At 41.8% G+C, this 72089-nt stretch overlaps 1 protein-coding gene across 1 annotated transcript; it reads left to right on the top strand.

Annotated features, from left to right (window-relative positions):
- Nucleotides 1-32014: 32014 nt before the first annotated feature.
- On the top strand, nucleotides 32015-70135 carry LOC124711332 (arginine kinase). The gene is made up of 6 exons (XM_047241395.1): nucleotides 32015-32162; nucleotides 61114-61292; nucleotides 67392-67810; nucleotides 68135-68269; nucleotides 68345-68542; nucleotides 69126-70135. The coding sequence occupies exons 2-6, from the start codon at nucleotides 61124-61126 to the stop codon at nucleotides 69273-69275; spliced, it is 1071 nt and encodes a 356-aa protein (XP_047097351.1). The 5' UTR covers nucleotides 32015-32162; nucleotides 61114-61123; the 3' UTR covers nucleotides 69276-70135.
- Nucleotides 70136-72089: the final 1954 nt, after the last annotated feature.

The raw sequence follows: 72089 nt of genomic DNA, 5'->3' as shown, positions 1-72089 counted from the left end.
AAACTCCTCTTCTCCCCAATTCTATTCAATACCTCCTCATTAGTTATGTGATCTACCCATCTAATCTTTAGCACTCTTCTGTAGCACCACATTTCGAAAGTTTGTATTCTCTTCTTGTCCAAACTATTTATCGTCCATGTTTCACTTCCATACATGGCTACACTCCATATAAATACTTGCAGAAACGACTTCCTGACACTTAAATTTATACTCGATGTTAACAAATCTCTCTTCTTCAGAAACGCTTTCCTTGCCATTGCCAGTCTACATTTTATATCCTCTCTACTTCGACCATCATCAGTTATTTTGCTCCACAAATAGCAAAACTTCTTTACTACTTTAAGTGTCTCATTTCCTAATCTAATTCCCTCAGCATCCCCCGACTTAATTCGACTGCATTCCTGCATTCCATTATCCTCGTTTTGCTTTTGTTGATGTTCATCTTATATCCTCCTTTCAAGACACTATCCATTCCGTTCAACTGCTCTTCCAAGTCCTTTGCTGTCTCTGACAGAATTACAATGTCATCTGCGAACCTCAAAGTTTTTATTTCTTCTCCATGGATTTTAATACCTACTCCGAATTTTTCTTTTGTTTCCTTTACTGCTTGCTCAGTATACAGATTGAATAACATCGGGGAGAGGCTACAACCTTGTCCCACTCCCTTCCCAACCACTGATTCCCTTTCATGCCCCTCCATTCTTATAACTGCCATCTGGTTTCTGTACAAATTGTAAATAGCCTTTCGCTCTCTGTATTTTACCCCTGCCACCTTTAGAATTTGGAAGAGAGTATTCCAGTCAACATGAACAGAACGTTGTTTGACGGTTCATCAAAAGTTCCTCTTTTTTGTTTCTTTTTTCCATTATTCTTGTTCCATCCTCTCGCTGCATCTGGGGAGGGGCAGTGGAGGGGTAAAGCAGGAAGATGAACTGCCAGCTGCACGGATATCCCATCTTCAGCCAAACGGTTTAAAATATACTATACAAAGTGTCTCTCTTCTAAGAGTCGTCAGGCACATTTTATCTGTTTTTTCGGCAGATACCTGCAATTTCGTTTTTACACTGTGCAACTGGAGTCAGTCCAAACAAATAGTGCTCATCAAATCTTTGATGCGTCGGCCAATGTCGACGGAAGGCGTCTGTTTGTTTCCCATTATTATATTTTTCCTTTATTGTTATTTAATGCCTCAGCTAAGGCGGGCCGGCAGCGGCCTACATACGCCGCTCTTCGGCCAAGAGAGACAAACATATAGACATGGAACACAGAAAAAACATAAAAAGCATGGTAAACACATGATGAACACTGCACAATAAATTAGAAGTCGTTCGACGGAAGGCATTGTACATGAAGGGTGGCACCCGTTGAAGAGACGAAGACATCCTGGTGGAGACACGAACGTACTAGAACACTGATGAAAACACTGTACACAAACGTAGAGACACTGACGCACGGAAACACTGGCAACGATCATCGGCGGAGCACTCACACTGACGAAGGGGGTCTGCCTCCAGGTCAAAGGGAGAGGTATGAGGGCGGGAGGGAGGGGGAGGGGGGTGGAGCCTTTCCCACTACAAAATAAATGGTTTTTAAAGCAGAATTTTACGTGCCCACTCGATAAAGCGGTCCAAGATTTATGTAGTTCGATATTTGGTTTATCGATATGTATCAACAGGAACAGTAAGGCACGAAGAATAAAGAGCAATCCAGCAGCGACTCAGTAGCGCTGCATGCTCGGCGGTAGCAGTCAGCGGGGTGCTGTCACTGCTGCAGCACTGAATATCTTCGTGTTTTATTGTCGCTGTTTATACATACCGATAAAACGATTATCCCACTAGATTAAGCTGGGACCGCTCTACCAAATGGGCACATAAAATTAAGCTTTAAAAATCATTTAGTTTGTAACGGGAAGTAAACCGATGCTCTCCGTCGATATTGGGCGTCGCATCAAAGACGCGATGAGCGCTTTTTTTTTGGGCTGACTCTAGTTGCACAATGCAAAAACGAAATTGCAGATATCTGCCGAAACACAAGAGAAAATGCGCCTGAGGACATATAGGAGAGACATATTGTATATTTAAATGGTGAATCATTTACACACGATTCTAAATCTATAAAAAGATGGATCTTATGAATGGTATTTACATAAAATTAAAATGTTGATTTTCTTCGTTTTCAGTTTAAAACAAATAACTCTAAGCAAAAATATAAATAAGTAAAAGATATTTAACAGAGGGCGCAGACAGGTGAAGATCGTGATATGAAGTACTTCACCCTCACTAAAAGTTGAAGTATTTATGCAAAGGGGAAAAATATTCACAGAGGGAAAAGTTCTGTACTGTTGTAGGGTGTGGGTATAAGCATAGCGGTTGGAGATATGGAAATGCCGTGAGACTAGGGCCTCCCGTCAGTTAGACCGTTCGCCTGGTGCAAGTCTTTCGAGTTGACGCCACTTCGGCGACTTGTGTGTCGATGGGGATGAAACGAAGGTGATAAGGACAACACAACACCCAGTCCCTGTGCGGAGAAAATCTCCGACCCAGCCGGGAATCGAACCCGGGCCGTTAGGTATGATATGCCGTCGCGCTGGCCACTCAGCTACCAGGGCCGGACAATTGGAAAGATGGCAAGGTAGTAAAAGATTTGGATGTGGGCAGGACCGTAATATATAGAGGAAAGACATAGGGAAAGATGGAGTGAGAAGTAGGATCCATGAGCCCCGATGTGGGGTGAGATAGATGTGGAAGAATTGTAGTTGATAGCAGGCATCGACCTTTCGGTGGGAGGAGAAATGGAGTGTTTGTAGGTGTTGGGTTGGCGGGATGTGCCGAATAAGGGACAGCAGCGGCGTTTAACTGCGCGGTCATCAGCGCCCGTACAAAGTCCCAACTTTTTACACAGTTCAAGTTTTACACAGTGCAGTCTAGCCACTGTCACGAATGATGGTGAAATGATGAGGACAACACAAACATCCAGAGCCCGGGCAGAGAGAATCCCCAACCCGGCAGGGAATCGAAGCCGGCACCCCGTGATCGAGAGGCAGCAACGCTAGGCACTTTTTTTTGTCGTTGCGGACGTCACATGACATCCGTTAATGTTCGTTTGTTGATCCTTCCATTCAGTTTTTTATGACAGAGGGCAACCAGCTCTCTGACCGAACACGCCGAGCTACCGACGATCTTGAAATGAATAATGATGATAAGGACAACACAACACCCAGTCCCTGAGCGGAGAAAATCTCCGACCCAGCCGGGAATCGAACCCGGGCCGTTAGGTATGATATGCCGTCGCGCTGACCACTCAGCTACCAGGGCCGGACAATTGGAAAGATGGCAAGGTAGTAAAAGATTTGGATGTGGGCAGGACCGTAATATAAAGAGGAAAGACATAGGGAAAGATGGAGTGGGAAGTAGGATCCATGAGCCCCGATGTGAGGTGAGATAGATGTGGAAGAATTATAGTTGATAGCAGGGATCGACGTTTCGGTGGGAAAGGAAACGGAGTGTTTGTAGGTGTAGGGATGGTGGGATGTGCCGAATAAGGGACAGCAGCGTATCAAGATTGGAAATTAAAGACGAAACAATATAATTTTGGAGTCGAACGATGCTGATGTTTGGTTTGTGTGGCGTTTAACTGCGCGGTCATCAGCGCCCGTACAAAGCCCCAATTTTTTACACATTCCAAGTGTTACACAGTGCAGTCTAGTCACTATCACGAATGATGATGAAAAGATGAGGACAACACAGGCACCCAGTTCCCGGGCAGAGAAAATCCTCAACCCGCCCGAGAATCGAAGCCGGCACCCCGTGATCCAGAGGCAGCAACGCTAGACACTAGAACACGAGCTGCGGACAAGTCGAGTGATTGGATTAAAATATGACTTACGTAGATATACAATGTGATTAAAGAGACGTGGTAATATGATGAGATAGTAAAGGATCCTTGTGGGGCAAGTTAAATGGGTGCGGAGAGCAAGGAAGAGTGCGTAGCGTTCAAGTTTCTGGAGGGAGTGTTAGAACATGGGTGAAGCGGATATCAATGACACATTTACAAAGGAGAGGAGAGGTTGGATCAAGATTTTGTTTTGGGAAGGATCACGTCCGTCCCTAGACATCTAACATTTAGGTTCGACATTTGATGTAGGTTTTTTCGGTTAAAGAACTCGTACTGTTGTTGGAGAGCGCCGTTTGTTTGTTTACGAAAAAACTGGGTGGAGAAACCTGTTTCGCACCGTGTGTCTCCTCAGTAGTAGCTGCATCGTGTAGGCTGCTCTGTCAGGGACTGTCGCACAGCTCGGCCGCGTGGCGCTGATGTCACCGTGGCGGCGGCGGCCGTGATCTTGCGACAGCAAACAGGGTCGTGTTTGCTCTCTGGTTGCCGGGCCCTGGCTGTGCTGTGTTGACGCTGCTCGCTGCTGGACACTCGGGACTCTGCTACAGGCTGCGCCGGAACTCTGGCCATGGCTGCTGTCCAAGCTTTCTGGGCCTTCCTCAGGCGGGAAATGCTTTCTTCTAGCAATGAGTACGTTTTGTAAGCCGTTGTTCGTACTGGTAGCAGGCAGTGAGTCTCACTGTGTAGTTTCCTCAAATTCCACTTACTCCTTTTTATTCATATTTCCCCCTCTTACTGTATACGTATTTGTATAGATTTGATACTTTTACTCCCTGTGCGACCTATTTTAGTACGCTCAAACTTATTGCTGTTATATTCCCAGCAGTTTTCAAATTTCAAAGAGCGTGTATTCATGCCACTTAAAGAGTTGATAAAGACAAGGAATATGTTTACAAATATTTGTACAAATGACATTCTTACTACCATCTCTCTAGATATTTATATACGTGGTTCCAAGAGTATTTTTTGTCATGTAAGCGGGAAAGTAGTTATTGTTCCACTCTACAAAATACTTAATAGATGCAGCCACCTCGTCGTCCGATAAATACTTCATTATATTGAGTCAAATTAAGTAATGCGAAGAAATTATTTGAATAAAACAGGAGCTGTAAGTTGTTTGACTCCCACTTGAATATTTTAGCCATTCTGAATACGGCTGCATCGCATATGCAATTTTGTTTTGCCCTGATTATTTACGTTTTACACTCGACTGTGAATAACTTAAGTTCGGGCTTACTAGACAGAATTTGTTCTTGATACGCCGTTCCATAAATTCAGATAAATTGTATCTAACGCAGACATAAAAATGAAATGTTTAAAGACAGGGAAATATTAGAGGCTGTAAGAAATAAGACGATTTCGGTTACACGATAAATCGAACAAGTTTCAAGGGTGTCAACGCAAATACGTCATGGTAAAGCAAAATATATAAAACCTAAGACGTTCATGTAAATGTTATTAATTTATGTAGCAAAAAAGATGACCTTTAACTTTAGGAAACGCATTTCATACTCAAAGAAGACTGACTACACATGGTAGGGGCGCACATCATCTAATGAATACAACACATACATAAGAAATGAAGCATTTAGCAACTGTTGGAACTGAAAAAATCCCATATTTAGCTCTTCCCAGCAGAGGGCTGGGATATAGATTGGACTTCAACGTTTATAATAATGATGCAGATATATTTTATGAATTAACGTCCCTTGAACGTCTTTTGTTTTTTAGATTTCCGTTAAATATCGGAAATAAAACCGGAAAACAGAAATGCATACGGTCGACTGACTTCTGTTCTCTGTGCCGCACGAAACCATTATGGATTAATTTTAAAAAAATGTCAGGTGCTTCATTTCTTGCATATATATTGCTATGCTCTTCGCACGACGTGTTCCGGAAACATCTGCAGTACTTAAATTTATCCAGAAACCCTTTCCTTAAAGTTTTGTTCACTTCGCCCTGTTATGTATAGAACAGCATTTAATTCCGCGCACAGTAACAAAAAAACTTTTGTCGTGCTGATGGCACGACAGCGCTAAACACCGCACAATTTGTTGGATGAAGTCTTGGAACGGGGGAGGGACGGCTGTCGTGTTGTCCTACTCGCTCGACATCCCAACAAGGATAGTTCGTCGCTCTGTCAAAACATCTAGACGCGAAAAGTTTGTCGTCCGGTCTGTTTGTGCATGTGTAGGGCCCTTCATAAGATACAACAGGTCTAATAGTGCCTACCCTAAGCTTGTGCGTCCTCTCTTGGGCTACTGTTGAGCAGTGTGGGATCCTTACCAGACAGGATTGACGGACATCGAAAAAGTTCGAAGGAGGGCAGTGCGTTTTTTATCATACTGAAACGACGGAGCGTCACAGGTGATATGAGAGGAGTTAGGATGACAGTCCCTAAAACAAAGGTGTTTTTGTTGCGGTGAGATCTTTTTAACGAAATATCAATTACCTTTTTCTTCTGAATGCGAAAATATTTTGTTGATGCCCCCTTCCGCCCCCTACATAAAGAGAAATGATCAAAGTAATAAAATAACTCACACGGGAAGATAAGTCCTATTTTTTCCCGCGCGCTGGTGGTGTGAAACGGTACAGAAATTATCTGAAAGTAGTTCGATGAACCTTCGGATAGGCATAAAGCGTGAAGTGCAAAATAGTCATCTAAATGAAGAGTTAGGACTTCTGTTACGGAAAGTGTAGAACACAGCTCTTGTGTATTAACTGAATACACATACAGTAAACTGCTGGCCGTCACTTAGGATATTTTCATTTCTATTAACTACATTTAGAGCCTTTCCAAGCTTATGTTGATGAGGCATGCAGAAACTATTCATGTTAGAAGCATGATGCTGGATACTGGACGTTGCTTCTCGCTGCAGTATAGATTGGTGTTAGTACCCACCTCGCAGCTCGACTTTCATTACCCAATGGAAAAAAAACACACACACACACACACACACACACACACACACACACACACACACACACACACACACACACGCACGCGTCAGCATCCAGCATGCGCTGTACGATCATAAGTAGCTCCTACACACAACAAAAGGCATGTTTCAGGGATTTAATACCTGAGTCATCAACAAACCTTTTGATTAAATTTCAGCCCTCCTCCCACGTACAAAATATTTATATGGTGCCCTCGAGTAATGTGTAGTGTTTCAACTTTGAAACGAGCTCTTTGGTTTACTCGGCACTGGGCTCTTTTACTGGTCTTACGATAGGATTCAGATGCGTGACGGAAGTGTCTAAGTTAGGAAGCAACGTTATTATGGGTGTGTGTACACTGAGGCAACTAAATCATCGCTGCATGCACTTTCATCAGTTCGCCTGCCGCTAATTGTTCTGTTTCCTGACTTTCTGTTCTGTGGTCTGTCATGACAAATCTTGAGGCGTGATGCCGCTGTTTAGCGTGGCGGTGATTGTTCCCCTTGAAAGCCACGCCGCAGGTGGATGCACTTTCGTTTTTAGTCTTCAGTCTGAGTATTGTTTGCTGTTATTCTCCATGCTAGTACTTCCTATTTTAGGCTCATCATCTCTGCAGGATAACTGCTGCAACCTAAATCTATTTGAAACTGCTTACAGTAGTCATGTACTGGTCTCTTGCAAGTTTTACTCCCAACAAATCCATTACCAAACTGACTATTCCTTTGTGTCCTATTAACTGATCTCATAAGAGGAGACTACGGCAAGTGCCATACAAAGTTCCCTGAAACTTCCCTCAGTGGAAGAGGGGTCAAAATAAGCGAACACGTCTGTCTGCTTGGCGGTACACACAGGAAACTACGGTCAAAGTTTTGAGTTACTTTGTGTGTCTTCCAGCGAGTAATTAGCTCAACCGAAGCGGTGACACGGTGGATAGCGTTTTTACTTACTGTATATGTGGTTAATGAAGTAAAAAAGAACAAATCAGTGAGAGAATTTGAAATTGTTTCCGGTGAAGTTCCTGTTTCCACTTTTCGGGAAAGTGATCAGTTTGGTGTGGTTTGCCGTGGAGTTGCCAACGCGTGAGAACTTTAGCAGTGTTAACGACGTTTCTTTCCCGAGTGTGATTCGTGCGAACAAATGTCACTGTGACAAACCTGCCTCAGCACGATGCTTGTGGTGTTCGGTATTTCTGTTTCGAATGTTTCTACGTTCAGTGACATCCAAGAATAATAAGCATAAGAATAACGTATAATAGAGAATAGATATAAGAATGAACTATAATACGAGAATTTAAAAAGATTGTAACGTCTGAAAATACCATACATCTCATAAATGACACTATGAAACAGTTGTAATTTTATAATTAATATGACGCCACTGTATCCCCTAACTTGCTAATAAAATATTCGTGTAGTAACCTATCACGACACGGCTATAGAAATAGGGGAAAAAATAAAAATATTACGTAAAAGCAGTAATCGGGTTTCGAACGCGGGGCGCAAAAGTCGGCGGCCGCGACGCTATCCACTGTGGCACCATTTCGGCTGAGATGATCGTGCACTAAAAGGCATGTACAGTACGTTGAAAGGTGTGACGGTAGTTTTCTCAGAAACGGTCGAGTATCTACTGATAAGCTGACACGTGTTCACTTATTTTGACTCATCTTCCAGTGAGCGAAGTTTCTGGGAAATCAGGTTATGGCACTTGCCAAGTTCTCTTCTTTGGTCAAGTTGTGCCTTAGTTTCACCAAAATGCGATTACAAGCCTCTTCCTTAGATATCCAGTCTACCCGTCCAATCTTCAGCATTCTTCTGTTGCACCACATTGCAATAGCTTCTTGTGTGGACTGTTTACTTTCCACGTTTCACTTCCGTACAAGGATACGATCAGGACAACTTCAGAAGAGTTTTATGTTAACAAATTCCACTTTTTCCGTCACACTTTTTGTTAGTGTCAGTCTGTTTTCATATCGTTTCTACTTCTGCTATCTTCAGTTATATTGCTCCCTAAATAGAAAATCTCATCTACTTTGTGTCCCATTTCCTAATCAGCGTCGCCTGACAGACTACATTCCATTACTCTCGTCTTACCTTTGTTGATAATCTTATAACCTCTCTTCAAGACTTCATCTATTTCAGTCAACTCTTTTTGCCAGCGCTTTGCAGTCTGAATTGCGACATCGTCAGCAAACGTCAGTTTTTATTTCCTCTCCAAATGGCTCAAATGGCTCTGAGCCCTATGGGACTTAACATCTAAGATCATCAGTCCCCTAGAACTTAGAACGACTTACACCTTATTAACCTAAGGACATCACACACATCCATGCCCGAGGCAGGATTCGAACCTGCGACCGTAGCGGTCGCGCTGTTCGACTGAAGTGCATAGAACCGCTCGGCCACACCGGCCGGCATTTCTTCTCCCTGAGTTTAATTTCCGTTTACAAATTTCTTCTTGGCTTTCTTTACTGCTTGTTCAATGTGCAGATTGGAAAACTTCGGGCAAAGGGTGTTCGTCTTTGAAAACATTGTGCGCATTTTAATTCGTCTTCCACTTTTTGTTCTCTGCATGCCGAGGTTTTGCAGTCTGATGGCGAATGTCGTGGCAGAAGTCGAGGCGGGATGCACCTGACTGTTTAACGTGGCGGCACGGTGTTTAATTGTTCCCTTTTCTGCGACGGCCTTGACGAGCGCAGTTAGGCGGCGCTTAACCAAGTTTTACGGCCTCAAAACGGCGGCTCGGCACAGCACAACCGCCGCCTCCGTCTCCTCTGGTTGATGTAGCCGCCTTTACTGTCCTCACTGTTTGCAAGAACAGCACAGCGTATACCGAACTACGCAGAGATATTATTTCTTAGACATATCACGAATAGTCAGAGTATCTAGAGTTCATTTGGGCTTGTAAAATGACTGGATGATAATGCCCTGGTCCACTATGAGCATGAACGAGTGTGCGCTACAGGTAGACTTGAAACTTACTGGCAGGTTGAAAGTTCCATAATTTCAGAGGAACGGTTGGCTTCTTCAAAAATCGAACTTCTTCCACAAACTTGTCAAGACTAACGAGATCTTCGAATCCATATAATGGAAAACAAAGAGAAAACTACCTTCCCTTTCGAAAATTCAATGGTGTAGTACACTAAAATACGGTGCTCAAATTAGGGAACATTTGTATCAACACCGGTATGTTAAGTCTGTTGTGATACAGATGGTACCTTTGATCTCACTGCATAGCTTAAGACCGTCGCTTTCAATGTATGCGACAACTGATGTCATTCGTCATACTGCCTGTGTTGTACATTACAGTATCAGATGACACATGAGAAGGAAGTGAGTACCGGTGTCAGTGTTGTCTAGTGAGGTACACAGACGGCAATTTTCATTTGTGGACATTGTATTCATCCAATCATACGCAGTGCAAGTTGCAAGGGCAGGTTCTTTGATCCGAGGAGAAGGGACAAGAGTTCCTGCAGATGCCAGTGTCTGTCCGTCTGCCATCCATTGGCTGTGGACACGATACAGGGGACAGTTCAGTAGACAAGGCGAGTTGGATAAGGTCGCTGATGCATTACAACCGCAGGTAAACACGGACAGCTGGCCATATCTGTGTTGCGGCATCGTACGGTTACCGCCAGACCACGACAGGACGATATCGGAGGGACCACTGGAGCCACTGTATCCGATCAGACGGTAAGGAACAGGTTTCGAGAAAGGATCTTACGGCCCAGAGTATCCCGCATGACACACCTCGCAGCCCGCCTTCAGTTCTGCCGTTCCCATGTCAATTGTAAACTTCGTCTCTCGGGTAACGGGTTAATCGCAGACGAGTCTAGATTTGTTCTAACGCAGGGTGATGGTTGTGTCCGTGTGTGGAGACGCCGTGGTTCGCGGTACGTGCCAGATGTTGTCTAGGAAATCGACAGATTCGGCCAAGGTTCTGTGGTGTGGGAAAGCAACGATGTTAACAGCTGTACAGATCTTGCCATTGTCTATGCTCGTCTTACCGCCAGGTAGTACATCAGACAGATGCTGTTGGACCATGTGGTGGACGCCCTGAACTCCTTCTCATGGACGGTAATGCCAGGGCCCATGTGGTGAAGTAACGGCATGGCCAGCGATGAGTCCCGACCTAAACCCCATCAAGCATGTGCCAGACATGATTGACAGACGTGTCCATGGTCGTTCTATACAACCAGTTTCTTCAAGAAATTTCAATGACTCTCATTGAAGAATGGAAACGGATACCAAAGGGTGATCTCCGTAGATACATAGGTGTTACGTGGTGGTAAACGCTCACGGAAGGCTGCACGTTACTGAAGCTCTTAGTCCAGCGAAAAGTTTCCACGATGACGGGATGAACGATTGTCTACATTTTGTTTTCGACACATTTCGAATATTTCAGTTGTGATGTAAATGAAATGTTTCGTTGTGTACTTAATTTGTGATAAATGAAGGTATAAATTGGCAACATTCCCATTCCTCAGTTATTGCTCATTGGAGTATGGCAGACACCCGAATTTGTTCCCCTTGTTCTTTTAAACAGTGTGTTTGTTGTACTAACTTTCATTAAATTGATCTAGTGTTGTCTGAAACAATCCGTGCCATCATCCTTTAGAAAGTAACGTGGTTTTGTTGCTGAATTATTGTCAGGCTATCGAAACAGTACGTCCATTGCGCACTACATTAGATTTCTTGAAAAATAATAGCACCACGTGGCATGAAGTAAACGAAAGGCTAGTCGTTGGTGTTTGATTTCAGTATAAATATACTAATGTATTAACATGCGTGTCAGATGGTCTACAGTGAAAATCGCAAATGTATGAAGGGGACGGCGTTATAAATTGTTTGTTGAAATTTGTTCCGCGACTAGTTTGCAACGCCTAAATGGATTTGCAGTTAGTGGAAGATTGTGTTTTCCTCTCTGGGAGTTGTAACTATTCAGAGTAAACACAGCCGACACCAGGGCCAACAACGACGTAGGTTTGTTAAACACTGGCACACCTGTAGCGCTGCAGGTAGTGTAGATTTAGGTAGATAGTTGCATGTACATTATACAAACAACTTAGAGAACCACTGACAATTAACTAGCAACCAAGATACACGTACAACAGAGTAATAGTTGAATATAAATGCCTGTAGTGGTGAAATAATAGTAAGAGTAGAATTAACATACTTGTACTGTTAACAAGTAAGCTGCAGTGATTGTAATATTAGGACCCACTAATGTAGCTTGGTAGTGGGTTAAGCATCTTTGTAGTCAATTTTGAAACAGTCGACTAAATTGTGCTTGTGTATTGGGACAACTGCGGGTTGGCCGGTTCACTCTTCTTCAGTAATTAGTAATTTGGAGACAGAACACGGACGATGGAAAACAATTTATGATCGGAAGATGATAAATTTCAAATCTTTCCTTAAGAAAGTAAGCTGGTTTACATTCTCATTTTTTTCTACAGACAAAGATACCTAATTTTCAAGGTCCGTTAGTTAAACTTTACACTACTTTCTTGCCTCGTTCGCAACGGTCCATTAATAGGGCAATATTTAAAAATCTCTCAAGGTTACACCCTCGACTCTTGGTATTCACGAGAGTATTTACAGCTCGAAGTACTAAAGTGTCAACTCAGTAAGTGTTCATTGGGCAGGCTTTCAGGTTCCCTGTACGGAGCAGGATATGGGAAATGGTTAGTTCATTTCTCACCTTCATCGACGTCGTAGTAGGGTAGTGCTAGCTTGAACAACGAAAGAGAAGAAAATCGGCTGTTCGCAGTTCAAAGAAACATCCGACACTGACCTGATTTAGGAAAACCAGAAGAAACGTAAATCTGGCTGGCTGGACGAGGAATATTAATCCAGTTTTTTAAGCACGGTGCTGTCTCATGAAATCAGATTGAACATTACCGTCTGATGTAAATTCTATTTTCGTAGCTATGTCTTGTGCTGCGGTAGCCTCTCCCTACTGAAGCAGCAGATGTTCTGCAGCCCTCAGTGGGGACACTCAATTCTCAAAAGCACTTTCCTCATTTCAGTACGTTTCAGTTGGAATACTATAAAGGGATTTTCTGCAGTATCACCAATATTTTCAGTACTATTGCAGTGATATTTAATTCCCGTTGTTCATCCTTTCTTTGTCCTTTAAGCCCTTACAGCAAGCGAGGTCGACGGTATTTCCGTCCCTGGCTCACGTAAATCAATTTGTACCGCCCCTAGCAGCGTGTACTATCTCTAATGAAAGTTAACTTTCCCAAAACCAAATATGGATTACAAATTAGATCTATTCTAAAATTACCACGGCAGTTTCTCAGTTAATAAAGTTGCATGGAAAAATATGGTAAATCGCGATTCAGACGTAGAATATTAAACCACGTAGAATATTAAAGCATTCTTTATAATGTTTCATGATGGTATAGATACAGTATCTTTAAGCCCTCCAGTCTACATCCCTGCAGATGGGGTACCCTTGAGATCAGCCTTCCCATTGCTGCACATCTGGATTCTACTGTGTCTTCTACAGAAGCCTGAGACTTAAAGGATATAACACCTACTTTATTGCTCAGAACATGCAGGAACTAGTAGTATTGCCACTGCGCAAATCACTCTCTGCGTCAATGGTTGCTCACTCTTGAACAAGTGGCCGTAGCGTAGATTCTGTAATTATTGCAGTCTCGGGTGGCTCTATATCTGATCCATGGCTCCATCTGGAATCTAGCACAGTTTAAGATGTCTTATTAGCAGCAGGCTAATTTTCAATTAAAGGCCATCTTAAATTTTCCATGTTATAGTTACAGCTATTTAAAGGTTATATAGGGTGTTTAATAATTCTTGTTACACACTTCTAGAGGTTGTACAATATATAGTGTAATTCCGTAATGATATATGATGGAAAAGTATAAATGTATCAATTCGAGGTAAGGGCCCGTGTACCGGAAACGAACGAGTCGAAAATTGAAAGCGAAAACCGTTCTGACACTTTTGACAACGGACTGTCGTTGCTGAGATTGTAGCGTAGGAAACTTTCAGTGGAGGTAGTTGGACCAGAATCTTCGCTACTGTGAAACACATCTCTCTTTAGCAACTGCTTATTGCTCTTAAGGTATGCATTTTAGAGCCCACATTTACCAGACATTTTTTCTTGTTTTTGTTCATACTACCACCATCAGAACAGTTTTCGCTTATAGTTTTCGACGCGTTCGTTTCCCGTACACGGACCCTTACCTCGAATCGATAAATTTATCCTCCATCATCCTAGAAAGTTTGTAACATAACGAAATACACATGTTTACACGCGCTGACGCTTATACCTTTCACGCTCTGTAGCATCGCTGGATGACGTTTTCGGACATGGGTTCTATATAAAACGCGATCTATTACGTCTTCTCTGCAACCTCTAGAAGTGTATAACATGAACTGTGAAACACCATTATAAAAGAGTGTTATTCGTAAAATTTTAATTGTAGCCTCAGGTACACGTCTGCATTCCTGGTACACAATGAAATCCCCGTCCCAGAGCACTGTAGCACGCGGTTATACTAGCCGGAACAAAATGGCACAGCACGTAAAGTGGACATTGGCTTCGCCATTTTGTTCTGGCTACTGTAGCGGCGTGTTCAGATACAGTGCACGGGTATTTCAATGCATACCAGGACTGCATACACGCACCTGCAAAAAACGAATAATTAATTACACATTTTCAGAAGTGATAACTAAAACTTCACGAGCGCCTCTCGCAGTACAAACCTCACGAATATGATGAGTGCATAAATACTGAAGTCATTTTGTTGACAAAAGAACGCTAGTAACTCAATTGATCTAAATTTTCCCGTACACTGTAGACTTAAAATTTTTCAACCCTCTTTAAAGTATTGTTATATCTTGATGTATTTTTGCGGTATGCACTGATAATACGAGCAGCTAATTCGTCGTTTCTCCTCAATAGGGCATCTCAAATGCTGTATGAATTGTGATTGCGTTGCCTTTGTGAATTACTGTGATTGCTGACACTTTAATCTATGATGGCTTCATTAAGAAATTTTTCTTTGTCAGGGTGTGGGGAAAAACCTGCTCTGGCTTCAGAGTTGTTTCGATTTTTCTGAAGTCTTCCACGCCTCTTCGTCACTGCGTCTATACTCTTACAAAAAACTTTCCTCTTCCATTCTGTTCCTAAGATCTTCCGTTACTTCCATTTTTTCTGTTTTGGTACCACTTTTAATAACATTTCTGTTTATATCACACGATCCCGCCTAGCGCAGCTGTTCGCATTTTCAAATATCTCTGTAAATGGGCCCCCCATCACACTCCCATGTCAGAATCGTATTAGTGAGTGGCATTTTGTCTGAATATTACGGATTGACGAAATTCATCACTATATTTCATAGCCGGCATAAAATTGTTCTGCCCACTGCCCAGACGAGCCCTGTTGACTGAATATTCACCATAAGTACTGAATTGCATCACACTCCTAAAGTTTGTTGGGAACACAATGTACACCCGAACCCTAATCTGGAAAGCTGATATTTCACCTCAATGAAGACTACTTCCGTTACAAATACCCCAAAAGAAATTTTATGCCTACATATCCAGCATGTTTCCATAATACAAATCTGAGTTTTAGACCGTATCATCTTGTAAAATATGCCAACGTTTTGGTCACTGTTAAAACTGGCTAGCGTATGTAATAAGATTAGTTCAACGCAACTTTAATCTTCAGCATCCTATCCCTACGGTTTCTTAAAAGCACGACTGAAATTTTTCATAGGTTGGACGTCGTGTTAGAGACTAAGGGAGCTAATGTACTTAAATGAATCTAATTTAAGATGGAATTTTATCGGTTCACATGTTGTACTTGAGAGCTAGTTCTAATTAAGTTTTGGATAACTGCGTGCATCGAAACTATCTGTACAGGCTAGGGATACGGTACTAAGGAATTGGTGACTGTCTTGTAAAATGTATTGCGTATTTTCGTCTCGAATAACACGAGTGGCAGTATACCATTTTATATCTATTTATGCGAAGGGGACATAGTAAAAACTAGGTAACTAAATTACAGATGAAATTCACTTCGGTAAGCAATCATACGCAGTTAAATACATGAGACTGTAACTCAACTGACGAGGCCTACAGAGGGGTTAGCAATGTAAACGTATCTGCAATCTGATTGCTGAAACTGAAGGCTATTGCTATCTAAGTAATATAAAGTTTGGATAATTCTTAAATCGCATAAAGATTGAGAATATTCACAATTTAAGCACGATCGTGGGAGAAAGTGCTGTCAAACTGGAAAACTACAAAAAAATTACTTAACTACTGGTGAAGATGAGCTAGAAATGCACTAGTAGCGGGGTATGACTCCCACATGTAGACCCGATCTGCGAATGGTAAAGTAATAGCGGCCGGTCGCAAGTGTAAACTACGCAGTCAATATAAACACTAAAAAATCAATAAATTAAACAGATGATCTGATGACTTAACAATAAGCCGAAACAGAAAATATCACTTGCGATTTAAGGCAGAAAAATACAATTAAAGAAACTTTGTCAGAGCAGGTATAGTATCTTCATGCGCATGCTGTAACACCCTTTTAGGGATTGCCCACATTGCCGGCTGCTGAACATTTCTCGGTAACAGTCTGTACTGCTGGTGCGCGCGATGCGCTGGTGAGATGCTGTGGGGGAGCCGGCCCCTGCAAACAGGCCACCCGCGACGCACGGCCGCTGGCAGCCGTCACTCGGCACGCGCTGCCAACGCGCACAACGCGGCTCGCCGCTGACAGCAGCTCACTAATTCTGTCTGCTCTCCGGGGAGGCCTCTCTCTCTCTCTCTCTCTCTCTCTCTCTCTCTCTCTCTCTCTCTCTCTCTCCCCCCCCCTTCTCTCATCGCACAGCTCCATAAAACATATCTAGCCAATGAACTTAACGCGGATATTCTTTTGCCCGTTAATTAAGTTGTTGTTGTGGACTTCAGTCCTGAGACTTGGTTTGATGCAGCTCTCCATGCTACTCTATCCTCTGCAAGCTTCATCTCCCAGTACCTACTGCAACCTACATCCTTCTGAATCTGTTTAGTGTATTTATCTCTTGGTCTCCCTCTACGATTTTCACCCTCTGCACTGCCCTCCAGTACTAAATTGGTGATCCCTTGATGCCTCAGAATATGTCCTACCAATCGATCCCTTCTTCTAGTCAAGTTGTACCACAAATTTCTCTTCTCCCCAATTCTATTCAGTACCTCCTAATTAGTCATGTGATCTAGCCATCTAATCTTCAGCATCCTTCGGTAGCACCACGTTTAGAAAGCTTCTATTCTCTTCTTGTCCAAACTATTTATCGTCCATGTTTCACTTCCATACATGGCTACAATCCATACAAATACTTTCAGAAAAGACTTCCTGACACTTAAATCTATACTCGATGTTAACTAATTTCTCTTCTTCAGAAACGCTTTCCTTTCCATTGCCAGCCTACATTTTATATCCTCTCTACTTCGACCATCATCAGTTATTTTGCTCCCCAAATAGCAAAACTCCTTTGCTACTTTGAGTGTCTCATTTCCTAATCTAATTCCCTCAGCATCACCCGATTTAATTCGACTACATTCCATTATCCTCGTTTTGCTTTTGTTGATCATCTTATATCCTCTTTTCAAGACATTGCCCATTCCGTTCAACTGCTGTTCCAGGTCCTTTGCTGTCTGGCAGAATTACAATGTCATCGGCGAACCCCAAAGTTTTTATTTCTTCTCCTTGGATTTTAATACCTACTCTGAATTTTTCTTTTGTTTCCTGCACTGCTTGCTCAATATACAGATTGAATAACATCAGCGATAGGCTACAAACCTGTCTCACTCCCTTCCCAACCACTGCTTCCATTTCATGCCCCTCGACTCTTAACTGCCATCTGGTTTCTGTACAAAATTGTAAATGGCCTTTCGCTCCCTGTATTTTACCCCTGCCACCTTCAGAATTTGAAAGTGTGTTCCAGTCAACATTGTCAAAAGCTTTCTCTAAGTTTACGAATGCTAGAAACGTAGGTTTGCCTTTCCTTAATATATTTTCTAAGATAAGTCGTATGATCAGTATTGCCTCACGTGTTCCAACATTTCTACGGAATCCAAACTGATCTTCCCTGAGGTCAGCTTTTACCAGCTTTTACCAGTTTTTCCATTCGTCTGTAAAGAAGTCGTTTTAGTATTTTGCAGCCGTGGCTTATTAAACTGATAGTTTTGGTAATTTTCACATCTATCAATATCTGCTTTCTTTGTGATTGGAATTATTACATTCTTCTTGAAGTACGTTGACTAAATCATTCATGGATCTTATGATCTGTGTGGTTCAAACTTCTAGTGACAAATATTTTCTCCAAGCACAGCTAATTCTAGCAATCATAACGTACTTTCCCTAATGTTTTCACACTACAGCAGTGTGACCGCTGACTTGTAACTTCCCAGCCGGTTAAACCTTTGCGCTGGACAGGGACCCGAACGTGGGACCTTTACCTTTCCTAGAAAAGTGTTCTAACAACATTTTCCTTTCCCCACTGTCTGCTCGTCGTCTTTCTTCCTTGGGGTGATAGACTCTGATTATAAACTGCTCCGCATTTGAAGACAGCCTTCATCCCCACCCATGAGATTAGCTTGCTCACTTTGTCCTGGCGCTGATGTCGAGTGGCGCTCACCTCAGATCATCATCATTACTGTGATGACGTCGCACTTCGTCTTTCCAGTCATAAATTTAAGATCTCATTTTTTTATTGCAGAGAATAGCCAGCCTCTGGCCGAACGCGCTGAGCTATCGTGTCAGCACCGCCGAACTACCCAAGCACGACTCAGTACCTGTCCTGACAGCTTTACTTCCCCATTAGCTCTTTTCTTACCTTCCAAATTTCACAGAAGTTCTCCAGCGTAACTTGCTGTTTAAATTTGCCAGAAAGTTTCATGACGTATTTTAAAAACTTGATGCGAACGAACGAGGCCACCTTCCGAGGGAATAAAACTGGAATTCAATCCCTTACTTCGCATTTGTTAGAGAACTTTGTCGCGCTACTGCCAGAACTCGTACTCTTCGAATTAATGTCTTTCCGGTTTGAGCTCAATCGATATATACACCGCAGCATTGCGTATACAACTTTAGATATTAAGTACATGTTTATCAATAACATTCATCCGATTCCATTCTTTCAAAAGACTTGTCAGTTTACAAGGGTGTGTCTCATTTTGATAAAACTTTAGGGTGCTTTTTACAATTTCATTTAGGATCAGTTTCCATGTTCGTTTTGAGGTTCTCAGTGACCTCTACACATCGTAAAATCAGGCGATCTTAGAGGTAAATGATGGAAAGGGTGATCAGTACGTTCTTGAAGGCTGACTGACCATTAATGCATAAATGACCTAATGCGTAACGTCGGTAGTTCCATGAAGCTGTTCGCGGATGCTGTATACAGACAAGTCTTATCGCTGAAAAAGCCAGGAAGACCTGCCGAGGATCGACGTTGGTGTGGGGAGTTGGCCATCATAACAGATGTTAGGTTTTGCGCGTAAATAGCCGGTTAAATACCATTGTATTATTACACGATTGCCGAACAATCATGGGAAGCAGTCATATACATTAAATATCCGGTGGAATGCGTACGAAAAGATGAAGTGGTACGACTACTTGACCGTAGGTATGCAGATATCACACTGAGATTAATTTGGAAGAATTCTCAGGAAGTGTAGCCTTTCTACGGAGGAGGTGGCTTGAGAGACAATCATTAGGCTGACAGTTGCTCCCCAATCTGTCATCCGTATCACAGAGGATTGATAAAGGGAACAGAGTATCCAAACAGGAGCAGAGCCTTTAGTTTCGCAATGGGATCATCAGACCTCTTCACCACGGAATTTAATGAATCTTAGATATGATGTAGGGCGACCTGTCCTGGCTGGTGGCTTCTTATGCGACGCTCCTTAATTTCTGAAAAAAATGATGCTGAAGTTTTATGCATAGCTCCTATGCCCGTAACGTCAGTCAAGTTTCTAACAGTGGGACTCTCATTGTAATTTCCCCCAATGCAGATGAAACGATGTCGCTATTTGTATTACTCGAACAGCCCAGAGTAACTTTCTGCGTTCTGTTTATTAAATAACTAAAAAGGCATGTACTGAACTAAGTATTCCGTAAAAACCTTGCTTTTCTAAAAGAATTTTATGGCCGATAGGTTAGTTTTGTGACCCGGGTTCAGAGCGCGCAGTTGTTGACAGCGGGTTGCGGGCGTCGCAGATGACGGATATCGATCTGTGGGGTGCGCGCCGCCTCCGCCGCAGCCCCCGCCGCCGCTTTGCAGACGAGAGCAGGAAGAGGTGAACCGCGGCCCCCGGGGGTAGGCGGGCGGCCTCGGCATCGGCCACGGCCAGCCGCAGGGTCGGGTCAGACCGGCCGGGCTCGCGGCTGACCTGACCTTGCCCGCATCGATCCCCAGCCTGCCCTGTCCTATCCCATCCGGCACTGTTCTAGCGTATCGGCCTGCGCTCGTTAAAGCTGGACCTGCCCACGGGAGGAGTTTGTAACACCATTCACACACTGATGGGTAAAAACATTAAGACCACTGCCCACTGCGAAACAGAATGCCGTCCTGTGGCGTTGCTGTCACGTGACACGGAGCAGACACAAGAAGAGGGTCAGTGTTGAGACGGCAGGCTCCACCACCTGGAAAAACCACTCACTTTTACAAATCTGACAAACTATGTAGGCCAAAGAAATGAACTAAAATTTGTATTTAAGTTACTTCTCATTTTTCCGTCTCAGCTGCACATTTTCAAATTTTATTACATGTTTCGATCACCCTGGATCATCCTCAGAGCTAAGTAATTGCGTACGTAGAAATCAATACTCTGAACAAGTGATTCTGTGTAGACAAGATGGATTGCTGACGCAGCTTCTTGGATCAGCAGATGATCCAGAGTAATCGAAATATATAATCAAACTAAAAAGTGTTCAACTGAGACTGAAAAATAAATGAAAAGTATAATTATCTAAAACGAGGATGATGGAATGTAGTTGAATTAAGTTGAGTGATGCTGAGGGAATTATATTAGGAAATGGCACTTAAAGTAGTAAAGGAGTTTTGCTATTTGGGGAGCAAAATAACTGATGGTCGAAGTAGAGAGGATATAAAATGTAGACTGGCAATGGCAAGGAAAGCGTTTATGAAGAGAAATTTAACATCGAGTATAGATTTAAGTGTCAGGAAGTCGTTTCTGAAAGTATTTGTATGGAGTGTAGCCATATATGGAAGTGAAACGTGGACGATAAACAGTTTGGACAAGAAGAGAATACAAGCTTTCGAAATGTAATGCTACAGAAGAATGCTGAAGATTAGATGGGTAGATCACATAACTAATGAGGTATTGAATATAATTGGGGAGAAGAGGAGTTTGTGGCACAACTTGACTAGAAGAAGGGATCGGTTGGTAGGACATATTCTGATGCATCAAGGGATCACCAATTTAGTATTGGAAGGCAGCGTGGAGGGTAAAAATCGTAGAGGGAGACCAAGAGAGGAATACACTAAACAGATTCAGAAGGATGTAGGTTGCAGTAAGTACTAAGAGATGAAGCAGCTTGCACAGGATAGAGTAGCATGGACAGCTGCATCAAACCAGTGTCTGGACTGAAGACCACAACAACAATTATCTAAATAGTTGCTGAATCTCTCTAGATGATTTTCTATAGTAAAATTTGTACCAGCACCAGGATTCATATCCAGGTCTCCTGCTTACAAGGCAGGTGCGCTATCCGTTACACCGTACTGGCACGACATACCACAGCTGTATGGACTACCCTAGAACGTCTCCCTCACAGATATAAGTTCCAACACACGCCTCATCCCGTTGCTATTCTCCTTCTAAACTCGCATCAGTATTGCCGAGGCTCTCTGTGCAGCTGTGGCGCCTGTAATGCTAGCATGGCGAAATGGATAAGGTATCTGTCCCGTAAGTAGGAGACCTGGTTTAGAATCTCAGTGATACAAATTGTAATTCATTACTTTGAACTACATCACTATTACAATTAAAGATGAGACTCAATACGTCTCAGGAATACCAACTATATATGATTAATAAATCTGACAAAGGGCATATTGCCGCGCGGGATAAGCCGAGCGGTCTAGGACGCTGCAGTCAGACTGTGCGGCTGGTCCCGGCGGAGGTTCGAGTCCTCCCTCAGGCATGAGTGGGTGTGTTTGTCTTTAGGATAACTCAGGTTAAGTAGTGTGTAAGCTTAGGGACTGATGACCTTAGCAGTTAAGTCCCATAAGATTTCACACACCAAGGGCATATTCTTACGTCCCATAGCTTGGGATCGAGCATCTCGGAAACGCCGAAGTTGGTAGACTGTTCGCTTACGTCTATGGAATGTGGTTGAAGGACAGTGAAATTATAACTGACGCATCGTCACAGAACGTGGATTTCGGAGGCTTGGCTGCTCGTTGAAGTAGGATAGGTGGCGCCCCGTGGCATATCTGAAGACAGCTTACAGTGCTTGCTTGCACTGGCACAATCATTTCGGAGCACACCGTCCAGCACACATCGCTGAACAAGAGGCGCTGCAACAGACGACCCTTGCGTGTTCCCATGTTGACACATTGGCATCAGTTCAGATTTAAGTGGACATAGTATCTAGATTGAAATGTGGATTAGTAGAAATGGGAGCCTTGTGTGATGCCTCAGTTCTTGTTACATCAGGTCGATAGGTGTGTCTGGAAAGGGAGTAATGCAGGTGAACGCCTGCTCGAAATATCCTCTGTCACGGATGCAAATGTTTGGAGACAGTATTAAGTTGTGGGAGACATTAACCTTGGCTTCCATGGGGCGGCAGGCACTAATCTAAGACGCCATGGCAGCTGGGGCCATGTTAATATTATTGCGACCACCTGCTTTTTTTTCATGCTTGTCTTCCGCGATGGTGACGGCATATTCCAGCAGCACAGCTGTCCGTTTCATAAGGCCAGAATGGTGTTAGTGATTTGAGACATGATAGTGAGCTCACACTGTCTCGGAAACCAGTCACCTGACGCGAAACAAATGGGCGCTATCGAGAGCCAACACCGCGACCAGATACCTCTAGCAATTGAGTGGCGTGTGGGTGCATCTGGTATCACATTTCTTCGGTGACTTACCTAGGTTTGCCGGAACCATGCCACGCAGAACTGCTTCTGTGTTGCAATCTAAAGATGGACCAGCGTGCTATTAAGCAATCTGACATAATGTTTTGGCTAATACACACACACATTGGTGCTGCCGTAGAGTGAGGCATTCCTTAGCGCTGTTTGCTGGCAACGTTTACATCGAAAGCACCATTCAGAAGAGGAAAAACTGATTTCGCCAACAGATTTTGCTTAGTTTACCCATTAGTCATGAAACGATCCTGTAAGTCCGACCGGATATCGGATTTCCGACCGTCAGTTTTATATGAATGAATGGTGTCTGTAAATGAGTTGTTCCGGTTTCATCAGGACGATTAAATCTTCATTACCTAGATAATTTTTTTAAATCCATATGATCACCCTGAAATTCGTACTTGTTTTGCGGAGGGTTTATAGAACCACTTTATTGCTCGATCGTTCCACTCTGTAATGGCATGTACGAAAAATGAAAATCTTTTCGTTCGAGCTCTGATTTCTCTTATTTTATTATAATTATCATTTCTCCTTATATAGGGGGAGGTAACCAAATATTTCCGCATTCGGAGGAAACAGTTGGTGTTTGAAACTTCGTGAAAAGATGTCGCCGTAACGAAAAAGCCTTTGTTTTAATCATTGCCATCCCTATTCACATATCGTATCCGTGATACGAGCTGCTGCTCTTTGAACTTTTTCTGTCTCCGTCAGTTCTCTCTTATAAGAGCCCCATGCCGCGTAGCAGTAATCCACAAGAAGACAGAAAGCGTAGCGTAGGCAGTCTAGTAGATTTTTGAATCTTCTGTCTGAAATCTGGTTCGTCTTCCCCGCAACATTTGCTTTATGATGCTTCCAATTTGAGTTATAATCTCTCGGTATCTAGTTGAACTTACAAACTTTAAATTTATTGTATAACCGAATTTTTTTTACTGTTTTCAAGGATTTCTCATCATGTAGGAACCTGAAGTCAGTGTAATGTAAAAGCGAAATCGATCGCAGATAAGACCTATAAATACAGCGGAAAGTTTCATCCCTACTACCCGAATACCTGCCGGCAGAAAATTACGTAACTTTATTTTTTCTGGGTGATAGTTGAAAGACTGAAAACTCCTGGCACATGACATCACACATGACTTTTTGTATTGGTTTCCTTACACAGTCGGTTCCAGTATTGATCTAAGATATCTAGATATCTCAAATACCTGTGTCCCTCTCTCCAGTCATGCATGCGTCTGTTACTCTCGTATATTTACTTGCTTTCAAGATGATATTTGTGATTTTTTTCCCCTGTGTCGTTTATAGTTAGTTGCAATAGAGTACAACCACAATAGGAAAATGTAAAAGTGCATCTCAAGTTATATATATGGAACCACCATTTCATCCCGCTTCATAAGATCTTGCTATTTAATAGGCTACAGAGCTCTGACAGCTTGCGAAATTACCGTCATACTAACACACGGAAATACTGCTTCATCAGGAAGCTCCAGCTCCTACTGAGATAGGAAATTTGTCTCCACGCTGATGTGTGTCTAAGCACAGACCGCCTTTGAACTGCAGATAAATGAACCTGAAAGATGTTTTAGCCTAAATTGGCTAACCGTGTTTAGAGCATGTGGTAATGAACTATTGCTGATAATTTAACAACAAAAACCGAAGTAAACTGTCGTGTATCAGATGAGTTGAACATAAGCTGTGCTACGTGAATTAGACAAATCAGTGAATTTGACGCCGTACTCTTTTACTTGAAGTCATACCCGATGGCTCCCCACCCCAAGACGCAAAGAGGAACATCACTGTCTTTCGAAAAGCATTGGAAGAGGGATCTCTCCCCAGATCGCCGTCATACTCGGCGACAATAGTCATCCGGCATACTGCAGAACCGTAATTCATAACTAAAGACAATCCGACGCCATTCATCGACAGTCTATGCTTGCCAGTCGCGGCACCATTCCAAGCGCAGCTGTGAGTGTTTCGTTAGCGGCAGCCTACGTATGAGACAATTTCCTAGACCGGCTGAGCCTAGAGTGTGGTGGTGTAGGATGAGTCACAATGTTCTGAGAGTCCCATTACTTGTTCTCGTATGGCTTGCACAGATGTCAACGGGTTAAGATGGGCTTTGTGCATAACACGGCGATCCTCCCAAGTAACTGTCGGACGTGTTCGACCGATTGTGCGGCGCTCAACAGCGCGGTTATCAGCGCCCGTACATATTCCCAAACTTTGCTCAGTCAAATATCGCCAAGCTCTTGAATGATGATGAAATAACACAAATACCCAGTCATCTCGAGGCAGGTAAAAATCTGACTCCGCCGGGAACCGAACCCGGGACCTCCTACTTAGGAAGCGAGAACGCGACCACGAGACCACTGCCGGCACGGTAGCTCAGCGTGTTCGGACAGAGGCTTTAGTTACCCTCTGTCATAAAAAAACCTGAGTGAACGGATTAACGAACACCTGAACGAGTGTCATCGGTCGTCCGCCACGAACAAATTCAACGAACAATAGAGAACAAAAAAAGACCACGAGGTGCGGACGTGTTCGACAGAAACCCTGACGACTTTACCTGCTCCCACGTTCACATGCAGTCCAACATCGGGGCACTGTCACGAATGCCGCAGAAATCCAGATATTGCACGATCCAACCAGCTGGCCAAAGCAGATCCAAAATGTGGCCTCCTTTCAAACAGTAATCCCGTGTCATAGGATACGCGGCGTCACTGTATCCTTCAGTGACCACTCAACATTTGACGCTGTTCACGCCCATCATATACTCTGCAAGACCTGGTAACAACACTGAACACTAACACTGCTCATGCACTCTGGACGTAAATGCTTTGCTGCAGTAGATAAGATAATGTGCTCTTAAATTTTTTGTATCCTTTAAACACACACCTGCCAGGTGTTCTCGGTCACTTGAAATGGCCTATTGTATTTATTTTTGAGTCTGATTGTTGAATCACGGCCAGCGGCAGAACAGGTGATACTCAGAGGAAATTGCGAAATACTTGGCGCCTTTGAGTGAAGCAGTGAATTTCCAGAACTTGTTTCTCAAATTCGAAAAGTCACGTGCAGGACTGCTACGACGGCATTCTAAATAACCAAAATCACTGACATCCTCCGATTATATTGCTATAAACTCAACCAAAAGATGCAGAACACAAGTACGTTTTTCTCTGAGTTTCTTTAATAAACAGTGGAACACGTTCCCTTGAAATATCTACGGGTATTTGGTATGTATAGACAAAGGGAAACATTACTACAAACACAACTCCGTTCTTCAAATAGTTGGAACAATACTAGATATGATATGAATAACGCATTTCGTACATTAATCTACATCTACATGGATACTCTGCAAATCACATTTAAGTGTCTGGCAGAGGATTCATAGAACCCACCTTCACAATTCTCCATTATTCCAATCTCGTACAGCGCGCGGAAAGAATGAACACACATCTTTCCGTACGAGCTCTGATTTCCCTTATTTTATCGTGGTAATCGTTCCTCCCTATGTATGTCGGTGTCAACAAAATATTTTCGCATTCGGAGGAGAAAGTTGGTGATTGGAATTTCGTGAGAAGATTCCGTCGCAACGAAAAACGCCTTTTAACGATTTCCAGCCCAAATCCTGTAAAATTGCTGTGACACTCTCTCCCATATTTCGCGATAATACAGAACGTGCTGCCATTCTTTGAAGGTTTTCGATGTACTCAGTCAGTCCTATCTGGTAAGGATCCCACACCACGCAGCAGTATTCTAAAAGAGGTCGGACAAGCGTAGTGTAGGCTGTCTCCTTAGTTGGTCTGTTAAGTTTCCAAGTGTCCTGCCAATAAAACGCAGTCTTTGGTTAGTCTTCCCCACAACATTTTCTATGTGTTCCTTCCAATTGGAGTTGTAATTGTAATACCAAGGTATTTAGATGAATTTACGGCTTTTAAATTAGACTGATTTACCGTGTAACCGAAATTTGAGTTCCTTTTAGCACTCATGTGGATGACCTCACACTTTTCGTTATTTAGTGTCAACTGCCACTTTTCGCACCATTCAGATTTCTTTTCTAAATCGTTTTGCAGTTTATTTTGATCTTCTGATGACTTGATTAGTCGATAAACGACAGTGTAATCTGCAAACAACCGAAGACGGCTGCTCAGATTGTCTCCAAAATCGTTTATATAGATAAGGAACAGCAAAGGGCCTATAACTCTAAATTGCGGAACGCCATGAACTGTCGTCATGCATTAGTTCTCAGTCTGATTCAAAGTAGTCAATGTGGATCAGAGTAATCGGGAAAATAGCACCAATATAAAAACTTGCTAGTGATATTTTGTTGACTATGCTTAATCTTCAGATGTCTCTTCTAATCATAAGTTTTCAAATTTACACAGTTACTTTTTATCTTGAATAAAAAGACAGGATGAAACACATAATCTACTAACATAGAAATGAAAGTACAGAAAGATCCCTGAGAAATTGAACTTCCAGTGCGAGAGAAATACTGACAAAGGACTGATCCAGCGTCACTGCTTAAATCAGGACAGTTTTAGTACGGTGATTCTGTTACCACAAGTGATACAGTTTAGCTGTCACTAAGAATATAATTGCTAGAAAATCGCTCCATCGAGTTTAACATTTCAGCAGTGCGAATTTTGTGCAACAAACTGGTATTTTGAACACCTGAGGTATGAATTAAATTCTTTCTGCACGTATGGACGTAAGTATTAACTTCTGGATGAGTTTGCAAACTATAGCCTAAGAGATGCTCCAATCTAGATGAATAATGGAAATACAACATATATTTACAAATATTTAAAGTCTGTTAACCGCCGACAGATCGTATGGGCCGCTTGATGTAAAGCATCTGTTTGCAACAGCATGTCAACGTTCCACAGAAAAGCTGACTAGTGATATATAAAAAAAGACATGCTGCAGCAGCAACACGGGCAGCCTGCAATTTGTAAGCGCTAATTGGTGGTAAAATAACGCTGGGTGTCAATAAAATGGTCGCACGATTTTCTTTCTGCTATCTGCATCTCGTATTGTCAAGTTCCTTTATTACCTACTGTCGTCAACGGCCGTCCTGAGTGCTAATTGGTTGTAATTATTAGAGTGTTAAGAAATTATCGTCGCCAACCTCTAGGCCTTGTAGAGGAGAGAGTACGTACCCTGAAAACGAACCCAAGTCCGGAAACGTATCGTTTCTGTTCTTAGACGGTTTCAGTTCAAATGTTTAAGGCATCCACTTCCGCTTTAGGAATTTAATTAGGCGTGATGCAGTACAGTTATTCCATAACAATTCGAAAGGAAACATCAATTTATCGCTTAAGCACACTTGTTTATATTAAGTCAAACATTACGTTCTGTACACACAGTATGCTGGGTTCTTGTATGTTTTGGCGTAATGTAAACACGTTTAAGTGCCAATAAGAGAAAGAATGCTTAAGTGATAAATGGATGCCTCATTGCTTTCGGACTGTTACCTAATAACTGCACTGTCACCCCTAATTCATTTCCTCAAGCAGAAGTGAGAGTTAGACTTGATTTGAAACAGTCTAAGAACAGAAACGGGACGTTTCGGGACATGGGTTCAAAATATGATGCACTCATTCAACAAGTCCTAAAAGTTTGTAACGGGAAGTTCCGACCACCCTGTACACACGTAGTATCCCTAGTCTTTGTAGGCTATGACTCGTTTCCATATCACCAAGAAAGAAAAATTCAGGTAACTCCCGACAAACGCTGCTCATCCTTAACTACACACTGGGAAGTCTCTCTTTAACGAAACTTAGTTTCTATTGAGAGATTCTGGACACTTTCCCTGTCTGTTTAGTAAGGAATTTATTTCGGAAATTCCTCTTTCTGAAACTATTGTCTGATTCACGCCTCCGTTTTGTTAGGTACTGGCGGCGGATGTAAAATGTCATTCTCAACCTGCTGAGTCTCTGATGGATTTTGGGAAAGACGTCGCCTGTGGCGTCCCCTAATGAACCATTGCCCCATAAACATAGAATACCAACCGAAAACCTTGAGCAGTTGGAGCAGATTACGAGCAGGCATTTAGTTGAACTCTCTAAATATGACGTATTAAAGTGTCAGCGGCAGACTTAAATGAGAGCAAACTGTTCTTCAGAGACAATTACGTACTGAGAGTTATTCTTGCTGTAGCCCACTGCACTTGTCGCTTAGCGTAGCCTACTCGCGCTTTGCTGGTGCGAGTCACGCAGGAAGACGGGAATAGACGTTAACGGTCGCACGGACTCTTGTTCCAGGTTGACAGTTAAACAGCTTTTCCTGTTCTGAACGGTTGTTTCTCAGTGGCGAGAAAGACACATTTGGATTTCTCGCATAGCCAAATGTAATAGTAGTATTTCACAATTATCGGGAATCGGTAGCATATATTATTGCCTTAACTAGCTCCCTGTGAAGGAAAGACATTCGCCAGACATTCATGTCTGATTCGTAGGCTTCATAATACGTAAGCAGCACCCATCTACGTTACTTAGCCATCATCGTATATCCATACTTCACACCCTTAAATGTCTGAGTGTTTTTAATACAAGACTTCCTAACTAATAAGCAAACCTTACAATCACCGAGCAGGATGACCGAATTTATTTTCTTCCATTACTCTTTAAATTTCTCTAGGTTAATGGGAATGAGTGTTTGAGCAATTACCCGTCCCTCCACTCCCAGAAAGGAAAACAGTTTGAGTATGCGGAATCCTGACGACAAAGAGTAACATTGTTGATGGTACTTCCCCTTTAATTGCTTGTAAACGACAGCTTTGCCGCAATGCTAGAATATTTTACTCCAGTCCAGGCTTAAATTGGAGAGTCCGCTTATGACGATAGCAAAAGGGCATATTACAGAATTCAATGTTTCATGCATCTCCATGTGGAAGAGTTCTTACACATAGAGGAAATAGGGTATGGACAATAATCTCTTAAATGCTGCTGATAACTACATCTGAACCTAAATGCGCAATGTAAGTTGTAAATTATATAAGTACACAAGTTTGCATTGTCCATTAAGAAAACGTGGTGTTATGAACCTCAGTCCACGGGACAAACCAGGCAAGCTAAGGCATTTACGGAGCGCTTGTTCTCGAAAAGAAATTGGGTCATTGCTGGAGTTTCTGCGCTGTCTCCATTTCTCTTAAATTATTCTTACTAAATATCGAACATTTAGTTGGAGTTCCATTCATGTTTATTATTACTGCACCAAGCTAAATGAATGTACAGGCACTTCCAAGGACATCCTCTTAATGCTTAGAATGGCGTATTTGATTGTCAAAATGATAGCTGAGGTTTTTTCAGAAATTTTCGGCGTTTCTTTCTGAAATCGTGAAACGAAATGAAGAGAACATAGTGAAAGTTGTTATACTGTACGCGTGATACCAATGAACTACTGAAATAGGGTAACGTCTTGCAGTAGAGTATTTCGATAACTGGCTCAAAGAGAACGCACTGTCACTGCATCTGAGCTTGAAGTATGAAAGCTGAATTTCGTACCGTTTAGAAATTTTCGTTGAAAGCTCGAGACTATTAAGAGGTAAGCTTTCCTGATACACTGAAACCACTAAGACCATGTTTTACATAACGTTTGTACGATCAATGAGTCACCTTCGATTACACGTGATGTTAAACGTTTTAATACATTTATTCTGTTCTTTGGAGTGATAAGATAATATCGAGTGGCGAAACAGCATTGCGCAACACGTTATCTAGGTAGTCTTCAGGAAGAATTCAACGTCATTTCAAACGCGCGAGTTCCGAACGAGGAAAACGGTAAACCACAGAGCTGATGTAGTTTTTCTGTTATGAGTCATCAATACAAGAAGCTGACTAAAAGCAATTAGACCGTTTATAAGTAAATTATTTCCCGTCGTCATTTCCTTGCAGATATCAATCTTAAATCTGTAAAAATGATATTAGGAAACGTTAATTTTGGGTTTAGTTATATCGAACGCGAAGAATATCAAAATGCTTTCTTCCACTTAAAGATTGTTTGAAAGCATTCGCTGATTTATTGTGAAGACTTTTTGTAGGTCCGATGGTTCACTGTCTTTCTTTGAACCTGGATTCAATCGCTATGAAATTTTTGAATTATTTTAGGCTGCATGCAACTGTTAAATTTATGTTCTTGCTGTTGTAGTTTCGGATTCTGCACACTTTAAAGTACTTTCTTGAAGCTTTTTCTGTGAAACACTTTCAGATCTTCAGTACATATTAGTTAAATTTAAAAGAAGTGGTTAAACAGGATAAAAGTTAGCGCTAGATATAACAACTTATTAGACGTGTTGCTATCTGAGCGTCAAAATACATTGGAAAGCAAATATTGCCATTTCAGCAGAAAGTATTCGTGCAAAAATCTCTTAAAGTATGCGTTTTAGAGCCCTTGTTTACTTGATAATTTTTGCATTGAATGATCGTTCCTGTCACATCGCTGAAATGTGACGTTGACCTATGTGACACGACTTTTGAATCATCCTGTAAAATCTTTGTAACAACGCTGCAGTGTACGGTCGGCAAGTTATCTGAAACGCCATCTTGCATTGGATTTACTGAATATATAATATTGTTTCTTAAGAAATATTTTATCGAGGTACTTGAAGCTACTCTGGACGAAATCTTAAAACAGCGTTCAAAGAACGACTCTCCTTGTTGAGACGTGGTGTATGGTGTCTTCAGCGACTTTCGATACTCGGGAAACACTGTACTGATTCATCTCCATAACTGAGATCTGTAAATAAAAGTTCTGAATGAATTACACAGCAGATTGAAGATAACGTGAGGTGGCAAACCCCGTAATTTGCTTAATGGCCGTGGGTCAATGCCCGAACTTGCATCCCCGTTGCGGACGTATTTTTCAGTTGGACGGGGCGGACGCTGCAAGGACTGCGGTATTCCCGCCAAGAAAGCATCCCAATTGTTTTAATTGGCAATTCGAAGGCAGGCGCGCCATCCGGGCTCGCTGCCTAGTTTTAGGGCGGGCGCTGCGGCTCTTGGGCGCTTCTTGCGCGCTGCCGCGGCGCGGCGCGATTGGTCGGCGCGAACGTTACGTCACAGCGGGGTTAGAACTATCCGGCGCTGATCCCCCCGGCAGTCCTCACTCGACAGCAACGGGCCTGCCGCGACGCAAGACACGAGAAGACACCCACCCGGAGTAGAGTGTACCTGTCGTGACCAGCAACCAGGTGAGCTGACGCATACGCAGATAGTGCGCCCTCTGCTGATAACGCCGTCTTCCGGAGGTGTGTCCGCTGGGACGCGACCTCGAGTGCGCGCATCTGCCTACTGTGCCGCGACCTTGTGAATTACCTGTATCTGTGCGTGGTCGCTGCGGTAAAGGGACACGGCCACGTCCCGATGTGAATACCGCTCGTGGCACTAAAATTGTCGGGTCTTCTCTAAAATTAAACAAACATTGAGTGGAAACGAGTCGTGTTTTGCGAAACTGTTAAATGGTGTGCAGACTGCAAGAACCCGACACTGAGCCGTGACTGGTTAGCACTTTGCTGCCGGTATCCGGTAATGCACCATCTACCAAAGTCGCGATAATCAGTGTGTGTCCCACATTAGACATGCTAATACTGAGTGTTGACGCGACTCTAGAACTTGAAATCACTGTGGCAGTGTTGCAGCCACCGCAATTTCTGAAGCAGACTTGCCCATTAAACGTGAAGAATCATTTCAGTAATATATGCCATACCATTTTGAGATTTAGTTCATGAAACAATTTTAAAGGGGAAAGAAAATAAATTCCACATAATTGTGGACGCAGTGCCCACAAATAGCATTACTTTACACTAGATTTCTATGTGAATAAGGATTGCTTGAAACTTAAGTTCAGACTGTAGTTGAGAAAGTTTCTTAGACTTTGAGGAAGCTGTAATCCAATAAAAAATTATGTCCGTTAAGAAGCTGTTGTACTTATCTCGTCATAGTCGAAGCCCAAGTGTAGAGCGCTTTTACATATTTTTCCAACTTTGTTTTGGTTGTTAATAAGACTTTGCTTCGGTGTCACATAGAACGATTCTAAAAAATGTACCTTGTTCAAATAGCTTCATCGATTCCTTAAAGCTAGAATTCGGAGATGCCCTTCAGAATATTTTTCTGGGTTTTGAATACGTCGTCAGAATAGAATGGTGACAAAACCAGCGACACTTACTTTCGAACATAGCCTTATCGTAGCGATAATGCGAGAATCATGCAACGTGCATGCTAGTTAGTTGAAACAGTTCTTATCCCTACAAAGTTCAGAAATGAACTTTGACTGATCGAAGCTGGACCATTTAGTTCAGTTATGCTAAATCTATTGCAATAGAGACGCAGTGCAGCATTAAGTTCTACAATAAAAGCGCTGAAAAAATACCAGGCTTTTTCATTTGAAGTTCGGTAATAACAAGAAATGTTATGGAGAGTGTTAGGGGATAAGATGAAAGACGGTTTTCCTCTTGCGGTGTAAGGAACAGTGGTTTTAAAAAAAATGGTAGAAATAGTCTAAATTGATTCACGGTAATATGTGATTTATTGCAGATATTCTGCAGCTGTTGAACACCATAACTCTTTTAGCGTTCTGACCTAGTGAACGGAAATAGTTTCTCAATGTAATAGTACGAGGTTTGATGAACTACGCATTTACATTGCCTGTCGAGGTCTGCTGATAACTATTATTGTAGTCTCTGTATCAGTGAATGTGACGGAGTGGTATGAAACTGGACTCTTTCACGAGTTTTCTTTATAGCTCACGGTGAACAATGGAATGGTCTACTTGAAATTGAATGAACGGATTTGTTCCCCAATCTGAGCTAGTCATATGCCTCTAATGGCCTATATGACGGCACATAAAGCCCTAATCTTGGAGTTTTCTTCATGGTTCCTTTCCCTCCTCTGCAACAGGAAGGATGTTAATGTTTCCAATTACCGTCCAGTATGTGTTGCTGAGTGGTTTTCGAAGTTTCTGCCTAGAAAGACTTACCGCTCTGCAAAGGACAAACTAAATCCTAATTTGTCCTTATATGAGTAGCTTGTGGTGCCCCTTCTACGTACCTTCCCGACAAGCCTATGTCCTTACCGTTATCTGAACGTATTCCTCTTGCAATAGTGGCGAATGGAAGCGCGCGTGTAGCTTCCACACTTCTGAGGTCGATTGTATATCAGCGATACTTAGTTGTTCCACGCCTCGGAATCCATTTTAGACTGCAAGGTTCTCTATAACTGGTTGCGTACGTTCATAGTTCGGGGGAAGGCAAGAGCAGTGATACTACGCCTAGTATGCCACTAAGATGCTCAAACTAACTTTCGGTCTGGTGAAAAATTTTTCAAAAAAATTAAATTTGCCTTGATGTTATGTGTATCGAACAGTAAATACGTGAACCCTGCACTGATAAAGTGGTCACTTCAGCAGCCTACAGGTTGGAGGGAGCATAGTTCACTTGTCAGATTTACGCGCGCACATTTGTGAGTTTGGGTGCGGGAAAGAACAGCCAGCTGTGGCGAGGAAGTTGTGCAAATAGGGCACGTATGGAGCGGGGAGCGCTCAAAAGGTTTGGAGCGTGCGTCACTTCACGTCGCGTCACACCTGCTGCCTGTTCGGAGGGGCCTTTGGAAGAGGCGACTGGCGCAGCCCGTTTTGTATGCCCGTGGCGCAGGCGCTCGTAAGGCGAGCCACACCTGGCCGCCACGTGGCTCCTCAGAGCCGTTGGGCGGGTCCACCCTCCAGCGGCACAGCTGGGCGCGATCAGCATTCGCCAGGTGTAATCTCGCGGCTCTTAAGAGAAAAACAGCTTGAGGGGCGGGGTTCGACATACTGACTACTGCTCTCTGCAAGGAGTCAAACTGTTTCTCTCGACACGAGTCAACAACGCAGGGCAACAACTCAGTCCATTGGCAAGGACCAAACAACGATTTTCTGTGACTAAGAGCCTTAATTGCAACAATTGAAGACGTCGGCCGGTAGGACCACCCAAACTGTGCCGTGTGTAGTGCCGTCCGCCCAACAAAAGTTCTTAAGTTACTGCGCGCGGCATTAAATGCTTATACGTAACAGGGTGCGAGGCGGATGAAATTTTGAGTTTCCGAAGAAACATAGAACTGCAGATATTTGCGGGATATGGACGAGGAGTAGAGCAATAAAAGTGCAAGAAATGAATCACCTTTTCATTTTTTAACGAATTCACAAAGGTTTCGTATGGCAAATAGTCAAAGTCCGTCTACCTCCCGTATTTCTGTTTCTAGGTTTTTTCTGATACACATGAGGAAATGAAATCTAGAAGCCGAAATATCGACATTGAGTGGAAGTTAATTCGTAAAATAGTTGCTTCACTGTTGTAAGCATTATAGACTATCCTATCAAAGCCATCTGCTATGAAGAGCTATTTTTTCCCCATTTCTGACAGTTGCTAAAAGATTCACTTCTTATCTGTCATTTATTACATATGCGCCGCTAAAATGAGTACTCCTACGAACTGAAATGTTTCTTAAATTTACTGCCCATATTTTATGCTACGTACATAACGTTTACATGAACGTCTCTTATTTTCCTTTACCATGACGTATTTTTGCAGTAAACTATAAATCACGTTTTTTCAGGAACAATTTTGATAATTGTGGAAATGCAACAGCACTGAATCTGAGGTCCTATTAACTTCTGCCACTGGCTAGAAATCATAATGCAGCTCAGCCTCTCCTCGCAGCATACACTCTCAAAACTTCTTTTTCGTTAAGAATGGTTTGATATTCAGCAGCGCCGAAATGTACGATTCGTCCATTCTTAGATAACTACGAAAAATCACTGGCTCCAGCTACTTCATTAACAGAGCAGGGGTAAATTCCTTTCCTTGCATTAGCCACTTCTTTGCCCACAACTTTCTCCTGGCTTTTTTGACCTTGTTGTCTCTAAAACAGCCAAGACAAATCGCAGTTTGTGTAAAACTAAGACATTTCGTAGAACAAAATAAACTTACGGTAAACCACAACAGTACGGCGCACTAACCACTGAGTCGGTCAGGTAGAACATTAGGCTGCAACGAAATTGGTCAGTAGATTGACCGATAAGTTGGTGCCCGTGTAGGGGCCTTTTGACATTAAATCACTATATGCATCGTATCCAAAGACGTTCTTTAGATATCGTAGAACCACAGAGTATACTCCAGAGGTCCATTCTATTGGAAGCGGGTCGGTTGCAGGCCCAACATCAAACTGTATTCCCAGAATGCTGTACATGTGCATTGTCTTCAGTAATTACTCAGCTGAAAGTCTAATCTTTAGACCAACATTTACGAACGTCCAGAACACTGTAGGTAATTGACTAAATTGACCAAAGCGACACTATCAGTTACGGATATTAAAGGCTTCCGACAAGCCAACAAAGATTTAGAGAAATGGTTGCTATTCGGGCAGTTTCTTGGTCCTACGAACGTTGAACTGCATACCGTTAAGGCTTCTTATCTAAACTTGTAAATATAAAGTTGTCTTCAAACCGTTACCACGCAGTACTTTTTTGGCCATTGTTCTATTGAACGAATCACACGCTTGTCTTTCTCCGACCTTTAAAATTTATCCATCCTATGGGAGGATCTGCAGTTTCACGTGGTCTTCTACTCATGGAACAATCTAGCGTTTCCCGCATTAAAAACACCAATGCCGGACTGAAAGCACTATACACAGAAAAAATCTGATTGCTCGAGGACTGCACTCCAGATCTAAGATTTGTGGTTTTTCTGCACTTGTCCGCGGCTCGTGGTGTAGTGGCTAGCGTTGCTGCCTCTGGGTCACGGGGTTCCGGGTTCGACTCCCGGCCGTGTTGGAATTTTCTTCTCCCGGGGACTGGGCGTTTGTGTTATTTCATAGTCATTTGTGTCAGTGGCTAAATTGGACTGTGGAAAAACTTGGACTGTGTAAAAATTGGGACTTTGTACGGGCGCTGATGACCGCACAATTGATCGCAACATAACCCAAACATCTGCAATTGTCACATAGACGTAATTAACGTAATGTAATTGATGCACATATCGATACGGATTTATTCGTAGTTCGGGAAATAGGCAGACTTTATAAGGCTAATTCATTTATTTGTAACATTACTGAATGGTCTCGTAAATACCTATGTAATTTCTGTGGTTTAAAGTAACCAGATGAACATTGTTTTGTCCTTAGTGACGCTGGTTTTATGCACGTTAGGATGTGGTCTACAGTTCGGTCACCTATTGAGGCAACACCCTCAGCCTGCAAAGACGTCCCTAGTTAGCCGTAAGCAGCTAGACAAGCTTAAGTTTGGAAGTTAACTGACTACGTCTTTATAGCCTTCAACGATTTCGCGCGCAGAAGACAACGAAACGTTAGGCAAAGATGCCTAGACGACGGCCTGACACGCAAAAAAAAAACTATAATAACGGATATAAATACCGACCACCAAAGTCTGCATTGTATGAACACTATTCTACTTTATTAGTGGTAGGTCCTTGATGACACATGCAAACTTAATGGGTGTAAAAGTAGCGCTAGTTTTCGAGTTTAAAAAAAGTGATCAGCTCAATATTCGCCAGGTTACATACGAATTGATAAAACATTACTTGTATCATAGGGGTAAATGCCATCACTGAAAGCGTGTTGACCTCTTTGTGTTGTCTGGTGAAATAGTTTGTGCTACCGGCATATATAGTGGGAAAAGATCAAAACCTTTATTGATAACTGTCGTGAGTAGCCTGTAAAAGCATTTTCAGCAATTTCGATGCGTAAAAGCCTGGAAGAGTAATACCGCGTTTAGGCGGTTGCGAAAAACTAGTAACTTTACAGTAACTTATACGTCCAGCGTACAGGTCTTAACGCGAGACGACGCAAACAGGAGAATAGGGAAGTCTTTCAGGTTGTGGAAGATGAACAATAACTTCATAGTGCCGACGCTGTTCTCCCGCATTGACGATGTGTCCGGTCGGACAGGTGCACGACTCGTTACTGACTGGGAAGACAGCGGTTAGTTTTACGATTCGCATGCCATCGTTCATGGACGCTGCAGGCACTCGACGACGCCGCCGCACTGGCGACTTCTACACGTGAAACGAGTAAACGGCGGTCGTATTTCCGAGATGGAATATAGGTGGCACTGCCATACAGAAAGCAAAACTGGCAGTTACACAACGCAATTATCAGCGCAGATGAGATCTCTGTCTTAAGTACGCAGGTGGCGGACAAACATCGATAACGGGACGACTGTCTGGAACCTAGTCGCGATAACGCAGAAGTGGAATTCTCCGTCTGGCCTCTTCCACTTCAGAGATGTGAACGACGAGCCAACTCCCGCATCGGCCACAATTGCCCGCTGTCTTCAGAACCAATTGTACTCCGGCTGCAGCCGAACCCCAGCCAAGGTCAAGCAGTTTAGTCTTCATTAGGGCAAACTGTCAACTCAAGCAGGAATTCCGTGTTAAGGCGCAGTCAGTTTTCTGTCTTCATCTAAGGATAGTTGGTAACTAAAGTATGCGAGTGGACAACGCAAACCAACAAACATCTTACCCTTGTCATTGCGCTCATATTTCTAATTGCTGCCTTCGGTAAAGCATTCACTATTTTCGTCTTGGGTAGATTTCAATGTTTTACAATTAAGCGAGCCATTCATTCGTCATTTGAATGTTAAGCAGAAGTACTTGGGACCTTGCTGAATTGTAAAGAGATGGCACTATACGCCCATAGTGAAATGATGCCAACTTGAAAGTGCGACATAAAAATTTTGTTACCTGGTGGTAAAGGACTAGGACATCGTTTTAACCAAATACTGCATAACATATCCACAAAGCACTTAAATGTGGTTTGTCGGCAGACTTCTTTTGCTATGCTAGGAAACTCCAAAGGGAAGTAAACGAGCACCAGACAGCATGAGCTCAAAGTATATGCTCCAGGAATTGCGTGGAGCCTGTCGTAGTGATAAAGTTAGGAGGAATGAGGATGCTTGGTGTTGAACGTCCGTTCTGTTCGTTCGATGTCGAAGTCGCTTGATGCAAAAAATGTTCACACCATACTGAAGTAAGAATGATCGACGTTTCACGCTCCGTCGGCATGAAGGCCATTATGGTAGTAGTAAAGGCTCAAGCTGGGAAAGGACGGGAACGGAAATCGTGTCCTTTTGAAATGAAGCATCTCATAATGTGCCATACGTGTTTAAAGAAGCCACGGAATACATAAAGTCTGACCGCGATTCGAATTGCGGCCCTTTCGAATTAAACCAGTGTCTAAAAACAATCACGTCGCAGAACCAAGTGTCTGCGTTTGTCACCGTCTTTCTCCTTCAGTGTGAAATTTGAAAGTGGCATCTTGTTTCTCTAATAGCAAAACTTGACACAATCTAAAAATGATAATCACCTAAACAACCAGCCTAAGTGGAAGAAAAATTGTCCCCTTTGGGGGCGGTCATATTAAAATAAGAGCAGGTGGCGTTAAGCAGTAAATGCCTCTGGAGCTATATACCGGCTTCAGTACACTATTTGGAGAATTGGCGCACGAATGGTCAGCCACAATGGGTGTCGCTATACTCACTTTCATATTGATGAAATTTCTTTCACTGTGAGAGTTTCAAAACAGTTTGGTACTGATTCTACAAGATGAACGCTATGTAGTTGAAGGCGGAAGTATGTCTACAGCTATATCGTCGTAAAGCAACCCATGACTTGAAATATCAAACCGAAAATAAAATTTGACATCAGTTTCAATACCACGAAAATCGTACGGATTAAATGACCCATGGTTTCAGAAAAACTTGTCAGTGTGGTCTCCTCCCAAACATATGAACTTGTAGGGGCGGAATGGATAGCAGCAGTACTCGGACATCAGGGTTCAGACTTTCTCTCTTCCTTGATGTCTGATTTTAGACTAGATTGGTACTATCCCTAGAGCCGTGGGAGATGTTCCGTCACTGGCCAGGTGCAGTGCGTGATTTTTACTGCTATCGTCGAAAAGAGAACATTCTGAAGCCTCCTGACTATAAGCCGGTATCGTGTCTCCATAGTAACATAAAATAAACATGACCAGATAACTGAAAACGGTATTCGGTGCTAGTAAGTAATATTGCTGATTGCACAACTGAACCCTGAAAACAAATTTGTCATTTTAGTTTTAATTGCGTGATTCTTGATAAGAGTGTACGTGCATAAAGCTGTATTCTCGAAATACACCTACGTCATGGCACTCTTACCTTACCCTCTCGGTATAAGGAAAGTCAGGACGAATCTGTCCCGTCAGCTGGTGAGTGGTCCCCTAGCCGTACTGTGGCAGTGTCGTCAGCCGAGCTTCAGAATGTGCTGACGCACCGCCCACAGACATAGCCGCGCCCCTGTGGGGCCCACGTCTATGGGCTCAGCCGAAGTGCAGTTCTTGCAACGGATTGCCGCAAGCGGAACCTCGGTTTTTCTGGTTACTGGGCCCTCGGCGATCGACTCAGCGCGGCTGTGGCGACAGCATTTCTCGGTAGTAACGCTTCCCGCTCGATTGCCAGCGGACCGCCTTAACTGAAGTGACTACAAGCAGAACTATTTCATAGTTCTCCCAATTTCACATTCAGCCACGCAAGATGGAACATAACAAAAAGGGAGTGTAATGGAGCAATTACTATTATCGATAAACATTGATAAGTCAAAACGCTGTTGGTCGCCCGACTGAATACTGCTTAATGGCGGTCGGAGCATTTGATGCCGTAAGGAAAGTACACAAGAGGAGCAGAGAGGAATGAGAAATCATTCTAGCGACGATACGGGCCACAAATGTCATAACTGACGTAAGACTCTGACAAAGGGAGTATTATGGCTCGACGCCTGGCAATGAGCATCTCGGAAACAACGAAATCGGTCAACTTCTCGCGTGTTACTGTTTTGAGCGTCTACGGAAAGTGATCGGACCTTGAGCCTACGAATAGGTGACAAGTTTTAGGACGTCCACGCCTCGTCACAAAATGTTGAGATCGGAGGCTTGTCTACTTTGGAAAGCGGGATACCCGGCGATCTGTGGCAGATCGGACGACAGCATACAGTGCTGAGCAGGCACAAGCTTTTCGGAGCACACCTTCCAGCGCACATTGTTGAACAAGGGGCTCTCCAACAGACGGCTTATGTTGACTCAAACATCAGTACCGATCGCAGTGGGCACAGCATCATAGACGCTGGAGCTGGATTGTTGATAATTCTACCCCTGTTGTTTCTTGTTACACCATCCGTTAGGGGGGGGGGGGGGTGGCGGCGGCGACAGTATTATGCTGTGAAACACTTGTTCATAGAGCTCATACTGTTTCAGGTCTAGATAGCTTACCTCAAGAACTCGCCTATCTAAAGACAGTATTCAGCGAAAATGGGTATTCCATCCGGCAGATTAACCGGGCACTAACAGTTAAAACTAAGAAGCAGGAAGTGAATAAAGAGAACATGCCGGAACAATCTTTAGCTTTTCTTCCTTTCGTTGGCAACACTTCGTTTAAAATAGCAAGAATCCTCCGAAAGTTTCAGGTAAAAGTGGTTTTCCGCCCACCATCGAAGATTGCGAACCTTGTGGGTTCAGTTAAGGCCAATCTGTTACTACGAAAGGCCGGAATTTACAAGATACCGTGCCAATGTGGTATGGCTTACATAGGTCAAACAACACGCACCGTGAAAGAACTCTGCACTGAACATCGTTACCACCAACCTTTTGCAACCAAGCAATTCCGCTATTGCTGAACATTGTATTTCTACTGGACATTCAATGGAGTACGACAAAACAATGATTTTGTCCACAGCAACGTCTTTCTGGGACTCCATTATTAAAGAATCCGTAGAAATACGACTGGCGGAAAATCTGTTAAACCGTGACAGCGGCTACCAGCTGGACAGTGCATGGAATCCCATCATCTCCACGATTTGCTCAAATCGAAGAAGACAGAGTGCGTCGACGGCCGTGGCAAACAGCAACGCAGAGGGCGACTGAGTTCCGCTATTCCACCAGCGAGGGCGCTGCCGGCGGGCAGTGTGGTTCAACTATCAAGTTTTCGACGCATGCGCACAATAGTTACAGTACGCTATGACGTTTTCGTCAGTCTGCGACGGCTCACCTGAAGATGACTGGCAGGTGCCCAGTTGAAATATCGTGCGAAGTATTCAACGACGACCGGCTGCAAGCCCGAAATTTGTTTGAACAGTATTATGCTATTCGGAACAATTACGTTGGGCCTTCGTGGGACCTGCGGTGGTAATCGAAGACATTATGGCAGAAACGGACTACGTAACCGTTATTGCGGACCACTTGTTTCCCTCCATTCTTAATGTCTTCGTTCCAGCAGGATAACTGTCCATAGAACAAGGCCAGAATCGTGTTGTTTGAGGGGTATGACGGTGAACTACCGTTGATGTCTTTGAAATGGATTTCCTCTGATCTGAAGACGATGGAACACGTCTGGGACGCGATCGGCAGCCAGTGAGGTGGCGCAGTTAGCACACTGGACTCGCATTCGGGAGGACGACAATTCAAACCCGCGTTCGGCCATCCAGATTTAGGTTTTCCGCGATTTCCCTAAATCGCTCCAGGCAAATACCGGGATGGTTCTTTTGAAAGGGCACGTGCAATTTCCTTCCCCATCCTTTACTTAATCCGAGCTTGTGCTCCCTCTCTTAATAACCTCGATGTCGACGGGACGTTAAACCCAACATTTAGTCCTTGAGATAGTCAGCAACACGACCACAAACCATTGGCTCGTAACTTACGTGAAAATGGGTGATCCGTGCGTATATGCCTGGTGCCATATTTATCTGGAAACCTACCAAGAACTTGGCGGACCCATGCCATGCAGAGTCGCTGCTGTATATTGATCCAGAGGTAGAGCAACATATTATTAAGCACGTAGTGATTGTCTTGGGCTATCATATGAGCGGTAGATAAAGGCGGAAACTCTCAGGCTCTCGGCGGACGCTGTTCTGGCATCGCCAGAAAATTGTAACGAAATGCAGGAAAACTTTAAGATAATATACATTTAGAACAGGGACTGGCAGTTCTCACCATAAATGTGAATATTGCGTATAAATGGCTGCAAGTATCCATTATTGTTCCATTACGTTACTGGCGATCAATGAATAGTACGTCCGAAAAATTCTCAGAATGTGCGCCCAGCGCTATCTAAAGTAGAAAGAAGACATAAAACTTGCAGTAAAAAAAGCACTTTAGAGTCTGACTACAGATTACTTCTTCTCGCGTCACGAAATTAAAACGTCAGCGAAGTCGGTGAAATTCGAGCTCTTGCAGACTGTCGCCAATAGTTCTCGAGCATAATCGTAGAGTGGAATAGATAATGGAGAAATAGTAGTGGATGTCGACGTACTCTCCGCCTACATCTAAGTTTTTTAACAAAGAAAAATCCTGAAAACATACGGTTGTTTCATAAGTTATTTTATTTACACGACCAGTCTCGGCATCTCATTAATGCCTTTACTCACTCCATGTATAGAGAATCAGATCATCCATGCATGCATGCATAACCAGAGCCATCAATATCTCGATTCCGTGAATATTTTGTGGCGTGTGTACTTCGAAGACTCAAGCCACTATTAAGTTTTCGTAATATGCAATCTACAATTACACGGAATCGAGGTATTGATGGCTCCGGTTATGCATACATCGATGTATCTGATTCTTTATAAATAGAGTGCGTAGGACCTGGAAATGCAAACTTGAAATTTGCGGTAAGGTCTTATGGGACCAAATTGCTGAGCTAATCGGTTCCTAAGCCTACACACTTAACATAACTTAAACTAGCTTACGCTATGGACGACGCACACGCACAAGACGGGGGACTCTAACCTCCGACGGGGAGAGCCGCACGGACCGTGACAAGGCGTCGTAGACCGCGCGGCTACCACGCGCAGCCATTGAGATGCATAAGCTGGTCATGTAAATAACATAACTTCTGAAAACGTTTGACGGGTTCGTCGTTTTTCTCTGGTAAATATAGTACCGACCGTTATCCCATATTCAAGATGACCAACACATGCAGCTAAGATGGCTTCCGAAGTATAGGCGTATATCTATTTAAGCCGGTGTTGCACCTGTAATATTCCATAAATTAAAATATTGGCAGTCTGATGAAATAGAAAATCGATCTATTGTTTTATTTCTAATCTGGACGACCAGGAATACTCTTTCCGTAGAAACACAAGGTTCTGTTTCAAATGACACATTTAAAAATCAGTGACTGGTCTTTAAAATGTTTTTCGTTGGTATTTCGTTTTGCATTATAATAAAACTGCCACCAGTACCTTGTATAATTAGATAGCGTGAACGTTACGCGTTCTGTATGCGACTTTACTTAGAATTTTAAAAAGCTCTGGATGAGTATGTGATTTGGAATATTTTGGAACTACGTCGGTTGATAAGCTCCGAATAATTAAATCTGCACACAAATCTCGTATCAATTTCATGAAAACTATCAGAAAATAGCTGTGCTAATGTGATGGCGTAAGTCTCCAGAACAGACAACAATATGAAAGTAACCAGAAGCTTCTCTCCATTTCCGATGTGTGCCATCTTCTCGTTATCGAGAACACATTTCTTGCAATGAGGAATCTAACCAAACTGGTCACAGAGTTTGGTTGGCATCCAGATAATGACTAAATCAGATCTGCACTCGATGCGCATAAAGATAACAGCTAGGGTAGCAGTAGAAATACAGATATAGACGGCATTACCTCGGCTGCAGACAGAAAATCTGGGAAATCAGGGAAAGCACTGATATTTTCTATAAATTTGTATAGTAACGGGCTCTTCAGCTACAGAAATGGAGAGACACAAATCTCTATGAAAACACTGTGTCGGTAAGTTTGAAATTTACTAAATGTAAGATTAAAATGTAGGTGAAATGAACTTTCCAACATCTTTGAGAGGATAGCTTATGTTGTCAAGTTTGTCTTCTTCGTTTGCATAAATAGACGGTGTACCTTGTACAACGAGGCGAAATAAAAGAGTTATTAGTTTGGCAGCAATTGAGTAAACAATAGGTGACTTACATAAGGAAAGTGTTGCGACGTTTCCCACCCACGAAGGCATAACTGCAAGCATGATTCAGCGCGGCTGGAATGCCGTTCGGTCTGAAGAAAGTCCTTGTTAAGCCAGGGTTGCCGCTATTTAGCGTCGCTTGGTGAAACTGTGTACAGAAACACGGTCGGTCGTTCAGACAGCATGAGTCATTTCTATCGGGTGGCAGGACCACTCGAGGTGAAGGTGACACACTACTGTTGTCATAATTGCTGTATTCAACTGGCACGACCAGTGAAACAGGATTACCTAAATTGTAACTGCGTAAGGTGGTAATGACGTGTAAGAGCATGGAATCTCGCACAAAGCTGCTTTTACTTTGTCATTGTCACGTTGCTATTTGATTTGAACTTCTGAAATCTAGTGGACCCTCTAAAGAACTATTAGATGCGATAAAATGAATCTCCACTGTTGCAGTATCTTAATATTGCTTGGTGAATCAAGTAGTAAACAATGATCTTCCTGTGAGATATAATAGTTTTCGTCTTGAGATATAGAAGAAACGAGTGGATGTACATCATTTGCATATAACTAATTTCCTGAAGATAAAAGAAAATTGTAATGGTAAGATATTTTAGACAGAAGTTTTATACAGTTTCTCTGCAAGATATGAGATCAGAATTGGACTGAAAATATTCCTAGTAATTACGCGGTAGACGAATGAGTTCCCACTAGATATTGTCGCTAAAGTTTACTTAACGATGTAAAGCTTCGTTAACATGAACGCCTAGCTTCATACTGATACAAATCGTGTCTTGGATCGATAACCGACCAGTCTTGCTGCGAAATCTGACAGTTTAAGAATGACAATTTGAGTCCTCACCTGTTCGCTGTTCCCATCCGCAGCCGGCAGCATGTGAACAGCTATAAGCAAAATGCAGAACAAGACTTGTAAATTTCAGGGATGCCGTGGCAAATTGCTTTCCCTTGTAGATGCGAATGAGATGAGGCGTGCGAGGCAGAGTCGTGGAAGGATGTTGTGGTGGCTGGGTGTAACTAGTGATTTTTTTTTTTTTTTTTTTTTTTTTTTTTTTTTTTTTGCGGGGGGGGGGGGGGCACGGCAGAGTACCAGTGAGTCATTGCAGGGTCTGCGAGAAGATGGGCGGACAGCCGTCACTTGCGGGCAAGAAGTATTCTGCGACTCAGCATAGTAGCTTGGGCTTGAAACTTAAACAAAAATGGGCATCAAGGCATTTTTTAATATCAGTAAAGTCTAAACTGAACTAGAAATGTCGATACTTTCTGGAAATTAATTCGCTTCATGTTCTGAGAGTTTCTGTTAAGAGCCAATCATGTCTGATTGTCAGGGAAACAAATTAGAGCTGAGATGTACCACGAAGCTAACACTACCAGTATCAATCGTCCTCTTGTGTTTTAGACTTAAATCTGGCCTGTTTCGGCCGGCCCGGTAATTACACTTAAATAAAAAAAGTTATCTCTACCGTTTTCTCCGCAAAATAGGTTCACTAATTTGCCATTCTCCGTGCTATTGGCGTTGATAGCGACACAGTAGGTAAGTTATAGTGTTAGTAAGACGAAGAAAAGAACCATCGTTTATGAACATGACTGTTCAGTCGCAATCAGAAGCTGATTATCAGTTGCCCAGCAAGTATCGAACCAGAACCGCTTTCGAAACGCGAATTTCAAAATTAAAAGGGTTAAAACTTCGAACCTTTGGATAGATCCCTGAAGCGTACATGAGTGGCCCAATTAGAACAGCAGTGACTCAGAAAAGCAGATGTCAGACATGGCTTTAACGTGTCAGTAGAGATGCTTCTTTCTCCGTCAATCGCAGAAACATCTCAGCATCCGTTCTTCGTAAGCAGCTTCTAATCAAAATGTGTGCCTATTGAGGATCGTCTTAGTTGTGAGACTGGATTTAAGATTCAGGTTAGAAAAAGGCAACATTTCGTAGTAACAGATGGGAAATTATCTAGTGGAACTAGTGATATCCAGGGTTCCCAATGAAGCGTTGTAGACGCCCTGCTGTCCTTTATCTACGTAGGGATTCGGAAAGTAACATCCACATGTCATTTCACAGCAAGATCATTGTGAAACAGGAGTGGCGCATTGTCAGAAGAGTGAACATGTTCCAGGCTTCCTGTAGACAGTTGTGCTGCGGTTCGGATGAGACTGAAACGGCGTAGCAACTAGTAAGATACTCCAATGTTGAAGTACACGGGACAGCAGGATTCTTGTGGGCTAAACTGCATACATTCACCATCAAATTGTGGCGGTATGTGGACCAGATGCAATGTCGCGTCAAACTGTACTGAAATGGCACCACCAGTTTGCCCAAGGCCGAACGGCCGTGAAGTCCACATCTTGTATAATGCGAATTCTATTTTTTAGGCAAGCTGAAATGGCTCCATGACTAAGCATGCTTGGTGATTATGTTGAAAAATGGTGTCATGTATCTGTGTCACTTTGAAGTGTAGTAAAAGCTTCCCTGCCTGTTATAATAATGTGTAACTTACTCTTTGAAATTCCCTCGATGTGAGAGTCAAGACAGGTCTGAGCAGCTCTTAGATTGTTTGCAGCGTATCAGCTATCGTTCACCATGTAGTAAAGCCCTCAGAAAATCTGAACGAACTGCAAAAATGATTTAGACAAGAAACTGCATGGTGTAAAAAATAGAATTTAACCAAATACGATTTCGTATGGCTCGGTGGCCTGGCGTATATCTTTTAGATGAGTGCTGCTTCGGCGACTTGCGTGTTTCTGAACTAAGCCAATAATCATGTCAGAGAAAGGAGACCTAAAGTTTGACGTGGAAGCACGTGGATTTTCTGACTAGTCTTCACATCATTGAGGGTGAAAGCTAGGTTACGCAGAATAGAATAATCCACGGTTCAACCGGCATTCAATGCCACGATCTTCAGATTTCTGGGGACTCACTTTACCACTAGGTCACTAGACCCGTGTGAGGTCGTCCAAATTAGCGAAATTAATTCCATTACATTTTGGTTACGACAGATAACAAATTTAAAAGTAGTAGATTCAGCTAAATACGTTGGGATTACAATTATGAACAATGATAGTTGAAAACATAACACAGAAAATGTTATGGGGAAGGAGAACCACACACACTTAGAAGATGCAACGGGTCTACTAAAGACTACTTAAAATATGCTTGTCCATACTCCTCTAAAGTGAAGAATATAGCTGTGCGACAGAAGATCCTTAAGAGACAGAACTAATGGGCATAAAAGTTCAAAAAAGGGTAACTCATTTTGTATTATCACGAAATAGGCGGAACAGGGGATGGGGGCGCGAATGGGGGTGGTGAGGGGGCAGGCGAAGTGTCACGGATGTGGGAGCTGAAGTGGGAATCATTAAAACAAAATCTTTCTCTGTTGCGGTGAGATCTTTCCACGAAATTTCAATCACCAACTTCTTCCTGAATGCAAAAATATTTCGAATACCACATACATAGGGAAAAATGACCATCGAAATAAATCAAAGCTCGCACGGAAAGACTATTAGTTTTTCGTTCGTGCTGTTGTAGAGTGTAACGGTAGAGTGAGTCTGAAAAGGGTTCTATGAGCCCTACACCGAACATTTAAATGCAAAATAGGCCCCTAATCGTGTAGACGTAACACTCAATTGCTACTAGTTTTCTAAAACATCTCCCTATACCGCTTATGACTGGTAAAGTAAACAGCAATTACGATTTTCACTCTCTGGTAAAAGTTCAACCGGTTCTTTGAACGTGGTTGGGTTTTCAGGTTCGTTTTGTTTTAAAAACTGAGTTAATCTGGAAGAAGGGACTTCTTGCGCAGCGAAGAAGCAGTATTAGTAAACTGAATGGAAGTTATCCATTACCTGTACTGGATAGTAGAGCATCGTTCTGACTAATTGGGAAAACGCAGCACCTGATTTTCGAAAGCCATTTGTGAAAAACACTGTAGACCAGAAAACAAGTATTTAGCAGGCTAACAATCTTTTCGGACCTGAAAAAGTAAACATGACAAAAGGTTTCCCAAATTAGGTTTTCACCTTCCGGAAGTTGGAGTCGCATGTAAATGTAGCGATAACCAATCTGCCCCGCCAGCAGCGAGAAAAAGGACACCAATAAACAAGAAGCTCAGGACAGTGCTACAAATTCCTGAATGTAGAAAAAACTATAAACAAGCCGCTGACATAATCGCGAATACGAAAGGCAGCTTAGAATCGCAAATTGTCCGTGCTTGGCACAGAAAATTTTAAGACAAGTCTTTCAGAATTAGAGATTAATTTCTTATTTGTACTACTCACGCGTAGAAACCTATGTTAAATTCCTTGGCACTTTAGTGAGCTTAAATAAATCGTATCAAAAGCCTGATCGTCTTGTCACCAATTACGAGGAATGATGATGTATTTGCTGGCTGCTCAATCTCCCCCTGACAAATTAGGGCTCAAACATGCCAATAAATCAGAGCACAGGATATCAGAAAATCACTGTTACATCGTTATCAATAAGGGATGCTCGATACAGCAGGGAGAGAGCCTTAAATGGTCATTCTGCAGCACAGCCGAGTGATGAATCGTCTGTCGGATTATTTGGTCGCGATTAGCTTCAACGTAATCTGAACTGAGACATATCGGCCAATACTTGACGGGCGTTTCCTTAATTCGATGAACGCGATAAGGTGAGTGCGAGACGAAAGCACTCGCAGTAAATTTCCCAGCGACTGTGTCTTAAGATAGTAATTTGTCTAAAAGGATTATTGCGTGCAATCATATTTCTTGGCTCGAGAGCTGTTTCAGAGAACTTTGGAAAACTTGTGGCGTTCCTTAGGTGTGGAGTAGCACAATTCACTTCTCGCATTTTAAGCTTCTAATTAGCTTTTATTCAGTTGTCAGATGTGGCGAAGTTGGACACTTATAAAAGTCGCGATTACTGTACTATCAAACAAGGGATACTTACAAATCCGATCGTCTACAATTGTATGAAACAGAAAACTACTATGATTAGGAAAGTTTCTTGAGTAGCGTCATTCCTGATTTACTTTCCTCTGAGTTAGTGCATATTCGAGTTCGATGTTAAAAGGACTTAAAACTTATCCACCGTCGCAACTTAATTCCTTATGGCTAACTAAACCTCTTAAGAGTAATTTTTAAAATATATTGCAAGTGGTGTAAGCACTCGCCAGAATGTTTTCCACTTTCAGGTCTCTCTCGTAGAATAACAGTTCATATCATAAACTAAACACAATTTGGTATAACCTCGCCACAATGAGTAATTTTTCCGGAATTTTTTGAACAAACTCCAATGGCAAATACAGCAAGAAGTTCCAAGAGTAGGTTTACTGTTGAAATTGAGCGTGTTCGTTCCAAGAACAAAAGTTTCCAGCAACACAAGTTTCGCGAAATAACTAAGAGAAATTCAGAAAAACTAGAGTACAGAGGAGTGCCGAGATTGATAGCGGTACCAAAATTATCCTCTGCCACCCACCGTAAGGACCTTCGCGTAACACTGCTGTACGAGTACATTTAGGTGCTCTGTAATTTCTGTTAAACATGGAAGTACACGGAAAAACAATTTCGGAAGATGTCATTTCATATGACAAACTATTTATCAGTTATCTAAAGTAAACGTCAGATATTCGTTCCGGACATAGCTTGTCGAGAGTTCGACATGATATAAAGTGGACACATTATCTTGAATGGCTGTCACAGGAAAACAGTTCTGAGTAAAATGAAATGAACAGAGGCAGAATTCTGCTATATATTGTTCCTAGAAGCTATTGAATGCGTGACGTTTCTTGATCACGTATCGCTGCTGAAGTGACATACTTCGGAAAGATAATGTTTCGCTCCAGAGACAAAGATGGAAGAGTACAGTTTAATGCCCCGCCTAAAACTAGATCAGAGACGAAACAACGCTCAGATGGGTGAAGGGGAAAGAAATCAGCAGTATCATTTCTGAAGAAACTGTCCAGGCATTACCTAAAAGTTTTAGGAAAGCTACAGAAAACCACCTCCGATGGTTAACTCAGTGAAACGGATGATTTTTGCATGCAGCACGTCCACTTCCATAGCGGGAAGATTTTATTTCTAACGGTAATGTGGACCGTTAACCTCCGCATCTCAAGTCTGACGGTAAATACTCCCGACAGAATGAAATGTCCCCCTTAACAAGCAAATGTTGCGATGTATAAAGCTACAGTCAGCTATATAAATTGTTCAGTTGTGAAAAAGCATTAATCACTTGTCCCTGAGGTGTAATATTTTAAGCAACCCACTCTGTATCTATAACGGAGAAGTGTTTCTAATGACTGCTCTGGATTCCAATCAGCGCCAGGCTTTAATTAGGTGGCGTTGAAATGGTTACATGTATTCTTAACTACCCGCATCGGTAACATGTCTTAGCGACCACGACTAAGCAGTAAAATTGTCACTGTTTCTTGGCTAGCTGCCATGTTTCCCTTAACTACTCGTGGACGCCAATCATCTCGTAAACACACGAATGCTGATTTTTACTGAAGCTAGTTAAACATTTGCTGAATGGCCAAACGACAATTGCTTTCCTGAAGTAATGTTTAGATCTATTGCTTGATAAGTTACTCAGTTTCACGGCAGACCTTTCGAGCACTAGAGACAAAGTTAGACCAGCAAGTTTGTTAAATTCGTTAGTATTGAGCTTGTAGTGAATAGTTAGTTGATACTGCAAAAATTAGGAATGGTTTTATATCGAACTATTTGTTCTGTATTTTCAGATTGATTTGAAAACGACAAACATGGTTCTTAGTGTCAGGATAACTGCTATAGTGAATACCAGGAGCTGGCCGATTTCCAAAGAAAGTCTCATAAAAAATTACTGGATTAGCTGTAACAGGCAGTGAGTCACAAATACCCGCAAATGGTTTGCTATATTTAAGTGTTATGTATGTTAATAAAAAATAAAGCCTAAATATTCACACACCCTTTCTCTGGGTCCACTTTGACTTTCACTCTTTCCTTCACGTAGTTTCAAGCAGATATTTTTCCCCAGCGCTCACCAGCTGTGAAGTATTTCCTTTGTAGCACTGCTGTAAGTGTCAAATTTTCCTTCGTGTTTATTACTGCGAATTACCTGCCAAGTCCTGAAAACGAGACTTGTCTCGATTAGAAAGATCGCCCAGGTAAAACGAATTGACAGTTCTCGTATCTTATTAGTGTCATGAAATTTTCAGCCCTACTTCTACACTTCTTTAGTGTGCCCAAGCCCATGAGGAACACACAGATTGTCGGGTAAATCAGCTCTGTTTGTCAGCCTCTGTATTTGTGTGACCCACAGGTGTCCTCGAAGAGTAGGTGAGTAGGGAGCGGTGATTCTCTGATGCTACTAAACTGCAGATTTTGCGCTGCCGAATGCGATGGGGAAGACTGTGTGGTATTTTCAAGTTTTTCTCCAATTTGATCTGGCACTTTCCGGATTATTTTTTGTTGCTATAAAGGCCGATCGCGGTGGTCTAGTGGTTCTAGGCGCGCAGTCCGGAACCGCGGGACTGCTACGGTCGCAGGTTCGAATCCTGCCTCTGGCATGGATGTGTGTGATGTCCTTAGGTTAGTTAGGTTTAGGTAGTTCTAAGTTCTAGGGGACTGATGACCACAGAAGTCCCATAGTGCTCAGAGCCATTTGAACCATTTTTGTTGCTATCAACCGGTTTTCTCAGTCGTTCTGATTTTTTGTTATATTTGGTGGAAACTTAATGTTGTTGGTATATGATTAAAATGTTCTCATATGAAATGATCGTTAAATACTCTGAACTTAAACATAAGAAGGGTGTAGCTTCAGATCGTTGAATCTAAACTGCAGCTATCATATTAATGATGTAAAAATACTTAGTGAGCATATTCTACGCGATTACCTTTTCGGTAATCTACCTAAAATAAACTGAGTAGACACCGATCAGTCGTTAGAGATAAAATGTTAGTGTACTTACTGTCAAATTTAGTTTTGGGGCCAATTTGCTCTCTCTCTCTCTCTCTCTCTCTCTCTCTCTCTCTCTCTCTCTCTCGCGCGCTCTCTACCAGTTACATAAAAATGGCAATTTTGTAATCTTGTCTCCCTCTTGGATAATGTTTTAGGATATCCATGCAAAAAATGCAACAAGAATTTCGTAGTGTGCTCTTGCACCTTAGTCATAAAGAAGGAACTCCACCTGCACATTAGCTGTGCCAGGGAAGCTGCCGGGGGCGGCCCGTAGGAAAGAGGCAGGCAAGGCAGCAACAGCTGACAGCTGAGTCCTGTGGCGATGCGTGCGTTGAGCTGTGTTCTGTGTTCTGTGCGAGGTGTCGGGTGTCGCGTGAGGCCGCGTGCTAGGAGCAGCCGGCCGCGTGACGTAACAGCTTAGGCGCTGCACGCAACCCGCGCGACATTGTGCACCCGTCAAGTACGCCTGGAAGTTAAGACGAAGCGTCTCGTAGACACGCTCAGGAACCACGCACAAGCTCAGTGGGGCAGTACTGGGGCACGAAATCGACTGGCGCAGTTTTGGTACAAAAGAAAAATTCGCGCATGCGCCCTAAATGATTTTCAAAAACTACAGAAATTCTGAGTCGGAATTATTTGACATAAACAATGGCAGAGTTCCCACCATTCCGTCTCCTTGCTCGGCTTGCCTAATTATCTGCCCTACCCACTGAGCTCTATGGTGCAGTGTCAAAAATCGTCTGTTTCTATAAGTCACTGAGACGAAACAAGAGGAGCACTGTCCAGTAAACCATAGGGTAATTCTTTAGTTAGAACCGCAGGTGGTATGTTAGCACCTGAATTACATTGATAGAACGCAGTTTGCATGTTGCTCTGATGGCATCTATTGATTTCTCCTCAATTTTGGGCAAAGGCAATGCCAATTAAGTTTTTGTGACGGATCGAATGTTAAACTTAAGCTCTGAGGGCGCCAAGTATGGTACCTTTTCGATCTGTTTTGAACCATTTTAATATGTTAGGATATTTAGCCTCCTCCATCCACAACGAAGGGCTTGGTCGTTACAGACCAACAGATTGATGAGAAACTGTAATCCACATACCTTCGTTCCTACCCATGTCCTGCTCAGCTTCATGCATAAGGTATTGAAGAAATATACATACTTCCCGGTACAACAAGGATATTCGTCATTATGGAACTCGCATCCTGCCCCATCAGATAGTGGTACTGATCCAGTATGTCCCAAAATATCCAGAACGTGCCACTCATATTGTCCAGTAGCAAACGTCTCAACCATTTATCGTGAAATCTCATAACTATTTCCTCATTCACGCGAAGCTTCCGTCCCTCCAATCCCCTCTCCCCACTGCCATAAGCTTATTTCTTGGATACGCTCTTGCTGGCCACTTCAGCTGACAAGTCCCACATAAAAATTGCTGCCCAACTTTGCACAGCAAATTACAGACTATGGTTTAAGTGATGCGTTATATAAATTAGAACTATACTTTTTTTAATTCTGTAAGCAGTCTGGACTTTAGTTTCACAAGACTATGAAATTCATAATAAAACTAAGGCTGATTCCATTTCTGTATTTGTTAAACGTGCTATACCAAGGACTTATAAAAGACGAATTTCGTTACGACCACTTGTCTGCAGCAGAAACTTAATATCACATGACTGATGGATACAAGCTTTTGGATCGAACTATGTTGGTAATTTGACATCGGCAATCATCTGATATTCAAAAGGGTTTTTCCATTGGCATCAATAGCGTCTACATTACTCCATGAAGTACGAACAAGTGTCCGTCGGTAATCATTCAGATCTTTGGGTTTGGTAGACAGACGCTAAGTATGAAGTAGTCAAGCAAATACGTAACGCTGAAATGGTGGAATAAAATTCACAGCCTCCACAAAGCCGTCCTCATTTGATTGTCGTGGCTTGTCACTCTAAACGAATTAGCGAGTAAAATAAATTCCTTGAGTATGCGGATTATTATGGATACTTTGTTAGTAAAACCGACTAGATCACTCAACATATTAGGACCGATGACCGTTGCTGTCTGGTCCCTTAAACCCCACAAACCAACCAAACCAACTCAACATATTACTTTATTGCTTCTTTTCGCCTGCTACCATTATCAGAGCTAAATTTGCAACTTATAAAACGACGTTCAGAGTATTTATCAATAAAAACTATTCCCAAGATTGGATGCCCCCCTTCGGCACTTCGATACCGACACAGAAGGTTGTTTTATAAGTAGCCCGTTTTAATCTGACGAACGCTGCAGCCAAAAAGACGTAATAAATAAAATACGTGGAGTAATCCAGACGGTTCTGTTCATAAAGAATGTCAGGACAGTTAATAGTTCATGTCACAGCAACGTACGGTACACCTTCCCCCTCCCCGTCCCCTCCAGTGCAGCATAGCGGCCATTTAAGTACCTAGGGAAGACAATACGTAATATCTTTAGACCTTCGAAGCTTTTGCACACTCGAATTTTATTTTGAGAGGATCGGACACACATGCGGCAATAGTTCATCGGCGTAAATGCCCCAGTGCTTCACGTGTTCAGGCAACCGCGACCCGTCGCTTGCGAACGCGCCAGTCGTTAGGCGTGACCTGGCGAGAGGCCCACTCGACTAATTTCCCTGTGAATCACGCTGCAAACTGTCCAGTGCCCTCTGCTCGTGCCGAGAGTCGAACGGCGTCCTGCGCCTCATTGGCTGGCTCTTCCGCCTATGGCGGGTGGCCGCTTTCATTGATTCCATTCCTGCTCGCTCGAGCTGCCGCTATTCACCCCCTTTGCTGGGATTCCAGTGCCGCCTTCCGTCGTGCAGCTGAACTGCATCTAGGCGTCCGGTCCCCGTTTCCAGTAACTCTCTCTCATTCGGGGACGAAGAGTGCCGCTCGGCGGGCAGGAAGGCGCTCGAGACAGCGTTAATTGGCTGTGGCTGTTTGCGCAGCACGTCCGCGCTATTGTCGCTGGCGAGGAGACACTCCGCGTATCACGCGTTCCACAAGAGCGTTCCACGTGAATTAAGAGAGATAAAAGGGCTGTCGAGGGCACTCTGTTGCTGTGCCGCTCTTCTGTTTACTCTGGGAACTCCAACCAAACGGCAAGCGAGCTTAGAACCCGCACAGAAGAGTCTCCACAGTACTCAATGATGGAAATCCGAAAAAACCATATAGGGCAGCGAGGGGCCTATAACACACGTCATGCTAGATCGATCAGCTTTCTCTACTCAGACTAAAAGCTCGCCACATTGCTTGTAAACAGCCCCAAATTAAGTTTTCTAGACGCCTTATTTTTTACTCAAATGAGTCTTCGTCAATGAACCAAGGTCACGAAACGTAGACAGATCTAGCGCGTATTAAAAGAAAAAGCCTCACAAATTGAACTGAAGAACTGCAAAAGGAAAAAATGCCTGATTTACTAAATCTTAATAATGCCAAAGCAAAGGGAAAATTGCGATTCTAGGCCTTTGTCATCAGTCGTCTGACTAGTTTGATGCGGGCCACCACGAATTCCTCTCCTGTGCCAAATTTCTGATCTCAGAGTAATTTTGCAAACTACGTCTTGCAATTTCCTGGATGTATCTCAAACTCTGACTTCCTCTACAGCACCCTCTAGTTCCATGGAAGTTATCCCCTGATGTCTGTTGTCCTATCACCCTGTACCTTCTAGTGTTTTCCGTATATTTCTTGCCTTCCACCTAATTTTCAACCTCCTTATGTAGCACCATATCCCAAATGATTCTATTCTCTTCTGTTCCGGTTTCCTCATAGTCCATGTCTCACTACCACAAAAGGCTGTGTTCGAAACGTACGTTCTTACAAATTTCGGCCCCAAATTAAGGCTTATGTTTGATACTGGTAGACCTCTCTTGGCCAGGAAGGTCCTTTTTGCTAGTGTTAGTCTGCGCTTTGTCCTCGTTGCTCCGTCCTTCATGAGTTATCTTGCTGCCTAGGTAGCAGAATTCCTTAATTTCATCTACTTCGTGATCACCAATTACGTTTCTCGGTATTCTCGTTTCTGCTACTTCTCATCATTCTTGGATTATTAGAAAGAATATCCTGGCCTTTGCCTTGGGAAAGTAATTGACAACTCACTCCAGGACAATTGGATCAGGGAAAAAACATGTCCACTTTGTCCATAGATCTCTAGCTTCTAATTAACTTTATAACTTTTTATTGTAAAAAAAAGGCAAGCGGATCTGAGCGGCTCATCTCTGAACAATATAGTCTACTAAGTGTTTAATTTCCACGATACAATTACTGGGAACAAATTTTGAGTCTTTCAAAAATTTGCCTATTTTTATTGCTTTTCATTCCTATAACATTCCCACTCTAAACAATCATTTTAAATGCTCGAAGTTGTGTGAAACTGAAGCAGCTGATAAGGTTCTGAGCGCTATATTATATGCGAAAAAGAAATCTCTACACCCGACTCAAACAATTTGTACACGATCTTTTCTTTAGGAGGGACGGGGAGACTTGTCTTAAATTTGAGTAGTTCAAAATGTGGACTGTCCGCGTGGGCCCTGTTTCCTAGAGCAGGGTTCCCCAAACTATGGGAACTGGGGTCAGCGGAAAGTAAAAACATGCTCTGCGAAAAACTTAATATAGCGGCTTTTTCCACATTTTCTTATTTTTTAAATTCTATTACGACTTCTATGTTAGTTACGAATTAACTGTTTACTCACTCAACAAACAAGTTTTTTCTATTTTTTAAATTTTATTCATTTTATTAACCTTCAAAATAAACTTGGGTGTTTCATCAAAGTACCAGGATTCAGTGTTCCGCCGGACAAATTTGGGAAGCCTCGCCATAGAGAAATATAGAAAGTGTAAATCAGTGTGACTTCAATTAAATAGAAAAAATTCCTAATTAGCAAAATATTGTTTATTGCAGACCATTAGAACGTTTGATATTGACTTGTTACGTCAAGCACCAACGAAAAATTACCATTGAAACTGATTTAAATATCTCTGAATGATAATCTTCAGATTCGTGTTGTATATTAAACCCTCTGTATTGCATAGTCATTGTAAACGCGCTTAATGACGTGATCCGCCTTTACAGGACATTTAAATAGCGCACAGTACTCGAAATAAGCAAACTGCCGAGCAGCCCATAAAAATAATTACTTTTTGTGACTTTTCATTATGCATCGACAGAAGTTGCATCTGAGTTTTGTCAATGATTGAGATTAATTTGTCACATATCTGGGAATGTGCTTCTGTTTGTACATACTAATAAAGTTGGACGAGGCACACGAATGTTGAATTAGACATTCCAATTTTTACTAATAAATGGAAAATTTTCCCTAAAATATAGTTGGAAAAAAGTAGAGGACGGACAAACTCCCCACGGTGCTAGCAGGTGGCAACAAGCTAGGGTCTCCCCACGTGAGCGGTGCAATTGAGCAGACGCGACCTCTGAAATGAAATGCCGGCTTTCTTCTCAGTTCCCCACTCGGTGAGCAGCTCTTCCCCGCCGCGAGTCGATATCTCGATGTGGACGTGATAAGTGATAAGGAGGCGTGGTGTGGCGGTCTGCGATTGGTCGAGCTGCTATCGATCGGGCGCGCAGGGGGACGAGGCACCCCCTCCGACAACGCCGTCGCGCCGCGCCTACCCGGCCAGGGTCATTGTGCTATGGGCCGGCGGGCGGTGGTGATGTGAGTGAGGGAGCATAGTCCCCTAGACTAGTAGTTTGTAGTGCCACTTTAGCTCGTTTCTTACACACTTCGACTTTTTATACGACACGGAATCATTTGTACGATAGAAACCTTTTTTTAGTAAAATAAAAAGGGGAGACTACTTTTTCTTGCCCGAACGCGTGCGTGAAATTTCGGAAATGGGTGGCTGTGCGTCGAAAGATAAAAAGACTGAAGCAGCGGCGTCCGGTGCAGCGACGGCAGCGGCGTCTGCGGGCTCTGGCGACGCTGGGGGCAGCAAGAACGCATCGAAGGCGACGACGCCGGCCGACGCCGCTCCCGGCGACGTGAAGGGCGGCGCCGCCCCGGACAACGAAAGGTAGGACCCGGCGCCTCGTGGTCGCCTGGCCGCGCCCGACGTATCGATTGCAAAGGGTCCTCCACTGACGCGGGCGGCAGACACGCCGGCTAGTCGAGCGCTTGGGGTAGTCCCCAACACCACCGGTAGTATAATGTAGCTGTTTTTTCCTAGAGTATTCCTGTAGCCCGATGACAGATACGATGCATTTGCCCCACACTCGTTTTTTAGTGCTATTCGTACTTAAAAAATAGCTTGCTTCCAATAGCAGACTAGTCATCCTCTTTTCAGATGCTAAGTTCCATTTAATACTTTTATACAATTTATTTTGCAACCACAAAAAAGTTGCCAGCAACTCGCTGTCATGATCTTGACTGCAGTTACCCAAATAAGTTTTTGAAATATTGTTCATAAATTAAGGAATTAGAAGCGTCGTCGCACGTTTGAAGAACCCATGTGCAAAATGCCTTGTAATTATCGCAGCTTGCTTGCAGTTGCGCGTAAGTGCCCTCCAGTTACTGTTGCAGTCCCTAGAGACGGCATCTAAAATAGGGAATAAGTTCCCAAATTTCTAAACGTTACAGCTCAGGAACGTTTTTGACGAAATGCCGTCAAATCTTAAATCCAGTAAGGAAGAGAACTTGTTGCAAGGGTTGGAGGCCATCTTATTGAGGACCAAGGGTGTGGTCGGGGCGTCTCCACATGCCTGATGGCTCCAGCGTCTCGTAATTGAAAATAGGTCTTGAGGCTGGTTTCATATCTGAAATGCAAAGCGTCACGGAAAAATTGTTGTACAGTAAACATTTGTGTCTATCGTGTGTCACACAGATCACTGAGCATTGTTGATCATTCCAACGACTTAGCTCTCAGGCTAACTACCTGCTGACTATAAAGTTGGTAAAAAATGTTGGTTCTGGGTGTAGTGTTAAATAATCATGGCGACATAGTTCCATCCGTATTTAGTGTAAAGGAATTCTGCAGTTCTGTACAAATTTGATTTCGCTTTAATCTTCACTGATGGCTTCATTACAGAGTTCCATAAAATCGTTACAAATTGCAAAACTAGTGGAAGTAATTTTCTGTTAAGTAACACTGGAACATTGCCCAGATGTCGGAATATTACTGTTGCACAAATTTAAAGAATAAATAATTAACATTAAACATATTCCTTTTAAGTTGCATTGTTTTGAGATACATATTAATTATAGCAAATAATTTAATTGCCATGTGTTACTATGGTACAGTCAGACATAAATTAGTATGTGTGTAGGTTCAATGCAGTGTTTAATTGTAGCTCAACAACAATGGCTAGAGTTTGTGATCAGAGACTGTAATTTTCTTGTTGCTCACTGTTAGTGTTAAGGTATGTGGCGCTGTGTTGAGGTAGTGTTAAGCAAAATGAAGTGCGAACCTGTGTGTGAATGCGGTAGGGACGTTACCGGTAACTATATTAAATAGGCAGAAACTGCTTGGAGTTGTCGGTATCGCTGTTAGTAACATTTTTATTGCAGGGTAGTTCATGTGCTAAAATGGCTGATTTTATTGAAGGGTAAGAAACGCAAGAGCACAATTAACGTAATTTTTAAGCAGCATGTTGAAACTTGACCGTGTTTTAAATTAGCGGGCTAAATGGAAATTGTTCGAAAATTGTCAGCAGATTGAAGAATAAATTTTTAATGTACATATGTCACTAGCCATCTCATGAATACCGTATGTTCGGATGGTGTGCTGATAAAAGTAGGAAGTATCGCCTGTTGATCTCGTCATTGGAAGTAGTTTCGAAAAGTAAATGTGCCATCATTATCTGACGATGTACAGATAAATCTGACGGGTAATAATGCGCTGAGTTTATCATCATGTAATACAACTTTCGGAATTTGCTTAGATGTTATATTATAAAAATTAATTTCATTATAAAAATTAATTTCATGTTCAAGGAATGCCTAAAACTATCCATACTGCCCGAAATGTAAATGACTAAACAAGAGCAGGAATCCAATGACACAAGGGTCTCTATTATGGAACCGTTGTTGGCAAAAAACCTGTATTTCGGGTTAAGCTCGATTAGTTTGTCGTCACGAATGTTTGGAAAGGGACAGCGGTGTTGCATTACTTCACTGAAACAAGTAAATATTTGTACATTATTTTGCAGTTATTACAGTATTATTTACATTTGTTTACTCTTTTGCAGTGGGAGCAACATGGTTGATGCTGCAGTACTGGAGAAACTGGAGGCTGGCTTCAAGAAGCTGGAAGCCTCAGACAGCAAGTCTCTGCTGAAAAAGTACCTGACGAGGGAAGTATTTGACAAGCTCAAAACCAAGAAGACTCCCTCCTTTGGTTCTACACTGCTAGACTGCATTCAGTCTGGTGAGTATGGAGATCCAAAATTCTCAAAAGCTAAATATCAAACTTAGGTGCCAGGAGGTGGTCTTCCAGGATTGCCTAATTATATACCCCACCTTGCTGCCACTGACCTCCATATCTGATCACGTCGCCCTTTTTCTTTCCCATAACTGATGGTAGTCAACAAAGAACAGTGCAGTGGTAGTGAAATGTGCAGAAAATTGTTAAATCTTCATGGATAGGCAACTCATCTGTGTCTTTCAGATTCGAAACCTTTGACATTCTCATTGTACCTCCCTATTGTTTCACACCAGTCACTGCCATCTATACATTTATTTTTTTATTTACATTTTTCTGGATGTTATCAAAACATGACTTTGCAGATGTCATGTACAAGGTATATATATAACTTACTACCCAAGTTGTACCATGTATACACTCTTCTATTTATTTGAATTTTATTATGTCTAAACCTTTGAAGTTAGCAGGTATAAAACTTCCACACAATTGTTTATATATATATATATATTTCAAATAAATAGAAGAGTGTATACATGGTACAACTTGGGTAGTAAGTTTCTGTGAGTATTTGAAAAGGTTTTTATTTGCTTCTTACAATGTTTGTTTTTCAACAAAGGTTATTCCACACTCAACAGTTAATAAATTGCTTCTTTCACTGCTTGCAAAAACTTGATAGCATGTAACACCTTCCAGATTTTGCTGTCTGGTATGATTTGGTTTCTTAGTGTAGGGCAGGTGAATTTGAAAAGTTCAGAAGTATTTAAGTGAAAACAGACAATTAAAAGAAAAGACTTTAATTCTGTTTGGAATGCATAGCCATTATTTGCTCTTACAGGACATATTTAGACAGTTTGTTGTAAAACATTGACCTGGTGATATATGGACTGTCTGTTCTTTTTAACATCTAACAATAAGAATGTGCATGGCAATTTGGAAGTCATTAAATACTAAACGTTGCAAAGTGTGGGGGTCTTGTAGCAGATATGAGTAATGGGGATACTGAATGAACACAAAGAAAGGCAGTATGAATGATAAGATTTGTGTGACCAGCAGGAGTGCCACATATTGAAAGAACTGAACTAGCACACTCTTAAAGATAAAAACAAACTATACTCAGAAAGAGCAGTTTGTGTCGAAAAGTGGTTGTAAATTACTTTTAAACTTCCACCTAGATATCACTCGAGGAGGACAAGACTGGTTAAATTATAGCACACAGAGACACATAAGCAAATACTACTCGTGCAATCCATAGATGACTGGGACAAGAAAAAAGACCTGAGACCTGATAACTGATAGAATGGGATGTACCTGTGCCATGCAATCTACTGTGGTCTCCAGAATATGGATGTAGATGTACAGGCTAACATTGATGAAACTATAAAATTCCTATATCAATTTTTAACAGTTTATGCTACTTTATAACAAGTGTGTCAAATGAAGTGTTAAATTTGCTCATTTTATGTACACCTTAGCCATAAATTGTAAATCTGTGTATTGGTCTCAGGGTATTCCAGATGGAACATACTGCTTTGTTCAATTGTGTATAATTGTCAGCATATTTTGGCATGTATGAACCAAGAAACACACACAGAAGTTAAGTATTGCTGTGTGCAATGGTCACTAAGCATGTGGCAGTCAGTAGGCCTATGGTAAATAAGTTAGCAGTAGAGAATATTGTTTGATCAGAAACTGATTGGTGCTTGTTCTTGCACTAGGAGCAGGCAGTCACAAAATACTTCAGTCTCATGAATTTGATATTTGCATATGCATCTTCTGCACTGATTTTCAGATTTTTTCCAAGCCATTAGTATCCTGCAGATAGCTATGATGAACATTTTTCGTCTTTAATAGTGGTATACACCTTTTGATGTCAAAGATGAATTTGTATGAATTTAGTATGTGATGAAGAATGTTTGCCAACAACATGGTTTTAATTCAGTGATTTGTGAATATGGTTTAATTCTTGTCCAAGGAATAGTAGAAACAGTTTCAAATAGCTTAACATATTTGTGAATTTTATCTCCTCTGTTGTAAAATAAAATATTCTTGAAACATGAGTTTCATCAAATGTTGACAGACCTTTTTGACGTGAAATCGTGTGGATGCTGTGAACTTGCTCTGTGGTTAAATATTCAGTACCAACTTCTCCATTACATGCATCGTTCTCATAAAGTTGGTGAAAGAATCATTCAGCAGCTACCCCATGTTTGCACTTGTAATGACAAATCTATGGAGTTCTTAGAGATTTCAATTTGTGCCGAACTGCCATCATTGAAGTAGAGGACATGTTGGGTGTGTTGTTAGTTCCAGTATGTAGGTGAGAGTAGTTCTCTGGAAAACATAGAATGTGTTCATCACACTCGCGCAGCACTGACTTAACGCAATCTTCTATTTTATAGTACACAACCAAAGGACAAAAAGTAACTCAAATATTCTGCCAGTGAAATCCTTGTGCAGATATCCTCAAATAAACATGTATAGTTTTTTTTGGAAAATCCATTTTAACGAAGCATGAAGCACCAGGAGTAAGTATTAAAGTTTTTTGGGATGAGGTAGTCAACAGTCATAGACCATCTTCATTAATTTATCCAATGTACGTGAATTACTTTCAGAATCTTATAAAGGTTCCACATCCCGGCAAAAAACAAAAAAATAGGCTGGTCATTTTCTTCAATCTAAAAACAGCAACATAGCATGCACTCCTAATTTTTCAGATTGCAAACAAGTTGCTATATGTAATTCTTTTACATCTTCAATGGTAATTGGTAGTTTTCCATTTGGTGATAATTAGACACACACATAGTTGTGACATTCTCTACTGTTTTCGGCCAAGTTTACAAAACTTTGTGTGAAACCAATTTTATCTTCTGTCAATAATACCCTTGATTTCTTTACCATGTATACAGTTGTTAAAAAACATTTGAATTTTTCTTTACCGTATGAAGTTGCTACTAACGTAAGTATTTGCAGTTTTTCTTTATTAGAAATTTGCTGAATTTCTCTTGAAGTTCTTTCGTTTAACTGTTGCACTCTGTACACTTAGCACTGCCATGTGCTCCAGGCACAATTTCCTCTCAAACATGCAGCACTTCTGATTCTCTTTGCTGGAATTTTAATGCTAAGCAATGGGACTTGGATAGAATGTATTCTGGGCACCTGTCTCGTTCTGTTAGCAATCTTAAATAGTGAAATGTCACAATTACCGGTAACACTTGCCTCCATCCCCAGCAAGTTGTATGATGGAAGAGATGTAACAGCTGTACAGGATGTTACACAAAGATTAGCATCAACAGCCTGTTTTGTGGAATCACAAGATTTTGTTAATTTCTTGTACAAAGATAATATGGTACCTGTTTGTATGAAAAATCCAAAATTAAACTTTTCTGGTCCTTCAGTTCAGAGTTACTCATTTTTAAAGTTTCAAAAACTGTGCGATTTGTGAAGTTTTACACCTTCAACTGTTTGAGACCTATAATTTTTACCATTCTAACTTTCTTAAAAGCTTCGAAAACATTTATTGCTTTACCGAATCCATAAAAATGCATAATTTTCCCGAACCAACATTTTGTGTAAATTCTTAAACCTTTGTAAAAAAAATTGTTACTAATATACCAATTGTTAAAGTGTGCACCAAATTGCAGAGGAAAAACATTACCTGTTTTACTGGTAAGCTCAGGATTCAGTGCCAGTCTGTAGGACTTTTGAGCTAGTAATAAGTTGTAATGGAAACCTAAAATTAAAAAAAAAAACAAAAACATAAGACTATAAAACTGTTCTTTTATTTGGTGACAATTTATTACATAGAGACTATAAATTCAGATTTTGCTTCCCCATATTTTCTGCAAATATACTAAAAATCATTGTCTGCAAAAAAGATAGAATGTTACTTAGTTTGTACATTTATCTTAATATGGCATGCTTTTGTATGTTTTTTAAAATGATAAATCAAAGTGTGCTCAATTGGTGTACAGTAATTAAATTTTAATTATTGTTCCATGAACCAGCCTGCAAACCATGTGCAGCTGGACTGCAGATTGCAGTAAAATAACAATAAAAATATGTTCCTGTGGGAATAACATTGTGGAATTTGGCACTGACATAAGCCAACTGTTTGATGAACATACATTTTTCTCAACACAAATTTCAGATTTTGGAATTTGAAGAATAAAAATTGTTTGAGAAAATTCAGCATTTTTATGACTATGGTAGTCACATTTTAATGCTTACAAGAAATTGAAATACTAGTACTGATTTGAGGTATATTTGTTAGTTTTTGAGGTATGGGTATTTAAAGATGTTAGAATGTAGCAAGTCACACAGTTTTGGAAACTTTGAAAATTATTTGCTCAAAGATAATGTCCATAAAATCTTGGATTTTGTATACTTTCTTATTTTGATAGGTAGAATAAAATGACAATAATTACAAGATTTTACAAGGGTTCAAATACTTTATATTGTTTGGTTTAAAATAAATGACCCATGTATATTAAATCAATCTCTTTGCTACTACCACTTTTCTGCTGACAGATGACTCGTAGGACACTGATTTTCCACAGTAATTGCTAAATTAAGTGGATTTGTTGCAGAATGAGTGGATGATTTGAACTGTTTCTTAACACTAACCAGTCAAAGATGGTTTATGAAGGATCTGCATGGAGAAACAGAGCAACATAACCACTCGATGTTATTACCAACACTGTTAGGAAACAAATAAGATTTATATATAGTAAAAAATGTGTAACATACTGATCACATGGCCTTCCATCTGCATACTGCTGAAAAAGTATGAGACCTAGAAAGAAAGAACACTCTTACAATTTTTTTTCTGTTGAAAATTATAATAGACATTATGTGAAACAAAATGAATATGGTTGAAGTTTGATTCAGGTGAAAAATTCCTGAAATTTCAAAAAATTCTTTAAAAACGAAGTTTAGTCACACATTAAAAATTATTTGTATGTTTGCAGGATTCCAGAATTTTAATGATTGTATGTTACAGTTGATTGCAATCTTTACAGTGACACTAATTGAATAATGAAGTTAGTGGTCACAAGCTTCTAAGCTGCCACCTCTCAATGCTCGTTTGTGAAAAGTGACCAACATGCCAAAATGGCCTCCTAACTGCAGTTTTCTTAAAACCTGGAAAAACATTTTAACCTTCTCTCAGTATGTACTTTTTGCACTATATTGTCAGAAACATCTGTGAAATGGGAGCAAAGACCACTGGGTGATTTGATGTTAAATAGGACTGATTGAGTTAGAGATCTTAGATGGGTGTGGCAGCAAAACAGCATTTCTGTAAAATTAGCATGTAAGCAGCACATTATAGCCTGAAATGATTGTCATTTAGGTGATATAGTTAAGAGAACAGTGTTAAAAGTGTATCAAAGAAAATAAGACAATCCCCAGATATAACAACAGCACAATCTACGAAACTTCCTGGCAGATTAAAACTGTGTGGTGGACCAAGACTCAAACTCGAGACCTTCGCATTTCGCAGGCAATTGCTCTACCATCTGAGCTACCCAAGCAGGACTCACGCCTTGTCCTCACAGCTTTACTTCCGCCAGTACCTCGTCTCCTACTTTCCAAACTTCACAGAAGCTCTTCTACGAACCTTGCAGAACTAGCACTCCTGGAAGAAAGGATATTATAGAGACATAGCTTAGCCACAGCCTGGCGAAAGGCAAAGGTCCCGAGTTAGTCTCAGTCCGGTACACAGTTTTAATCTGCCAAGAAGTTTTATATCAGTGCACACTCCGCTGCAGAGTGAAAAATCATTCTAGCACAATCTACATTTTTAAAGATATTAAATATGAAAAGTTCAGCTATAAGAATTTCAGTTAACAGTGAATCAGTTATCTTAAAACAATGAAAGGAAGAGCGTTTGAAGTGCAGAATTGTGTGTATGACAGTAGCATTTTTCTTAGTTTAAAGTCGTATTCCGTTGTATCTTTGGGAAAGGAACAACTTACTGTTAATAAAGTGAGAAACTTTGAACTGTGAATAAATCATGTTTAAAGTTAATTGCATAAGTAGCATTAAAGTGTCAGCTGTGGATATTAAACCATAAAGAAGTTTAATGGACTTTCCTGTTCCCAGGTCTCGAGAATCATGACTCTGGTGTTGGTATCTATGCTCCTGATGCAGAGGCATACACCGTTTTTGCTGACCTGTTTGACCCCATCATTGAGGACTACCATGGTGGCTTCAAGAAGACTGATAAGCACCCACCGAAGAACTTCGGTGATGTCGACACGTTGGCCAACCTGGACCCCAACGGCGAATACGTCATTTCCACCCGTGTCCGCTGTGGTCGCTCCATGCAGGGCTACCCATTTAACCCTTGCTTGACAGAGGCACAGTACAAAGAAATGGAGCAGAAAGTTTCCACCACACTGTCTAGTTTGGAGGGTGAGCTCAAGGGTCAGTTCTACCCTCTGACTGGCATGAGCAAGGAAGTGCAACAGAAGCTCATTGATGACCATTTCCTGTTCAAGGAGGGTGACAGGTTCCTGCAGGTGAGCAACTGGAGTTTTATGTGGTTATTTTTTTACTTTTTCATAAATACTTCAAAAGCATCATATTCTGAATGTGGTATCAGTGGTGAAAAATAATCTAGTTGTACTATATAAGCTTTATGTGACTGGAAGTGAATTACATTTGTCAAATTTGCAAAATTCCCCTATTTTAATGAGACGTCATTTTGATAACACTATTTCAATTCATTTGCACAGCTCTGAGTTAATCTCAGATTTTTTAACACTTCGTAAAATGTTTGCCATAGGTGAAATTTGGAGTAATCCTTTTCTTCATTGTGAATAATAATAATAAATTTGTTATAGGCTGCCAATGCATGCAGATTTTGGCCCAGTGGTCGTGGTATTTACCACAATGACAACAAGACCTTCTTGGTTTGGTGCAATGAGGAAGATCACCTCCGAATCATCTCTATGCAGCCTGGTGGCGACTTGGGACAGGTTTGTCAAATACAGTGAAAAACTCTAAGATAAATGTGTTGTGAAAAAGTGACTAACTTTTCTTGTGAATTTCAGGTTTACCGTCGTCTTGTACATGCTGTGAATGAAATTGAGAAGCGCATTCCTTTCTCACATGATGACCGTCTGGGTTTCCTCACATTCTGCCCCACCAACCTGGGAACAACGCTTCGTGCCTCTGTCCACATAAAGCTGCCAAAACTTGCAGCTGACAGGACAAAGCTGGAGGAAGTTGCTGGAAAATTTAACCTCCAGGTAAGGAATGTGTGTGTTTCTAGGAGGTTGTTTGCAGAATTCCAAAAATATATAAAGGGTTACAGGGGCTGCATTATGTGGAAGCAGTATGACAGTAAGTGCTTAAAAAAAGGGCACCTAGTGGCTCATAAATGCAGGCACCTTTAAATTTTTTATGCACTGCCTGATCAGAATAAAATTAACCAATGCATAGAATGAAAGCTAGCTGACCCTTGGTAAATCTTAAAATGCATGCTTCCTTATCAGAAGCTGCATGGTTTATCACAAACATCCTTAAATTGCTCACCTAGAGCTGTTTTGTGGTGTGATCTGTTAACTTTGTGGTGCTTTCACAACTTGTGCACCTCTGGAAACTTAAACCAGAAAAATACTTGGCAAGCATCTATTGCACCATAGTCTTTTAGCTGTTTTGAGATGTTCTAGTATAGCTTGACAACTTACTTGACTTCTGTACTTTGTGCATACTCAGGGCCTGTTTAAGATTGTTACTGTCTGCAGAACATCTGGCCCATTATGGCACACAAGAAAAGAGTTTCTTCTGGAAAATTGTATAGACTCTAATAAAAAAATTATCCTTTCACAGGTCCGTGGAACACGTGGTGAGCACACAGAGGCTGAGGGTGGCGTGTATGACATTTCTAACAAGAGGCGCATGGGTCTAACAGAGTATGATGCTGTGAAGGAAATGAATGATGGCATCCTGGAGCTCATTAAGATTGAAGGCTCTCTGTAAACATTTGTGGACCAACTAATCGCTACAAAAAAATATTTTACATCCACTCTGCTTCCCATGTACCCATACTAAAGGACGTGTCTACAGCTCAGTGCTGTTTGTCAGTACATTTACATTTCCTTAATCTTAAGAAATCAATCTTCCCATACTTCATACAATCATAAGACTGGTATGGGAAGTAGAAATGTTGGTCATCAGTATTTTGTAAATTGTTGTATGGTATTATAATTTATAATTGCTGCTGTTAGAAATGATTTTCCTGTATAATGCTGTATTGATAATTTAGTTAAGATACTCATGCTGTATTCTCATTTGCAAGTTTGTCTGCAAATAATGAACGCACACATTGGAAATGAACACTACAGTGATGATACTATTAAATATATCTCATTTAACAGTGGTTTGTCACAGTTCTGAGTCTTTGAGTTGTAACAAATACACATAGAAAGGCTTTAGATAAGCTGTTGCTTATGCCTTATAGTAAAAGGGAGTAAGAGGTTGAATGATGTTTAACCACAGTAAAAACATATTAGCTGTAACAGCAGTTTTGAATAAATAATAGATTATAGTTCACTAGGGGTGAAATTCATCCTTTACTGTAAAGTGTTTCTGCTCCCTCTTGGCTCATGTAATGTGTTCACCACATGATATATTTTAGCCACCAAGGGCTTGTTTGAAAATTTCAGCCGAGTGTAATGCTTCTAGTCCTTATGAAAGTAATATATTTTTGCCATTCATTAAACAAACCAAAAGCTGTAATGAAAGACATGTTTGCACAAAAATTACCATTCCCAAAACAAAACAGCTGGTGCAATTCCACTGTTCAGTGAACAAATATGAATAAAGTCGTTGCTACAAAATATTTCTGTACCTATTTAGACCTTGCTTCATGTAACCCACATTCTCCCGTGGTAAATTTTTCATCAGGTTAGCTTGTGGCTCTTTATTTTTTTTATGTTTGATGCACAGTACATCACCTTAGGGTTAATATGAATAAAACAATTTGTTTTGGGAAAGTAAGGACTAAACATGAACTACAATGCAGATGGCCTGTGAGACTGTACTATTGCATGTAATGTTCTGTCTCATTGAATATATTTATCATAGTTTTGTTGTTCAGATGAGCTACAACTATTGATTTTTAGCTCAACTGTAGTTTGACTGTTGCTGTGTAAATTTCTGATTGTCTTCTCTGAATAGTGCAGTCTGGAGCACTGCTGGAAGTAATGTTGCTCAACACAGTATCCAAGTCTTTGAAATAAATATGAGGAGGTCTTTCTGAGACATTTGCCAAATATTCTTAGAGCACTCTTATTAATAAAACTTTAATGCCAGAACATTACTACTCTCTCCAGGTACGACAGTAGTCAAATTTAAGATATTCCACTTTTTCTTCATGGATCACTTCCACCATTGTTAATCTGGGGCATTGATTCAGGGATTTCCGCACTGCCTCAGTGTGGGATAATGTGTGGAATATGTATGAATGCCCATCCCAAAGGGAGCTACACTAGACTTTTGATGGAATTGAAGTACTCTATAACAATCAAATATATCAAGGAATCACTCTGGGTTGCATCTGGCTTTCAAACAGTTCACATTATCTGAGAGATGTGTTTTATGAATGAAAGTACTTTGCAAGATTGCCAGAAGCTGTTGGGGTGTATATGCCAGTACTTTTTAGTCCTGCTGCACTAACTCTTGTGTATTCTGCTGGTGGATATTGATGTCATGTGTGGGGAAAACAGTGCCTACACAACATTGTAGCTTAATGAAGCCAAGAGATTACCGACACTGTCAGCTCTACTTCCATTCAGTTGTTACCTATCTCGGCTAGTGCTGCTCTCACAGAGGAAATCAGCAGCTAAGGTAAACTTGAACAAGATCAGTTCTCAAAAGAACTCTCCTTTACATGATGCCCTACAAGATAACCAACTCATCTGAAATCACATAAAGCACCCTGGCTTCTTTTGATGTGACCACCAGTGGGCTAAAACACTGGAATGAACATCCACCCAACAATGCACCCCTGGCTCAAGATCCAACAAAGAAGATTGCTGGATTCCAACTACTGTGCCAAACATAGTCAAAGCTAAAACACACAACAATCGCTCAAGAGGTGTGGGTACACCTTGAAGTGGGGGCTTCCATTCATCTGCTGACTGCAGAGTGAAGTAACAAATTATTAGTGTGTCCACTTAGAGCATTTGATAGCACATGCATTCACAAAAAATGCAAGAGCGATTATTGATACTTTATTATTGAAAGCAGTTGCCTGAGCTGATGTTGGGAGGGGACAGGGAAGGACACAATGAGGTGGTAGTGGAAAATAGGTAGTGTGAGGAAGGTTGTGGCTTCCCAACAAGAAAAGGGAGAGAGTATACCAACATAGGGGAGTCAGGAGGATGAGTGGTTGGATAGGAGTGGTGTTGACAGGAAAGAGAATGGTTAAAGGTAAGGTGGGTTAGTGGGAACAGGTTAATAGTTGGTTTAGGCCAGGAGGATTGCAAGAGCATTGGATGTACCGGAGAGGCCATTTCCATCTGCATAGTTCAGAAACACTTTTCATAGTATCCAAATGGCCTGTGGGGTGAAGCAGATACTGAAGTCATTTGTGTTGTGGCATGCAGCATGTTCGGCAACTAGATGGTAAAGTTTGCTGTTTACCAACCTTTGATAGTGGCCATTCATGTAGTTGGTTACATGTCTGGACTGAGGCACTGACGTGCAATTAGTTGCGGCAGAGATGTGAGATGCCACCCCAAGGCCACAGTAACTTTCAGGGTTTTTTCTTTCACCATATGGACTACAGGT

The sequence above is a fragment of the Schistocerca piceifrons genome, chromosome 1, assembly GCF_021461385.2.
Source record: "Schistocerca piceifrons isolate TAMUIC-IGC-003096 chromosome 1, iqSchPice1.1, whole genome shotgun sequence".
NCBI classification, from domain to species: Eukaryota; Metazoa; Arthropoda; class Insecta; order Orthoptera; family Acrididae; genus Schistocerca; species Schistocerca piceifrons.
The sequence above is the reverse complement of the archived record's forward strand: the minus strand, read 5'-3'. Positions and strand labels throughout refer to the sequence as shown.

What these genes read in the sequence shown, in the direction of transcription:
- LOC124711332 (XM_047241395.1), top strand. Translation starts at nt 61,124, where the DNA reads ATGGTTGATGCTGCAGTACTGGAGAAACTGGAGGCTGGCTTCAAGAAG. An exon ending in AGGGTGACAGGTTCCTGCAG is followed by an intron (nt 67,811 to 68,134) that starts GTGAGCAACTGG and finishes AATTTGTTATAG; the next exon opens with GCTGCCAATGCATGCAGATT. An exon ending in CTGGTGGCGACTTGGGACAG is followed by an intron (nt 68,270 to 68,344) that starts GTTTGTCAAATA and finishes TGTGAATTTCAG; the next exon opens with GTTTACCGTCGTCTTGTACA.